This window comes from Dryobates pubescens, chromosome 36 (assembly GCF_014839835.1).
Source record: "Dryobates pubescens isolate bDryPub1 chromosome 36, bDryPub1.pri, whole genome shotgun sequence".
NCBI lineage: Eukaryota > Metazoa > Chordata > Aves > Piciformes > Picidae > Dryobates > Dryobates pubescens.
Window position 1 is genome coordinate 1,592,282 of NC_071647.1, and position 60,948 is coordinate 1,653,229.

Consider the following 60,948-nt stretch of genomic DNA (forward strand, 5'->3'; position numbering starts at 1 on the left):
GAGGGGACTTGGTGCCCCCCCCCCTCCCCGCCCGGGGTTGTGCCAGGGGGTCACAGAGGCAATTTGCTGGCCCACCACAGCCTCAGCTCCTTCTTGCTGCAGTGGGGTCGCCTGGGGACCCTGCTGGGTGGCAGCAGGATTGGTCCTCAGGGCTCCCAGCCTCTCCTTCTGGCCGTGTTGGGCTGACCCTCAGCCTGCCCCCGCTCCAGCCTTGCCCAACAGCTCCCACCTCAGAGAACCACAGAAGGGTTTGGCTCGGAAGGGACCTTCAAGATCCCCCAGTTCCAACCCCCTGCCATGGGCAGGGACACCTCCCACCAGCCCAGCTTGCTCCAGACCTCATCCAGCCTGGCCTGGAACACCTCCAGGCAGGGAGCATCCATAACCTCCCCTGGGCAAACCTGTGCCAGCGCCTCCCCACCCCAGCACGGCTGAGGAATGGAACCAACTCTCCATGCCAGCAAATCCACTTGCTCCAGGGGCGGGGGGGGGGAGACCCCGGGGTTTGCCACAGGAGGGACCAAAGCCTTTGGGCAGGTGGCCGATTCCCACCAGCAGGGTGGCAGCGACCTGCTGGACCGCGGCGCCTGTGGCTCTCGCAAGAGGGAGCGGCGCCGGGGGAAGGAGTGCTCACCGCAGCAGGGCCCAGCGAGGCAATTAGGGAAGACTTAATGAAATCCCGGGGTAAGCAACCACAGGGGAGGGTGAAAAAAGCAAGGAGGCAACCATGGAAGCGGAGCCAGAAGAGGAGTCAGCCAGGGAAGAGGAGTCAACCACCTCTGGGTGCTCCGAGCCGGTGCCGGAGCCAGCAGATGGGAGGCAGGTTTAAAGAAGCCACCTTTGGGTTACCCCCTGGGGCACAAGAGCCACTGACTCCCAGGAGCAGGAAGCTTGGCAAAGGCCTCCAAGATCACCCAGTCCAAGCTCCCACCCACCCAACAGCACCATGCCCACCAAACCGTGCCCACCACCCCCCCCCCAAGTGCCATATGTGCCGCGGGTCCCTCCGGGGCCATCGCTCCCTGCACCACCTCCCTGGGCAGCCCTGGTCCAGCGCCTGACAGCTCTTGCAGGACAGAAATTCCTCCTGTCAGCCAGAAATTCTTCCTAATCTCCAAACCCCAAGCCTGCCAGGCTGGGCTGGCTCCTGGAAAGCTGGCTGGGGTTTGGGAGCAGGGCACGGCCGGGCTCGGCTCACGCCGCCGCCGGCCCCGCTGCTGGTGGCCTGGAGGCAGCCAGGTCGATAGTTTCCAACTTGAGAGCTTAAAATAGGTCATCTCTCTCCACTCCTCTTTAAATCAGGTCTTGCCTGCTGAAGGCAAACTTGGTTTATTCATGGGATGGCACCGGCTTGAAACCCAACCCTGCTTTTCCCCCCCCCCTCTTGAAGGAGGAGGAGAAGTCATCCCCCGGGCCCTGCGGCTTCCCAGGATGACCCCAACCCCCCTCCCCCCCCCCCCCCCCCCCCCAGCCCCCCTTCCAAACCTCCTCTGTTTGCTTCCAGCTCTGCACAACCCAAGGGAAAGCCTCAGCTGCCAGCTCTGAGCCCCTTCCCCTGCCCAGTGCCAGGTTAAGCAGCACCCACACGCTCCCCAGCAGCACCCACACCCCACAGGGGGGACCCACACTCTGCCCCAGACCCAGAGCTGGTGCCAGATGCCCCCACCCCAAGCCAGATTTTTAATGCCAACCCCTCCCTCCCCCCCAGAAAAGATCCAAGAGCTATGGACTCATGAAATGGGTTGGGTTGGAAGGGTCTGAAAGCTCCCTCCAGCTCCAGCCCCTCCTGCCAGGCTCACAGTGCCAACCCCCCACAGATCACAGACTCATGGAATGGGTTGGAAGAGACCCTCAAGATCAGCCAGTTCCTAACCACCACCCCCCCTTGCCATGGGCAGGGACACCTCCCACCAGCCCAGCTTGCTCAAGGCCTCATCCAGCCTGGCACCTCCAGGGATGAGGTGCCCACAGCTCCTGTGGACAACCCCTGGCACCCACCCCCCCTCAGCTGGATGACCTTCAAGGTCCCTTCCAACCCAAGCCACCCCCATGAAACCCCTAAACGACCCCCAGCAGCACCTCCTTGGCAGCTGGCAGTGCCCAGGCAGCGCTGCCAACCCCAGGTGGGAGATGCTTAGGACCCCACACACCACCCAACAACAAGAGACAGCAAGAGCCAGCCCGGTGCCAGCGCTGCCAGCCGGGCACTGGCGCTTGAGGTTAAAACCACCACGGTGCCAGGGAGCAGGGAGCTCAGGGCCCTCCAGGTGACCCAGGGGTGGGTGCCCATGGGGTGGCTGTGCCAAACCCAGCCTGGCCAGTCCAGAGCCCGGTATGGCAGCAGAGCCGGTGCCCCAGGCTGGCGCCGGTGCCAGGTTTCGCGCTGGCAAGGCAGGGTTGCAGCAGCCCCGAGCTGCTTTTCCTGTCTGTCAAGTTCAGGGTTCAGAGAGAGGAGGGGAAGAAAAAGAAGGGAAGAAAGGAAGAAAGAAAGTTTGGGGGGGGGGGGAGGGAAGAGTGGTGTTGAGAGCCTCGATGCACTGAGCAGCACCGGGACACAGGGATGGAGGCAGCAGGGATGCGGGGGGGCGGCGATGCCACCGGAGGGAGGTTTAGGGCCGCAGCAGGGCACAGCCCCTGCCACGCAGCCCTGGGGCTGGATTTCTGCTTACTCAGCACTAAAACCCTCACTGGAGCCTTCCTCACCCCCATCCTCCTCCAAAAAAGACCCACACACGGCGGCGGGGGGGGAGGGAGGAGAAGTCAAGCAGTGCCCACCCCCCCCCCCAACCCCTTCCACCCTCCAAAAGCGAGGTGGGCACGGAGTAAAGCGCTGCGGGAGGGCACTTTTCACCCCTCCCTCCCTCTCTCCCTCCCTGGAGCGCAGCTCGGGAGAGGTTTGAGCATTCCCAAAGTCCCACAGAAACAAATAACCGAGCGAGGATCCCGGGAGGGAGTCAGCGAGGAGGAATCTGCAGAGAAACCAATGAGTAAGGCCGGGAGCCTGCGCCAGCAGCGGCACTGCTCATCCCCCAACCATTTGCACAGCCCCAATTAATCCCCTCCCCGGGTCGCTTAATTAGCCCCAGCGCCGGGGCCGGGCAAGCCGAGCTCAAATAAAGCAGGAACCGAGCTCGGGACGGAGGCCGAGCTCGGCCCCGGGCTCGCTCCGGGGACGTGCAACGACCTCTGCTCGGAAATCAAGCCGGCGTTTAGGGGCTGGCCCCACACCGCCGCACCGCTGGCACCCCCTGTGCCTCTCCCCATCCTCACCCCGCTGGCACCCCCCGGCCCTGTCCCTCTCACCATCCCTGCCCCGCTGGCACCTCCTGACCCTGTCCCTCTCCCCATCCCTCTCCCCATCCCCACCCCGCTGTCACTCCCCACCCCTGTCCTTCTCCCTATCCTCACCCCACTGTCACCCCCTGCCCCTGTCCCTCTCCTCATCCCCACCTCTCTCTAACCCCTACCCCTGTCCTTCTCCCTATCCTCACCTCACTGTGACACTCACCCTGGTCCCTCTCCCCATCCCTACCCCTCTCTGATCCCCACCCATCCCTCTCCCTATCCTCACCTCGCTGTGACACTCACCTCAGTCCCTCTCCTCATCCCTACCCCTCTCTGACCCACCCCCCCCCCCGTCCCTCTCCCTATCCCCACTTCGCTGCGACCCCCACTCCTGTCTTTCTCCCCACCCTGCTGTGACCTCCACCCACCCCTGTCCCTCTCCTCATCCCCACCCCCTGCCACCCCCACCCCCGTCCCTCTCCCCATCCCCACCCCCAATGTCCTTGGCACAACACGGGCAGGAAGTGGGGGGTTCAGCCGTCGCCTGGGCTGGGCTGCCCTTGCCTTGGCACCCTGCTCTGAAGGGAGATGGGAACAGCCCCAGTGCCCTCCAGCTCGATGCCCATGCTGTGGGGTTGCAAATGCCAGCTCTGCTTTGAGCTGGGGGGGTTTGCTGGGGGGTGGGGGGGGGCTGCTGGATGTAGAGGCAAAGCATGACTGCCCCCAACGTGCCCACAGCCCCTCGAGGTCATGGTTTGCCTGCCCAGTGCCAAGAGCTGGCAGGAATGGGGCAGCCAGAGCCACAGGGCAGCAGCCCAGGCAGGGCTTGGGGGGGAGCACACGGCGGGGGGGGGGGGTGTTCGTGGCTCTTGTGCCAGGGAAGGGGAAGCCTCAGCCCCCACTGCCCTGCCACGATGCCACCCTGGCTGGGCACTGGGCACAAACCACTGCCCCCATGGGCACGTAGCCCTGCATGGGCAGCCAGAGCCCTCCAGCCCCACTGCCCCTGATCCCAGGGCCACCGGCTCTGCCCTGGTGCCCATCCTGTCCCTCAGGGACGGCATCGCCCAGCCCCACTGCCAGACCTCAGCTCCGTGCACAGCCGCACAGCGCCAGCACCCCCCGGACCCTGCTCTCCGCACCCCCCACTTGCCCCCAGCCCCTGCACCGAGCCCACGGCCACCCCAGGCCGCCCAGTCCCCCCCAGTCCAGCTCACCGCGGCGGGGGGCGGTGGGATCCCGACCAGGCAGAAGGCGATCCCATTCATCGGGGCGCGGCGGCCGAGCTCGGCTCGGTCCGGCCCGGCTCAGCACGACTCGGCTCAGCACGGCTCGGTTCGGCACGGCTCGGCTCAGCTCAGCACGGCTCGGGCTCGGCTTAGCTCGGCTCGGTTCGGCTCGATCCGGCCCGGCTCAGCACGGCTCGGTTAGGTCCGGCCCGGTTCAGTTCGGCTTAGCTCGGCTCAACCCAGCTCAGCCCAGTAAAGCCACGATCCGGTCCCGTTCGTCCTCGCCCGGTCCTGCACGATCCGGCTCGGCCCTGAACGATTCGGTGCGGTCGAGTTGAGCTCAGCTCGGCTCGGTTCGGGTTGGGCCCCGGCCCCGGTTTACGACTCCGCCTCGTCCGGGTGCCCGCGGCGACGGGCGGGAGCGGGCGGGGCCCGGCACGGCACGGCACGCCCCGGCGGGAGGGGCACCGGCACCGGGGGAGCACCGGGACGGGGAGCAGAGCGGGGCCAGACGAGGGACATCTGGGGACTGGGATGGGCAGAGGACACCCAGAGACTGGGACCAGGGAAAGGACAACCGGGGACCGGGATGGGAACCGGCAGGGCACGACCAGGGACTGGGACCGGGCAAGGGGCACCGAGGCACCGGGACAGGGATAGGCAGGGGACACCCAGGGAGCAGAACCAGGCAAGGGACAGCCAGGGATCGGGATAGGGATGGGCAGGGGACATTCAGGGACCGGAACGGGGGCAAGGGACACCCAGGGAGCAGGACAGGGATAGGCAGAGAACATCCAAGGACCAGGATGAAGAACTGGAGACCAGAACCAGACAAGAGACATCCAGAGAGCAGGACAGGGACAGGCAGGGGACATCCAGGGACCAGGACACCCAGGCACGGGCAGGGGACAGCCAGGACAGGGCAAGTCAGGACAAAGGGCCAGGGACAAAGAGCAGAAGCGACCAGGATGGGAACAGAGGGAGTGGGCAGAGAGCTGGACAGGGACAGCCAGATGGGGACTGACAGGAGAAGGCTGAGGACACACGGACAGGAAGGGCCAGGACAGGGGGACAGGAGCGACAGGGACCGGCAGAGGCAGAGCTGGGGACGGAAACAGCCAGGCTGGGGCTGATGGAGGGACAAAGGCTGAGACAGAGCCGCGGGGAAAGGAAAGGAAACGACGACGACGGGAAACAGACAGACAGACAGAGCCCGGCCTGGCAGACAGAGGGACAGGGGCAGCTGCACAGGGCCTGGCCCAGCTCAGACCACTTGGACCACAGCAGAGCATCCTGAAGCCATCACTGAGCGACCCGACCCCCAGTGCTGAGTCTCGGGGTGCAGCAGGCACCTCGGAGGCACTTGGGTGGCACCAAGCGGCTGGGACACAAGCTCTGAGTCAGCACAGCCTTGGCACAGGGAACAGGATGGGCACAAGCTGGCCCCAGTGCCAGTCCTGGGGTGGTGGGGGCAAGACTGGAGGGGAAACAGAGCCACATGTGACAGGAAAGTGGGAGGAGGCTCAGGAAGCCAGGGAGGAATGACGGCCACAGCCCACGGGGACACACGGCCACAGGACGTGGGGAGGGTGGGCAAGCAGGAGAGGGCCAGGGCTGGAGCTGGGGCTCAGCCTGGTGCCAGCAGGGCTGAGCCCGTGGGGAGAATGAAATCCCTGGAGGGGATGAACCCCTGGTGGGGATGAAACCATGGTGGGGATGAACCCCTGGAGGGGATGAACCCTTGGAGGGGTTGAACCCCTGGAGGGGATGAACCCCTGGGGAAATTAATCCATAGAGGAGATGAACCCCTGGAGGAGATGAACCCATGGAGGAGAGGGGATGAACCCCTAGAGGGGATGAACCCCTGGTGGGGATGAACCCCTGGTGGGGATGAACCCATGGTGGGGATGAACCCCTGGAGGAATTAATCCATAGAGGAGATGAACCCCTGGAGAAGATGAACCCCTGGAGGAGAGGAGATGAACCCCTAGAGGGGATGAACCCCTGGAAGGGGTGGACCCATGGGCAAATTAATCCATGGAGGGGCTGAACCCCTGGAGGGGATGGACCCCTGGGGGAGAGGGGCTGAACCCCTGGAGGGGATGGACCCCTGGGGGAGAGGGGCTGAACCCCTGGAGGGGATGGACCCCTGGAGGGGACGGACCCACAGGAGCTGAGGGCAGGGCACGGCAGGATGGTGTCCCAGCCTCCCACCCCAGCACCCACTGGTGGGTGCCACCCTCCTCACCCCAGCTCCCAGGGAGCTCACTTCCAGTCAGGAGCCCCTGGAGCATCCCACAGGCTGCCAGAGGCTGCCAGAGCCACGCTCCGGCCTGGCGGCGCAGCCTGGCCTCACGCCAAGAGCTTTGCCACCTCCACCTGCTGCCCTCACGCCCAGGAAGGACGCTGCCAACCTCACCCCCCCGCCCCCTGAGGGCCTCCTTCCCTGCCTGTGCCCGGGGGGGGGATGCCCTGACCCGTGCCCTGCACGCCCCGGGGGTGCCAGCCCCATGCCAGGCCGGGCGGCCCCGGAGCTGTTTTCCATGACACAGTTGACCAAGTCTGTGTCAACAACGACTTCCTCTGGCAGCCTGGGGAAAGCTCAGCACCACCAGAGGAAACCAACCACCCCGCTGCAGGAAACTCCAGGATCCTGGGGCTGGAAGGAGGCTGCAAGGGGCCTGATCCTGCTTTCTGGGGCACGTCCAGCTGGGGCCACCAGCTCCCAGCCAGCCCACGGCCACAACCAGCACAGCCCCTGGGCAGATGTCAGTTGGCCGTCCCAGGATGCTGAGGGGGAGGGCACAGCACCCATAGCCATAGGGGGAAAGCCTTGAGCTCTGGACATCTGGGGGTGCCAGCCCCCATGGGAGCGCTGCTGCCACCCCCCTGGGCTGGCCTCAGGAACCATCCCAGCAGCTGGAGGGAGCAAACAGCTGGATGGGAGTGGTGGGTTTGTCCCCCACGAGTGGACACCTGCACCCCAGCCACCCTCCAGCCACACTCAGCATCCCCTGGAGCCAGGGTGGGTCCTGCTGCCCCCCCAGCCCCCCTGCAGTGCCCACGGTGGTGAGCAGAGCAGCTCTGGGATGCTCTGGGCGGTTGTCCTCACCCTGCCTGCTCACCACAGGGCTCAGCAGCTCTGCCAGCTCCACCACAGCCTCTCTCCAGAGAGGCTTTCCAGGAACCATCCCCTCCAGCAGGGGCTGGCACCAAGGCCCGGCCTGGCCCAACACCCAGCCCTCCCCCAGTGCCTGGGCAGTGGGATGGAGAGCAGATGGCCCCCAGCTGTGCCCACTGGGCACCCACCCCCGTTCCCCACGGAGCAGTGCCACTCCTGGGGGTCCCTTGTGGCACTGGGAGGGGATGCAGGCTCACATCCTGCCTGCAACCCACCTTAAGGCCAGCCAGGAGGCATTGCTGGAGGGCACCAGGACCCACAGGTCCCTGCATGGTCCCCCCAGTGCCACCTTCACCAAGAAGGTGGCATGAGCCCATCTGGCTGTGGTGGCCCTGCCACCCCCTCCCAGGAACGGGGTGGGACCCTCCCGGGGGGTCAGGCAGATGTGGCCATCCCCAGCGGGGGGTGACCCCACTTTGAGCTCTATAGGGGGGGTAAAGGGGAGGCTCAAGGTGAGCCCCCAGCCCCACTCCTGGTCCCCGAGGGTCCCCGAGGAGCAGGATGTCACCACGCCCCCAGGCAGCGCTCCCCAGCTCTTCCCAACCCTCTTTTGTCTCCCCCAGCCCCACCCCAGCCCCGAGACCCCATTGGCAGCCCCCCCCCCCCCGCCCGGGGGGGGTGGGACACACACTCAGCTCCTCCGGGTTCAGGATGCCAACTTCCCAGCCTGGCAGGGCGTCCCCGAGCCCGGAGGGGCCACCACGGCTCCCCCTCACCCCCCACACCCCATTCCATAGCCACCCGGGCGCAAAGCTGCAGCCTGGCTCCCGCCCTGCCCAGTTCAGCAGAGCAAATCCAGCACGCCTCAAGCTCCCCCCGCCCGCCCCACGCCCCCACCCCCACTCCCGCCCCTCTCCTCCCACCCTGGCCCAAATCCCAGGAGCCGGAGAAGCAGAACTGGGGGGGTTGGGGGGGGCAGCTGGAGCCCCCCACCCCCGCGACCCTGCCCCTGGGCTGCTGCTCCCTGCGGAGCCACTTCCCAGCGGCAGACAAAGGGAGCGGGGGGGGGGGGGGGGGACCCCGGCTGGGCGAAGGGGGCGAGGGGGGGATGGGGGGTGGGGGGTGGGGTGGGGGTTTAGCCTAATCCCGCGAATTAATACCAAGAAAAGCAAAAGTAGGGCGGGCGGGCGGCGAGGCTGGCACTGCCCGAGGGGCAGCGGCGGCGGCAGGGGCAGGACGAGGGGTGGCACAGCCACAGCTTCTGCCGAGGCTGGAGCAGGAGCAGGACCCTTCCCTGCCCGCGGCGCTGGGGTGGGGGGTCTCAGGAGGGGGGCAAAGCTGGCTGCGCGCCCTGGCACCCTCCCAGCCCTCGGGAGATGCCTCCCGGCCGGGAGCTGCTCTCGGCAGGCACCGCAGCACGAAGCCATTTTGAGCTGGCAGCGGCGAGACGAAAGGGTTACAGCCCCGACCCCTCCTCCCCTCCCTGCCTGCCCTCCGGAGCGGGGGGGATAAACAAGAGCGAAGCCAAAGGGAGCCGGGGTGGGATGGGTGAGGAGCCTGGCAGCGCGGCACGGCAGGGCAGCGCGGCAAAGGGGCACGGAGGGGAGCTGGCACAGGCTCCCATCCCCATCCCACGGCAGGGAGGGGCTGCTAATCCTGCTGGGAATTGGGGTGCTGGGTGGGGAGGGGGGCACCTTCCGCTCCGTGCGTGCCCAGCCCGCGGCAGCTGGCAGCGGGAGGGTGCTTGGCCCGGCCAGGGCTGCCCTGGCTGCTCACCCTGCCCCGGGGACATGCCAACAGGCACATGCCAACCTGCTGCCACTCAACGGCCCTCAAATTCCCAGCCTGGCTGATCCGAAGGCGTCAGAGGGAAGGCGTTGAGGGCTGCTCCGGAGCTCCTCTGCATTGCAGCTGGATGTGCAGGAAGGGGGGAGGTGGAACGGGGAGGGGGGAGAGGGCTTTATCCAGCGGGAAAGCAAACCCCCGAGCCACACCGGGCAGCAGCTGGCAGCGGGTGGGCACGGGAGGAGGGTAGCAGAGAGATGGCTGCTGGCAACCCCAGGGAGGAGGATGCTCCCCCGGGATGCAGCCCAGGGAGGGGGGGGTGGCATCAAGTGCAACCCCCACGGCGGTTTTGGCCACTCCAGCTCCCGGGGTGGGGGGGTTGCTGAGGAGGAGGAGGATTTTGGGGGGGGTGGGAGGTGCTGGGTGAAGGAGCTGGGTCCTGCTTGCCCACGTTGTGTGCCCCTCTCCCCTCCCTGCACACATCCCCAGGCTGTCACGGGTGGGGATGGGGAGTGGGGGTGGGGGGGGGATCACAAGCACGCGGCCCCCAACGTGCAGCCAAAGCTCTCTGCGTGCTGGGGGCCTTGGGGCGTGTGGTGCCCAAAGTGGGGGCTCTGAAATGGGGGCCCCCCAGTGCAGCCCCAGGCCCTCCTGCCCCGCGGAGGGGGGGGCACACACACACGGGCTTCAATCCTGAGCTCGGAATGGGGCAGCTGGGGACAAGGCAAGACGGAGCCTGAGGGGTGCAGAGGCTGCAAGAAGGGAGCTGGACCCCTCCCCTCGGCTGGGTGCACAGCGGGGGGGGGGAAGAAAAATCCCCCCACCCACCCGTGGAGCTGAGCTGGGAAAAGCTCCATCCACGCAGAGCCGGGGGGGGCTGAGAGCACCCACGGCTGTGGGTGGGCACCGGGGAGGGACAGGGCAGCCTGGCCTGGGCACGGTGGCTCCTGGAGGCACCAGCGGGGCAATAACAGGACAGGGGGACAGAAGGAGGACCGACAGACACAGCTGAGCGCCCCCTCCTCCCCCCTCCCTCCCGGCCACCTCGAGATTTTTTCCCACCCCCCCCAGCAGGCTCCAGCCCCTTCCCCAAATCCTGCTGCCCACAGCGAGAGGAGCAAGACACAGCTCGGGCTGCGGTGGAAACCTGTGGCAGCGCAGGGACTGTCCCCTCCCGGCCCCCCGTCCGTGGCTGAGGGACCAGAAACCATCCCCACGGGCAATGGAAGCACCCACGGGTGCCCACACGGGGAGCCCACGCAGATGCCACAGCCAGTGGGAGCGATGCTGGCAGCAGGGCAGGGGTGGGACACGGGGGACCAGGGTGGGCAGGGGCTCAGCATCCCAGCAGCAGGCAGGTGTTGGGGGGGGGGAGGGAGAGGGGAGGGGTCCTGGCTGCTGCTGGTGGTCCCAGCTGCTGATCTGGGAGCAGCTGGTAGGTGATGCCAGGGTGGGGCACAGGCGAGGAGAGGGGAAGCAGGTGGGCGGTGAGGGGTGGGGGTGGTGCCGCGGTGCCAGAGGAGCTGCTGGGGGGGCCTGGGGAAGGTGGGTGGGGACCCGGGAAGGCAAAAAGGGGGCCCCCGAACGACAGGTGGGGTCCCCCCGGCAGCAGACGGGGCCCCCGGGGAGGATGGTGAGGGTCAGCCGAGGGTCCTGGTACGAAGCCTTCCCCAGTCACGGACCCCAGACTGGCACCGCACCCGTGGGTGCTGGATCCGCCCGATCCCAACCCCGGTCCCGATCCCGGTCCCGGCCGCTCCTACCTGCTCCATGGGACCGCTCAGGGGCTCGGCTCGGCGGGGCGGCCTCGGGCCATGGGTCGATCCCGGTGCCGGTGGCGGTGGCGGAACCGGCGCGCCCCGGTGCGGCCCCGCTGCTGCCGCCGCTGCCTCTCGCCGCCGCCGCCCACGCCCGGCGCCGCCCGGCGCATCCCGGGAGCGGCGTCATGTGAGCGGCGGCGGCGGCGGCGGCGGGAGGGGGCCGCGCCCCAGACCCCACCCGGGGCCCCGCCAACGCCCTCCCCTCCGCCTATCCCCCCCCCTTCCACCCTAATCCCCTCCAGCATCCCTCCCTCGCCTCCCACCCTTCCTTCACACCTCCTTCCACTCATCCTCCTCCTTCCTTCTCTCCATCCATCCTTCCATCTCTCCTCACTCCTTCATCCCTCCATCCAGCTCCCTAAACCGTCTTGCATTCATCCCTCCAGCCCCCCAGCCTGCCTGCCCTCCTCCTTCATCCATCCCTTCCTCCCTCCTTTATCCATCCATTCACCCATCCCTCCCTCTCTACATCCTTTATCCCTCCATCCCTCCCTCCTTTATCCATCCACCCATCCCTCCATCCCTCCCTCTCTACATCCTTTATCCATCCATCCCTCCTTTTTCCATCCCTCCCTCCCCCTCTCCATCCTTTATCTCTTCATCCCTCCCTCCTTTATCCATCCATCCATCTCTCCCTTTCTACATCCTTTTTCCATCCCTCCTTTATCCCTCCCTACATCCTTTTTCCATCCTTCCATCCCTCCCTCCTTTATCCATCCACTCACCCACCCATCCCTCCCTCCCTCCCTCCCTCCACTCCCCATGCCTTACCTCTCCCTTCTCCTGGAGGCCTCACAGGTGCCAGGGCTGGTGGCTGCATCCCTGCTTGGGTTGGCACAGGGGCAGCGGCTCCTGTGAGCAGCAGGTTCGTGCCCCCTCCCCTCCCCCCGGGGCCCAGCTGTGGCATTTCCCAGGGTGCCAGCCAAGCCCTCCAGCCTGGGTAAATATTAGCTGGGAGGCAGTGCCAGTGCCGTGCCCAGTGACCCCCCTGGGGCACTGCCAGCACCCTGCGTGCCTCAGCCAGCAGCACCCGGCCCTGTGCCCAGCCTCAGCCCTCTGGGCACGGCCCCAGCCCGTGCCTCAGTTTCCCTCACATGCATAGGGGCCAGCGAGGATGAGGAGGGGCAGAGCACCCACCCCATGCCCTCCACAGGGGCACACAGGGGTGGGGAGGGGGACAGGATGCCCCCCCCCCGCCATCTCTGGGTCATTTTGGGCAGTGCTGGCTGAGGAGGGAGATTTGGGGTGGGGGGCAGCAGCCAAGTGCCCCCTAGTGGGGGCTGGGGACTCTGCCAGGCTCAGAGTGGGCAACACCAGGAGCCAGAGATGCTCAGCCCCCCCAAGGTCCAGCACGCTGACCCTGGGCACCCATTAGAATTGGGGAGGGGGGTCCTGAGGGCCCCAGATTGCAGCAGCTGGGGGCGGGCGGGGGGCTGCAGGGAGCATGGGTGGGAAGAAAGCAGCTTTTGTCCGGGGGGGGGCTCCCAACCTGCGGGCAGCGAGGCTGGCGCAAATTTGCTGCTTTCTGATGCTAATGAGATGGTAAAAATAAGCTGCAGCAGCAGCTCGGCCGCGGTGAGGCTTTTCCAGGCTGCTTTGGAGCCGCCTGGACAAAAGGAGCTTTTAATAGGGCCGGGGAGGGGGGCAGCGAAGGAGGGGCGGGGGGGTGTGGGGTGTGCCCCAGCCCGGCCCTGGGCATGCGGCTCCCTGTGGCATCCTCCTTGCCCAGGGTAAATCCCAGGCTGCTGCCCGCCCCCCAAAAGCCTCCTCCCCGCTCCCCCTTCTCTGCCAGGAGCGCGGTGCCTGGGGGGAGGAAATCATCAGGAGGGGAGGGGGCCGTTGGCATCTTGGCTCCAGCCCCCAGGGTTGGAATAGGCGGGGAGGGGGGGGAAATTCAGGAGGAGGCTCCAGATGTCGGCTGCCGCCTGGAGAGAGCGTCTGGGGCCATCAATGAGGCCTTTGTCCCCGGCACGGAGCTCTGCCCGGGGGACTGGCACCGGGGCCGGGGCACCGGGGCGAGCCCTGCACCAACCCTGCCGACCCCCGGACGACTCAGGGTCCTCGGAGCCAGGACGGCAGAAAGGGGGTGCCCAGGATGACAGCAGATGAAACAGGGTCCCCCCCCACGACCATGGTGGCAGAAAGGGGGTGCCCAGGATGACAGCAGAAGAAACAGGGTCCCCCCCAGGACCATGGTGGCAGAAAGGGGGTGCCCAGGATGACTGCAGATGAAACAGGGTCCCCCCACGACCATGGTGGCAGAAAGGGGGTCCCCAGGAATGTAGAAGGAGGAATTGGGGTCCCTGGAAGCAGGGGAGGAGGAAATGGGGTCCCCGGGTTGACAGCAGGAGGAACAGGGTCCCCAGGAGCACGGCAGGAGGAGTTGGGGTCGCTGGAACCACGGTGGGAGCAGATGGGGTTCCCAGGAGCGCAGTGAGAAGAATTGGGGTCCCCTGGATGCCAGCAGGAGGAACAGGGTCCCTCAGAACCAACGGAGGAGGAAGAGGGGGTCCCCAGCAGCATGACAGCAGAAAGAGTGCACAGAATGACAGGGGAAGGGGGGGGGTCCCCAGCGGCATGGAGGGGAAAAGGGGGGGGTCCCCAGCGGCATGGAGGGGAAAAGGGGGGGGTCCCCAGCAGCATGGAGGGGAAAAGGGGGGGGGGTCCCCAGCAGCATGGAGGGGAAAAGGGGGGGTCCCCAGCAGCATGGAGGGGAAAAGGGGAGGGGTCCCCAGCAGCATGGAGGGGAAAAGGGGAGGGGTCCCCAGCAGCATGGAGGGGAAAAGGGGAGGGGTCCCCAGCAGCATGGAGAGAGGAAGTGGGGTCCGTGGAATCATAAGAGGCAGATAGGAGGACCCCAGGCTGGCAGCAGGAGGAATTGGGGGTCCTCAGCCTGCAGCACCGGGCGTGGGGCTGGGAGGAGGAGGAAGAAGAGGAAGAGGAGGGCTGGAGGCTCCCCAGGGCTGTGAGCCCCCCCCCCCCGTGTCACCCTCCTCAGCCCCAGTTCTGTCGCTGCCGCCTTTGATCTGCGAACGCGGGGGCGAGCGGAGCGCTGCGGGGAGGGGGGGGGGAGGGGGCGGGGTAAAAGACGAGGGGATTGGGGGGGGGGCAGAAAAGGGGAGTCGAGGCGGGGTGTGTAAAAGAAAGGGGGAGCCCGGGGCGGGGATAAAAGAAAGGAGGAGCCCGGGGGGGGGGGGTAAAAGAAAGGGGGAGCCCGGGGGGGGGGGGGGTAAAAGAAAGGGGGAGCCCGGGGGGGGGGGATAAAAGAAAGGAGGAGCCCGGGGGGGGGATAAAAGAAAGGAGGAGCCCGGGGGGGGGGTAAAAGAAAGGGGGAGCCCGGGGGGGGGGGAGTTAAAAGCCAGGGGGATGGTGGGGAGGGGGTAAGAAGCCAAGGGGATGGTGGGGAGGGGGTAAGAAGCCAAGGGGATGGGGGGGAGGGGGTAAGAAGCCAAGGGGATGGTGGGGAGGGGGTAAGAAGCCAAGGGGATGGTGGGGAGGGGGTAAGAAGCCAAGGGGATGGTGGGGAGGGGGTAAGAAGCCAAGGGGATGGTGGGGAGGGGGTTAGAAGCCAAGGGGATGGTGGGGAGGGGGTTAGAAGCCAAGGGGATGGTGGGGAGGGGGTAAGAAGCCAAGGGGATGGTGGGGAGGGGGTTAGAAGCCAAGGGGATGGTGGGGAGGGGGTTAGAAGCCAAGGGGATGGTGGGGAGGGGGTTAGAAGCCAAGGGGATGGTGGGGAGGGGGTTAGAAGCCAAGGGGATGGTGGGGAGGGGGTTAGAAGCCAAGGGGATGGTGGGGAGGGGGTTAGAAGCCAAGGGGATGGTGGGGAGGGGGTAAGAAGCCAAGGGGATGGTGGAAGGCAGCAAATTCTCCCCCCGGGGGTGGGGGGCGCTGAGAAGAGGCTCCAGGATTCAGCACACAGCACAGGAAACCAAATGAAAAACCCAAATTTCCAAGGTTTTTTATTTCAAACCCTCAAAACTTCCTCTTCTCCCTTCCCAACTGCATCCCAACCCCCACCCCCCCCCTCCGGGGGAAAAAACCCTCCAACCACCAAGCAAAACCCAACCAAAAACCCCCAAACCAAAGCACACAAAGACCCCCCCCCCAAAAAAAATATCCCCCAACATTAAAAGCCCCAAAACAACATAAAGGAAGGAAAAAAACCTAAAGAGACAAAAAGGAGAAGGAAGGGAGGGGGGGGAAAAAGGGGGAAGGGAGGGGGGGAAAAAGGGGGAAGGGAGGGGGGGGAAAAAGGGGGAAGGGAGGGGGGGGAAAAAGGGGGAAGGGAGGGGGGGGAAAAAGGGGGAAGGGAGGGGGGGAAAAAAGGGGGAAGGGAGGGGGGGAAAAAGGGGGAAGGGAGGGGGGTAAAAAGGGGGAAGGGAGGGGGGGAAAAAAGGGGGAAGGGAGGGGGGGGAAAAATGGGGAAGGGAGGGGGGGGAAAATGGGGGAAGGGAGGGGGGAAAAAGGGGGAAGGGAGGGGGGAAAAAAGGGGGAAGGGAGGGGGGAAAAAAGGGGGAAGGGAGGGGGGGAAAAAGGGGGAAGGGAGGGGGGGAAAGGGGGAAGGGAGGGGGGGACAATGGGGGAAGGGAGGGGGGGAAAAAGGGGGAAGGGAGGGGGGGAAAAGGGGGAGGGGGGGGGGGAAAAAGGGGGAAGGGAGGGGGGGAAAAAGGGGGAAGGGAGGGGGGGAAAAAAGGGGGATGGATGGGGAAAAAGGGGGAAGGGAGGGGGGGAAAAAGGGGGAAGGGAGGGGGGGAAAAAGGTGGAAGGGAGGGGGGGGAAAAAGGGGGAAGGGAGGGGGGGAAAAAGGGGGAAGGGAGGGGGGGAAAAAGGGGGAAGGGAGGGGGGGAAAAAGGGGGAAGGGAGGGGGGGAAAAAGGGGGGAAGGGAGGGGGTGGAAGGGGACGGGCGGGGGGGGGAAAAGGGGCAAGGGAGGGGGGGAAAAAAGGGGGAAGGGAGGGGGGAAAAAAGGGGGAAGGGAGGGGGGGAAAAAGGGGGGAGGGAGGGGGGAAAAAAGGGGGAAGGGAGGGGGGAAAAAGGGGGAAGGGAGGGGGGAAAAAGGGGGAAGGGAGGGGGGAAAAAGGGGGAAGGGAGGGGGGAAAAAGGGGGAAGGGAGGGGGGGAAAAGGGGGAAGGGAGGGGGGGAAAAAGGGGGAAGGGAGGGGGGGAAAAAGGGGGAAGGGAGGGGGGGGGAAAAAGGGGGAAGGGAGGGGGGGAAAATGGGGGACGGGAGGGGGGGCAAGGGGGAAGGGAGGGGGGGGAAAGGGGGACGGGGGGGGGCAAAGGGGGACGGGAGGGGAAGGGGGAAGGGAAGGGAGGGGGGGGAAAGGGGAAGGGAGGGGGGGGAAAGGGGGAAGGGAGGGGGGGAAAAGGGGGAAGGGAGGGGGGGAAAAAGGGGAAGGGAGGGGGGGAAAAAAGGGGGAAGGGAGGGGGGGAAAAAGGGGGAAGGGAGGGGGGGAAAAAAGGGGGAAGGGAGGGGGGGAAAAAAGGGGGAAGGGAGGGGGGGGAAAAAAGGGGGAAGGGAGGGGGGGAAAAAAGGGGGAAGGGAGGGGGGAAAAACGGGGGAAGGGAGGGGGGAAAAAGGGGGAAGGGAGGGGGGGAAAAAAGGGGGAAGGGAGGGGGGAAAAAAGGGGGAAGGGAGGGGGGAAAAAAGGGGGAAGGGAGGGGGAAAAAAGGGGGAAGGGAGGGGGGAAAAAAGGGGGAAGGGAGGGGGGAAAAAAGGGGGAAGGGAGGGGGGAAAAAGGGGGGAAGGGAGGGGGGGAAAAAGGGGGAAGGGAGGGGGGGAAAAAGGGGGAAGGGAGGGGGGGGAAAAGGTGGGGAGGGGGGGGGGGAAAAAAGGGGGAAGGGAGGGGGGAAAAAAGGGGGAAGGGATGGGGGGGAAAAAAGGGGGAAGGGAGGGGGGAAAAGACAACAAACCCAACCCAACCCCCAACCCCCTGCCCCCTGCCCAGCCCCCCCCCCAGCCTTTCCATCCCCCCCCTTGCAGCTGCTCCTGGCCTCCCTGCACGCAGAGCCCCCAGCCATGCCTATGGATACAGTATGTACAACCCCTCCCCCACCGACCCCCCCCTGACCCCCAGCCCCCCACCCCCCCCGAGACCCCCACCCCCCTTCAAACACCCCCCACCCCCCCCCGGAAAAGTGCATTTCTAGGCCTGTTTCAAACAGCTCCAACCCTTCCTCCCTCTCCCTCCTCCCCCTCCATTCCAGCCCCTTGGGGGGGGGGGGGGGGCTGCAAGTCCCTCTCTGTTCTCCCCCCCCCCTTTTTCTCCCCCCCCCTCTCTTCTTTTGCAATAGAGCTTTATGAAAAATAAATTAGCAGAGGATCTGAATAAATTAAACTCAACCTCCCTCCCCCCCCCCCAAATAATAATAATAATCATCATCATCATCATCATAAACCAAAAGAGAAGGAAATGAAGCCAAATTGGGACTTTTTTTTTAACCTCTTTTCCTTCCTTTGCCCCCCCCCCCAAAAAAAAACCATAGAAGAAACTTAAATTGCTGCTTTGAGCCTGGAGGTGGTTTGGGAGGGGCCAAAGTTGCTCTTTCCTCCTTCCTCCCCCCCCCAAAAATGAAGTCTTTGCTGCCCAGCCCCCCACACCAGGGGGGTTTTTGGGGGGAGGGGGGGAAGAGGAAATAAAGCCCTGGGTGGGGGTGGGGGAGAAGCCCTTGAGGAGGGTGGGGAGAGGGGGCTCGAGGGGCTGGGGAGGTCCTCAAAGCCCTGGGGAGCCCCTCAGGGTATTAAGAGCTCCTCAAGGCCTCTTGGGGAGCTCCTCAAAGCCCTGGGGAGCTCCTCAGGGGGTGCAGAGGTCCTCAAAGCCCTGGGGAGCCCCTCAGGGTATTAAAAGAGCTCCTCAAGGCCTCTTGGGGAGCTCCTCAAGGTGTGGAGAGCCCCTCACAGCCTTGGGGAGCTCCTCGAAGCATATTGGGGAGCTCCTCAGGGGGTGGAGAGGTCCTCAAAGCCCTGGGGAGCCCCTCAGGGGGTGGAGAGCCCCTCACAGCCTTGGGGAGCTCCTCAAAGCATATTGGGGAGCTCCTCAGGGGGTGCAGAGGTCCTCAAAGCCCTGGGGAGCCCCTCAGGGTATTAAGAGCTCCTCAAGGCCTCTTGGGGAGCTCCTCGAAGCATATTGGGGAGCTCCTCAGGGGGTGGAGAGGTCCTCAAAGCCCTGGGGAGCCCCTCAGGGTATTAAAGAGCTCCTCAAGGCCTCTTGGGGAGCTCCTCAAGGTGTGGAGAGCCCCTCACAGCCTTGGGGAGCTCCTCAAAGCATATTGGGGAGCTCCTCAGGGGGTGGAGAGGTCCTCAAAGCATATTGGGGAGCTCCTCAGGGGGTGGGGAGGTCCTCAAAGCATATTGGGGAGCCCCTCAGGGGGTGGAGAGGTCCTCAAAGCCCTGGGGAGCCCCTCAGGGTATTAAAAGAGCTCCTCAAGGCCTCTTGGGGAGCTCCTCAAAGTGTGGAGAGCCCCTCACAGCCTTGGGGAGCTCCTCAAGGCATACTGGGGAGGTCCTCAAAGCCCTGGGGAGCTCCAAAAGGTATATTGGGGAGCTCCTCAAAGCCTTGGGGAGCTCCTCAAGGTATTAAAGAGATCCTGAAGGTGTGGAGAGCTCCTCAAGGCATATTGGGGAGCTCCTCAAAGCCTTGGGGAGCTCCTCAAGGTGTGGAGAGGTCCTCAAAGCCTTGGGGAGCTCCTCAAGGCATACTGGGGAGCTCCCCAGGGTGTGGAGAGGTCCTCAAGGCGTATCAGGGAGCAGCTCTGAAGCTCCACACAGCTTCCCCCCATGAAATGCAGACCTGGAGGGCAGAGCAGCCCAGGAGGTGGAGGGGTTGGGGTGTCCCAGGCACAGCTTCAGGAGAGGATCCTCCACTTGGGCTGGGAGCAGAGCAGGACTTGGTGCTGCAGGAGGGGAGAGGCTTCCTCCAAGCTTCTCAGCAGCAATGCAGCTCCACAGCTTTCCCCCCATGAAATGCAGACCTGGAGGGAGGAGCAGCCCAGGAGTTGGGGTTGGGGTGTCCCAGGCACAGCAGCAGGAGAGGATCCTCCACTTGGGCTGAGGGCAGAGCAGGACTTGGTGCTGCAGCAGGGGAGAGGCTTCCTCCAAGCTTCTCAGCAGCTCCACACAGCTTCTCCCCGTGAAATGCAGACCTGGAGGCAGGAGCAGCCCAGGAGGTGGAGGGGTTGGGGTGTCCCAGGCACAGCAGCAGCTTCCACCTCTCCTGGCTGGACTGGGACCTGCTGTGGCTCCATGGACATCCCAGGAGGGGGAGGAGAAAGCAGCAGAGCAGCTCAGAGAGGTCAAGAGGCTGAGCCAGGAGAGCCCTCAGCTTATCTGTCTCTTGCTCTGAGATGTTTCTTAATGCCCCAGAAACTCCTGATCAGGATCCTGTGTGTCCCCCAGACACAGACCCCCCCCAGGCTCAGCAGGAAACCTCCTTCTTCATTCACAGCTTCTGGAGGCAGCCAGAGGAAAGGCTTCAAAGTGCAAGGTCCCAAGGCTGGGCAAGGACTGAGGTCACTGCAGCAGGCTCCTTCGCTCCAAGGACTGCTGCAACGCTTCCAGCAGCAGCTTGGCCACCTTCCTTCCTTCCACCTCCCCCAGGGGAGGGCTTCAAAGGGGTTGAGGCCTCCTCCTTGCTCCCCCAGGCCAGCAGCAGCCCTTCCCTTCGGCTGCCCCAGCATCCCAAGGGCTCCCAGCTGCTCTTCCTTGGGGGCCCAGCTTTCAAGCACAGGAGAGGTCCAGCTGCCCACGGCCGGGTTGGGTCTCTTCCTTCTTCCCCCCAGCTGGCAGGAGGAGCTGCAGCAGCAGCAGCAGCTCAGGGCTCAGCTGCAGGCTCCCTGGGGGCTCACTTGGCCTCCCAGCAGCTTTCTGGCCTGCTGGGGGAGGCCTGGGCTCAGAGATGTTCTCCTGCAGAGAGTTCCTTCCCCTTTCCCAGCTCTCTCTTGACCACCTTTGCAGCGTCCATGGAGGAGGAGGACATTCAGCTGAGCAGCAGAAGTCTTTTTGTTTCCCCCTCATGCTGAAACCAGAACAGCCCCCCCCCCAAAAAAAAAAGACCCCAAAAAAGAAGAAAAAGCCTCCAAAAATAAAACTTTCCCTCCCCCCTCCCCCCACTCCAAGCCCACCCCCCCCCCCCAAAACCCTGTCCCTAGTGCCATGACATTCCTTGTTCCACAGGGAGTCCACAAGCTGCCCTCCAGCTGCCTCCCAGAGCCCAAAGCCCTCAGAGCCCAGGAGCTGAAGCTCTTCTGCTGCGCCTCAGAGGAGATCTTGGATCCTCTTCTCTCTCTCTCTCTGCACAAGAGCCTGAGAGCAGCAGCAGCACCGCAGCAGCAGCAGGTCCCAGCGTTGCCTCCTTCCCACCACAGCCTGGCTCGGGCTTGGCAGGATGGCAACAACCAAAGTCCTGGTGGGGAGGGGAGAAGGGGAAGGAATCAGCCAGGGGCTGCAAACGGGCACGGGGGGGCGGGCAAACGGGCACGGGGGGGGCGGGCAAACGGGCACAGGGGGCTGCCAGAGGTTTGCCCCAGAGGTGAGGCACAGGCTCCACCATCCCTGCAGGCACTCAAGGGCAGGGGTGCCATGGCCCCGGGCAGCCTGCTCCGGCCACAGGGGGCCCCGGGCAGCCTGCTCCGGCCACAGGGGGCCCCGGGCAGCCTGCTCTGGCCCTGGGCAGCCTGCTCCGGCCACAGAGGGCCCTGGGCAGCCTGCTCCGGCCACAGAGGGCCCTGGGCAGCCTGCTCTGGCCCGGGGCAGCCTGCTCTGGCCCCGGGCAGCCTGCTCTGGCCCCGGGCAGCCTGCTCTGGCCCCGGGCAGCCTGCTCTGGCCCCGGGCAGCCTGCTCTGGCCACAGGGTCCCCAGGGCAGCCTGCTCTGGCCCTGGGCAGCCTGCTCCGGCCACAGGGGGCCCTGGGCAGCCTGCTCTGGCCCTGGGCAGCCTGCTCCGGCCACAGGGGGCCCTGGGCAGCCTGCTCTGGCCCTGGGCAGCCTGCTCTGGCCCCGGGCAGCCTGCTCTGGCCGCAGAGGGCCCTGGGCAGCCTGCTCTGGCCCCGGGCAGCCTGCTCTGGCCCCGGGCAGCCTGCTCTGGCCCCGGGCAGCCTGCTCTGGCCCCGGGCAGCCTGCTCTGGCCCCGGGCAGCCTGCTCTGGCCCCGGGCAGCCTGCTCCGGCCGCAGAGGGCCCTGGGCAGCCTGCTCTGGCCCCGGGCAGCCTGCTCCGGCCGCAGGGGGCCCTGGGCAGCCTGCTCTGGCCCTGGGCAGCCTGCTAGCTGGAGGGGGGTTGGGCAGGATGCCCCTGGAGAATCCCTTCCAACCCAGGGCAAGCTGTGAAGAAAGCAGCAGGAGCCTTGCTCCCCTCCCCAGGGAACCACACAATCCACCCAGGCTGGAAAAGATCTCCAGGATGAAGTCCAAGCTCCCACCCAGCTCCCCCCCAAGGCCACCAAACCACAGCCCCATGGCCACAGGTTTCTTGACTCCACCACCTCCCTGGGCAGCCTGCTCCAGGGCCTGACCGCTCCTGCAGGGCACAGATTGTTTCTCAGCTCCAACCTAACCCTCCCCTGGTGCAGCTTGAGCTCACTTCCCACCACCTGAGGAGTGCAAGGACAAAGCTGGGCACTGCCAGGGCTTCCCCAGGAGGGTTCTGGGGGGTTCTCTGCCCACAGAGGGGAGGTGTTTGGTGGCTGAGCCCCCACCCCCCAGCTCAGGGCCTGGCAGGGGGCAGCAGGCTTCACCTACCAGCAGTGACAGCTTCAGGCTGGGTGAGGCTACGTGGAGGACTCAGCCTCCTGCTTCTGTCTGGAGATGAGCTGAGCCTCCTTCAGGGACAGGTAGACCTCCTCCTGGGGGTCATAGTAGTAGAACTTGCAGATGTAGGAGATCAGAGGCCTGGAGGAAGCAAGAGGACAAGAAAGCCTTAACCCTGACTCATAGCCCCAGCAGCCTGGGAGGGGAGGGGAAGGGCAGGCAGGGAGGGAAGGGAGGGCAGGCAGGGAGGGCAGGGCAGGGAGGGCAGGGCAGGGAGGGAGGGCAGGGAGGGCAGGGCAGGGAGGGCAGGGCAGGGAGGGAGGGAAGAGAGGGCAGGGAAGGCAGGGAGGGAAGAGAGGGCAGGGAAGGCAGGGAGGGAAGAGAGGGCAGGGAAGAGAGGGCAGGGAAGAGAGGGCAGGGAAGAGAGGGCAGGGAAGAGAGGGCAGGGAAGAGAGGGCAGGGAAGAGAGGGCAGGGAAGAGAGGGCAGGGAAGAGAGGGCAGGGAAGAGAGGGCAGGGAAGAGAGGGCAGGGAAGAGAGGGCAGGGAAGAGAGGGCAGGCAGGGGGCAGGGGCAGCAGCCCCCAGACTCACTTGGGCAGGGGCAGCTGGGGGATGTGGTCGATCCGCACCAGCTGGCGAATGCAGAAGGAGGGAAGGCAGGGAGGGAGGGAGGGAGGGAAGGGAAGGCAGGCAGGGGGCAGGCAGGGCAGGCAGGGGGCAGGCAGGGCAGGGCAGCAGCCCCCAGACTCACTTGGGCAGGGGCAGCTGGGGGATGTGGTCGATCCGCACCAGCTGGCGGATGCGGAAGCGGCAGAGGTGCTGCAGGGACTTGAGGTTGCTGAACCTGGAGACTGGGTACAGCAGCTGCACAGGGGTGGGAGGCAGACCTTGGGCACAGGAGAAAACACCCAGCCCAGGGTGGGTGAGGAGGCCAAGAGAGGGGCTCCTGCCCCCCTGCCCTGCAGCCCTCCAGGGTCAGCCTCGGTGTGGCCCTGGGCAGCCTGCTCCGGCTGGAGGGGTCCCAGTGCCTGCGGGGGGGTTGCACAGGATGCCCTTGGAGGGTCCCTTCCAGCCCCAGTGCAGTCTGTGAAGGGTTAGATCCTCAACTCTTTGCTTCTAAGGACTCTGCTGTGCCCTGCTGAGGCCACACCTGGGATATTGTGTCCAGCTCTGGGCCCCTCAGCTCCAGGAGGACCTCAGGGAACTGCTTGAGAGAGTCCAGCCCAGAGGCACAGAGCTGCTGCAGGCAGTGCAGCATCTCCCTGTGAGCACAGCTGAGGCAGCTGGAGCCTGAGGGCTGCCCTCAGTGCTGGGGATAAAGATGTGCAGGGCTGGAGCCAGGCTCTGCTCAGGGGTGGCCAAGCACAGCCCAAGGGGCACTGGGGGCCAGCTGGAGCAGAGCAGCTGCCCCTGGAAAGGGAAAACCTTGTCCCTGGGAGGGTGCTGAGCCCTGGAGCAGGCTGCCCAGAGAGGTTGTGGAGTCTCCTGCTCTGGAGACACTCAGACACCACTTGGATGAGCTCCTGGGTGCCCTGCCCTGGGGTCAACAAGCTGCAGAGGTCACTCCCAACCCCTACCCTTCTGCAGGGTCTGGGCAGCCCCAGCTGCTCATCCTTCAGCTCACAAGGCCTGGGCACAAAGGCAGCAGCTTGGCTCAAGCAACCTCCCTAACCTCAGCAGGCTGCAAGCCAGCTGCCTCCAGCCACCCCCCAACCTCCTCCTCCTCCCAGGGGGAAGGGCAACAACCAAGCCCCACAGGAGCCAGGAGGTCAGCAGGAGCAGCAGGAGCTGGCTCCCAGCAGCAGGTTTTGGGCTGTGTGGGAAGGAGGACTCCAAGCTGCTGCCACTCCTGACCCCCTCCCTGCTGCCTTGGCTCCAAGGGCAAGGGAGTGAAAGGAACAAAAGGAGCTGCTCTCCACAGCTGAGATGGGCTCAGAACTGCTGCAGGCAGCTCAGGAAGCTGGCAGCCAGCTTTGGAGAGAGCCAAAGCACAGCAAGCAACTGAAGGCTGGGTTCTGCCCACCCTCCCCTCCTCCAGTGCTGCTCCTTCAGCCTCTGGGAGCTCAGCCAGGGGCCCTGGGGGCACAGCACCAGCTCCACACGTGGCCCTGGCCACAGCCCCCACTGCCAGCAGCCAGCTCTGGGCTGGGAGCAGCCTCCTCCACCCCCTGTGCTGGGCAGCAGGAGAGGACACAGGGCAGAGGCAGGTCCTGAACCTCCTCCCACCGGAGACCAGGCAGCAAGGTCAGACTCTGCCCCTCAGGGCTCGAGGGGAAGGGCTCTGAGCAGCACCCAGGGGGAGAGGGCAAGGACTGGAGCCTGGCTGGAGGCTCTGAGCAGCACCCAGGGGGAGAGGGCAAGGACTGCAGCCTGGCTGGAGGCTCTGAGCAGCACCCAGGGGGAGAGGGCAAGGACTGGAGCCTGGCTGGAGGCTCTGAGCAGCACCCAGGGGGAGAGGGCAAGGACTGGAGCCTGGCTGCTGGCTCTCAGCAGCACCCAAGCCCAAGGGGCAAGCACCCCCCAGCCTCACCTGGAACCCTGGACCTGAGGAAGTAGAGGAACTTCCCATTCTTGGAGTGCATGATGGCTCTCTTGATGAACTCCACCACGGACTGGCAGCGGTCCTCAAACTTGGGGTGGCACCAGAGGCTGAAGGTCCCTGCCAGGAGAGCAGAGAGGGTCACCCCCTGGGGGCACTGCTGCCAGGAGGGGAGGCTCAGACCCAGGCCTGAGCTGCCCCCCAGGCCTGAGCTGCCCCCCAGGCCCTGAGCTGCCCCCCAGGCCCTGAGCTGCCCCCCGAGCTGAGGCAGGGCTTGGAGAGGGCACACCAGTGAGCCCACTCTGCAAGTCCCACTGGAGGAGCTGCTGCTGCCTCAAGAGCTGAGCATGGGCAGGATGTGACCCCCCAAGCGTGGCCACCAGCAGCCTGCAGTGAGTGCTGAAGGCTCAGCTCCAGCAGCTGCCAAGGAGACACATCCAGGCAGCAAAGGCCACCCACAGCTGCCTGAAACAGGGCCCCAGGGCCCCTTCAGTGAGGCTGCAAAAGGCCTCCAAGGTCACCAACAGGCTGGGGCTGCCCCCTGCCTGGAGGTGCTCAGGGCCAGGCTGGATGAGGCCTGGAGCAGCCTGGGCTGGGGGGAGGGGTCCCTGCCCATGGCAGGGGGTTGGAACTGACTGAGCCTTGAGCTCCCTTCCAACCCTGACAGTTCTGTGACTCCAACCCCTGCCCTCCTGCTGCTGTGTGGCTGAGCACCCTGCAGAGCTGCTGCTTGACCTCTGGGGAGGGTCTGGCCCAGCCTGCAAGGACCCAGCTGCACCCCCAGGGGTGAGCATCCTGGCAGGTCCCCATGCAGGAGCAGGCAGCAGCTCTGGAGCCCCTCCTTGTGCTGGATAAGCAACCAAGGATGGCCTCAGTGCCCTCCAGAGGTCCCTTCCCACCTCTGCATCCTGACTCTGTGCACCCTGCAGAGCTGCTGCTTGACCTCTGGGGAGGGTCTGGCCCAGCCTGCAAGGACCCAGCTGCACCCCCAGGGGTGAGCATCCTGGCAGGTCCCCATGCAGGAGCAGGCAGCAGCTCTAGAGCCCCTCCTTGTGCTGGCCATGCAGCCAGGGATGGCCTCAGTGCCCTCCAGAGGTCCCTTGGAAGCAGGGGGGGTTGGAGCTGGCTGACCCTCGAGGTCCCTTCCAGCCCTGGCAGCTCTGAGCCAGCCGCAGCTCCTCAGGGCCCGCGGGCAGGAGCGAGGGCACAGAGCTGCTGCTGCCTCCCCTCCTCCTGCCCAGCTCTGTGCCCAGAGCAGGGCTGTGGGCAGCTGGAGAGCTGCCCCAGGCTCTTACCTCTGTAGTGCTCCATCCTGGTGTGGTGAGTGATGCCCTGGGAGCGGAAGCTGAGGCTCAGGATGTACCTGGGGTCGGAGCTGTCTCGCACCAGGAAGGATCCATCTGGCTTCCCCTTCAGCTTCATCTCTGCATCCTCCCAGTTCATGGGGCCCCAGTACCACCCACACTGGCCAAGGGAGACAGACACAGCCTCAGCAAGCTGCCCCCAAGGAGCACTTTCAGCCAGGAGCACAGAATGGAGCCCAGCAGGGTGAGGCTGGAAGAGAAGCTCTGGAGCTCCCCCAGTCCAACCCCCCCTGCCCCCCAGCAGGGCTCCCCCAGCAGCACAGTGCCCAGGGGGGGTTGGGAGCTCTGCACAACCTCTCTGGGCAGCCTGCTCCAGGCCTCCAGCAGCCTCACACCAAACAGCTTTCTCCTCCTGCTCAGATGGAGCCTCCTGGGCTGCACTCTGTGCCCCTTGCCCTGTGCCTGGGCAGCACTGAGCAGAGCCTGGCCCCAGCCTCTTGTCCCCCAGCCTTTAGCTCTGGCTGAGCACTGCTCAGCTCCCCTCTGGGGCTGCTCTGCTCCAGGCTCTCAGCCTTTGCTGCTCACAGAGCTGCTCCTCAGCCTCTCTGTATCCCCTGCTGGACTCTCCCCAGCACTTCTCTGCCTCTCTTGAACTGGGGGAGCCCAGAGCTGGCTCCAGAGCCCTCCAGCTGTGGCCTCAGAGGGGCTGAGCAGAGCTGCTTCCCAAGCACCTGCAGAGCAGGCAGGAGATCTCCTCTCAGGCTGCCCCACACCACCTCCCCCTGCTCCCTGCCTGCCCCTGGGGGTCCTGCTCAGGCAAACCTCCTTTGCTTTTGGGGTCCAATCCCTCCAGATGCCACAATGGCTGCACCCACTGGGGGGGCCTGAGGGCTCCTTGCTCCTGCCCCAGAGCTCACCACCACCAAGCCTCTTCCCCCCCCCACCCCTCCCATGCCCACCCAGATGCCCTCCTACACCCCAAGGCCTCCCCAGGGGGCAGGCAGGAGGAACCTCTGCCCAAGCTGGGCCTGAGGACCTGTGAGCTGCTGGGGGGACTCTGTGATCCTCCTCTGCCAGCTCTGCAAAGGGACAACTCAAACACCACCCCCCCCAGCCCAGAGCCCCAGCTGGGGCCTGCCCAGGTGCCCCCCAGCCCTCTCACCTTCTCCAGCTCCCTCAGGCTGGCTGCAAAGCTGCTGGAGTCAGGGCGGTAGAGAGGGCACTGCAGGGCCGGGGGGGGCTGGCCTGGCACCGCCTCTGGCACCCTCAGGGGCACAGCCCTCGGGAAGGCATCTGCAGAGGGACAGACAACCCAGCCATGGGCACCCCTGGGGCAGCTCAGCCAGCCCCACAGGGGCAGCTCAGCCCCACGGGGGGGGGGGGGCAGCTCAGCCCCACGGGGGGGGGGGGGCAGCTCAGCCCCACGGGGGGGGGGGAGCAGCTCAGCCCCCACGGGGGGGGGGGGGCAGCTCAGCCCCCACGGGGGGGAGCAGCTCAGCCCCACGGGGGGGAGCAGCTCAGCCCCCACGGGGGGGAGCAGCTCAGCCCCCACGGGGGGGGAGCAGCTCAGCCCCCACGGGGGGGGAGCAGCTCAGCCAGCCCCCACGGGGGGGGAGCAGCTCAGCCAGCCCCCACGGGGGGGGAGCAGCTCAGCCAGCCCCCACGGGGGGGGGGGAGCAGCTCAGCCAGCCCCCACGGGGGGGGGGGAGCAGCTCAGCCCCACGGGGGGGAGCAGCTCAGCCCACGGGGGGGAGCAGCTCAGCCCCACGGGGGGGAGCAGCTCAGCCCCACGGGGGGGAGCAGCTCAGCCCCACGGGGGGGAGCAGCTCAGCCAGCCCCACGGGGGGGAGCAGCTCAGCCAGCCCCACGGGGGGGAGCAGCTCAGCCCCACGGGGGGGAGCAGCTCAGCCAGCCCCCACGGGGGGGAGCAGCTCAGCCAGCCCCACGGGGGGGAGCAGCTCAGCCCCACGGGGGGGAGCAGCTCAGCCAGCCCCCCACGGGGGGGAGCAGCTCAGCCCCACGGGGGGGAGCAGCTCAGCCCCACGGGGGGGAGCAGCTCAGCCAGCCCCACGGGGGGGGGGGGAGCGGGCCGCAGGGGCCCGGGGCGGGGCCGCAGGGGCCCGGGGCGGGGCCGCAGGGGCCCGGGGCGGGGCCGCAGGGGCCCGGGGCGGGGCCGCAGGGGCCCGGGGCGGGGCCGCAGGGGCCCGGGGCGGGGCCGCAGGGGCCCGGGGCGGGGCCGCAGGGGCCCGGGGCGGGAGCTGAGCTGAGCTGAGCTGAGGCACCCAGGGAGGAGGTCCTCGGGAAGGCCACAGGGCAGCCAGCAGCTGGCTCCTGCCTGGGGACCAAGCTGCTGCCTTCACCTGCTCCTGCACCCAGGGGAGGGAGAAGAGGGCCAGGAGGAAGGAAGCCCTGAAGGAAACCACAGTGGAGGAGGTAGGGGAAAGCCTCCTGGTGTGCTGCTGTCAGAGCTGGAGCTCCTGCCTCACAGCCAAGCTCCTCTCCAGCACTGCTGCCAGCCACTGGGGTGCCCCTCAAGTGTGGGGCTGGAACCCCCAGGAGACAGCAGGGTGCTGGAGAGGGAGGAGGAAGCTGCTGCCACCCCCCAGCCCCCTTGGGCAGCTGGCACCACACCGTGGGGACACCCAGGCCACAGCAAGGCCCTGCTGGCCAAGCCCCCAGGGGGGCACAGAGCCCTTCCCCAGCAGGGCAGGAGCCCTGAAGGAGAAAGCCAGGCTTGGAGGGGGCTGCTGGAGCTAAGCTGACCTGGGGCATGGGGTGGAGGAGGTGGAGGCAGAGGGAAAGACTGCAGGGAGGAGCCCATGGGCCCCACTAGCACAGATGGAGGCAGTGTCCCACTGATATCATCTAGGAGAGAAGAGAGGCAAGAGAGGGTCAGCAGAGAGCACAGCAAGAGAGCAGGCAGCCCCCAGCACGGGGGGGAGGGCTGGGAGGGAGCCCTGGAGGTGCCCCAGGCCAAGCCTCCCCCTGCCCTGGCAGAGCTCTGCCCAGGGCCAGCCCCACAGGAGGGCTCTGAAAGCCTCCAGGGAAGGCTTCCTGGCAGCCTCTGCCCCTTGGAGCTGCCTGGAGGAAGGGAGCTGGAGCTGAGCTGCCCTGCTCCAGGCTCTGGCTGTGGGGGGAGGCCTCACACACAGCCCCCCTGCACCCCCCAGGGGGCAGCTCACACCATCAGACAGGCCCTGGAGGTGCTGGGGGGCCCTGAGCCAGCCTGAGCTGCTGCTGCTCAGAGCAGCCTCCCCCAGAGGAGCTCAGGGAGCAGCTCAGGCAGGGTCCTGCTGCTGCAGCCTGGCACAGAGGCACAGGAAGGACCTTGGCCTCGCTGGGTGGGAGGCACAACCTCCATGGAGCCTGCAGGTCACCTCCCAGGGCCCCAGCACCACCCTGCCCCCCTGGCTGGCCCAGGAGAAGCAGCAGGGATGCCTGGAATGGGTTGAGGTTGGGAGGGACCTTCAAAACCCCCCCAGGAAGGGCCCTCTGGAGGGCACTGAGGCCATCCCTGGCTGCATGTCCAGCACAAGGAGGGGCTGCAGGCCTGCTGCCTGCTCTGCTGCTGCCTGGGCACCTGCCAGGCTGCTCAGCACCCCTGGGGGTGCAGCTGGGTCCTTGCAGGCTGGGCCAGACCCTCCCCAGAGGCCAAGCAGCAGCTCTGCAGGGTGCTCAGCCACACAGCTGGGTTGGAGTCACAGGGTTGGAAGGGAGCTCAAGGCTCAGCCAGCTCCAGCCCCCTGCCACGGGCAGGGACCCCTCCCCCCAGCCCAGGCTGCTCCAAGGCCTCATCCAGCCTGGCCCTGAGCACCTCCAGGCAGGGGGCAGCCCCAGCCTCCCCTGGGCCACCTGTGTCTGAGCACCCAACAGCCCTCTGCCAAGGAAGGGTGAGGCAGGCAGGCAGCCCTCTGCTGAAGCCCCCTGCTCAAGGATGCTCCTGCAGGTCCCCCAGCCCCCAGCCAGGCACAGGCTGCCCCAGGACAGTACCTAGCAGGCTGAGGCTCCTTCGAGGTGGAGGAGGAGGAGTTGGAGGGTGAGGGGAGGCAAGGCCTCGCTGGGAGATGTCCACATCCACCAGGGACACTGTCTCACCTGCAGGGAGGAGGGGGAGCAAGGCTGTCAGCAGGGCAGCCCCTGCACAGCCTCACCATGGGCAGCTGGGGGGCAGGGGAAGGGGCAGCAACCTCTGCAGGATGAACTCATAGCCCAGGAGCAGCCCCAGCAGGGTGGGAGCTGGGGGCAGGGGAAGGGGCAGCAACCTCTGCAGGAGCTCATGGCCCAGGAGCAGCCCCAGCAGGGTGGGAGCTGGGGGGCAGCAGGGGAAGGGGCAGCAACCTCTGCAGGCTCTGGAGGATGAACTCATGGCTCAAATCCACCCCAGCAGGGTGGGGAGCTGTGGAGATCAGGCAGCCCACCCCCTCCCCAGGGGCTGAGGCAGCTGCAGCTCCCCTGAGGCCAGGCTGGAGAGCTGCCAGAGCCTTACCTGTGAAGAGAGGGCTGAACACAACCGGGGAAAAGGCACTTTGGGTTCTTGTCAGTTTGTGTTTCCTGGGGGGGGGAGGAGGAGAAAGCTGCAGTCAGAGAGGGCCTCCCACCAACCAGGACAACCTTCCCCCTCCTTCAGAGCTGAGTCAGCTCCTCCAGCAGCACCTGGGCTGAAGCAGGGCAGCCAAGCAGGGAAGCTGGGGCTGGGGTCTGCCCTCTGCTAGGAAGCAGAACCCTCAGCTGGGTTTAGATGCCTGAGAAGGCCTAAAGTGGAGGAGGAGACTCCCCAGCCTCCCTGGGCAGCCTGCCCCAGGCCTCCAGCACCCTCACAACAAAGGATTTGTCTCCTCCTGGCTCAGCTGGCAGCTCCTGGGCTCTGCTTTGTGCCCCTCTGGACTGCCCCTGGGGCACCACTGAGCAGAGCCTGGCCCCAGCCTCTTGCCCCCCAGCCTCTTGCCCCCCAGCCTCCAGCTCAAACTGCAGCCCAGGGGCTCCCAGGGGGAGGTTACTCCAAGTTCCTGCAACTCCACTGTGCTGGTGAGAGAGAAGGGTCTCCCCCCACCCCCCCTTGCAGGCAGGTGACTGCACCCCTGAGACCTGCAGGAGCTCCACAGAGCACCCAGGAGGTCACCCAGGCTGCCCCAGGGCTCACACTGCTCCCCTTGGAGGTCCAACCTCCTCCCTCCAGCCTCCTCCCCAGCAAGGACTTGACCCTGAGCCTTGTGCTTCAGCCTCCACCTCTGCTCCCAGCCTCCTGAAGCCCTCCCTGGAGGTGCTCAGGGCCAGGCTGCGTGAGGAGCAGCCTGGGCTGGTGGGAGATGTCCCTTGCCCCTGGCAGGGGTGGGGGGGGAAGGGACCCTGACCCTTGAAGGTCCCTTCCAACCCAGCCCACCCCACAGATCCCCCAGAGCTGGCCACCAAACCTCCTCCAAAGCCCAGCTCCAGGGGAGGGGAAGGGTCCCAGGGAGCAGATGCAAGGAGGACTGCTCCAGAGGGAGAAGGAAGCTGAGCTCTGAGTTCAGAGAGAGCACCCTGGGAGCATGGAGCAGATGGAGGAGGCTTCACCTCCTGCCAGGGCAGAGCCACCCAGCTGTGAGCTAAAGCCCCTTTAATGCCAGGAGCTCAGGAGCCAAAGCACTCAGAGCTCATCCCCCTGCTGGGTCAGACCCCAGGGCTGGGCAGGGGTCTCCAAGCCTCTCACAGCTGGCTGAGGGTTGGCTTTCCCCACATCCACCTCCCCTCTGGAGGAGGACAATTGGTCAGCCATGCAACCCCCCCCCCAAAAACCCTCCTCCCCCACTCCTGGGCTCAGAGAGGAGCAGCTCTGCCCCCAGCCTGCCAGCCAGGGGGGGGAAGGGGCAGGGGGGGAAGGGGCAGGGGGGGAAGGGGCAGGGCTGGCACCTGGCTGGCACCACACCAAGGACACTCTGCAGCCACCAGCTGGGGAGGTTCCTCCTTCCCTGCAGCAGAGCAAGAAATGGTTCAGAGAGTCCCAGGGTGGTGCTGGAGGGGCTGGGAGGGACCTCTGGAGCCCACCCAGCCCAACCCCCCCTGTCCCAGCAGGGCTCCCCCAGCAGCACAGTGCCCAGGGGGGGCTGGAAGCTCTCCACAACCTCTCTGGGCAGCCTGCTCCAGGCCTCCAGCAGCCTCACACCAAACAACTTTCTCCTCCTGGGCTGCACTCTGTGCCCCTTGCCCTGTCCCTGGGCACCACAGGGCAGAGTCTGGCCCCAGCCTCTTGCCCCCCAGCCTTTAGCTCCTTGCTGAGCTCCCCCCTGGGGCTGCTCCTCTCCAGGCCCCCAGCTCAGGCTCACAGAGCTGAGCAGCTCAGTCCCCTCAGCACCTCCAGCAGCCCCTGCTGGGCTCTCCCCAGCTCTCTCCTGGCTCTCCTTTGAGCCCAGAGCTGGACCCAGCACTGCCAACCCTAAAGCTACTTTGAGCAGCTCCTGGTGAGGTCCAGCTCCATCCTGCCCTCAGGAGGGACATGTGGGGGGAGGCCACAGCCTCCAGGTCTTAGCCTTGGGTGTCCCCTCAAGAAGTCAGCCAACACAGGAGGGGTCCCCAGCAGCAGCAGCAGCTCAGCCCAGCAGATAAACTGAGTCCCTGCTCTCCAGAGGGAGAGACCAGGACGGCTGAAGGGCCCCAGGACAAGCTGCTGAGGCCAACCCCAGCTGTGTCTGACCCCCTCAGGACCCCCTCAGCACCACCCCCAACCGCTCCCCCTGGCCGATGGGAGCAGGGCCAGAGCTCTGGAGCCAGCCAAGGAGCAGCAGCAGCAGGGAGAGAGCAGCTCTGAAAGCACAGCAGCCCTGACAGCATCGCCCCAGGCCGGGGGCAGCAGGGCCCCGGGGCAGCTCCCGGGGGGGGCCGGAGGGGGGCAGCGCCCGGGGGGGCCGGAGGGGGGCAGCTGCAGGGGCACGGGGGAGGGCAGCGCCCGGGACCGGGGCCAGAGCCGCAGGCAGCTCCCGGGGCCGGAGTGGGGCAGCTCCCGGGGGGCCGCAGGGCAGCGCCTGGGGACGGAGCCGCAGGCAGCTGCCGGGGGACGGCGGGGGGCAGGGACGGAGGGCAGCTCCGGGGGGGGGACGGAGCCGGGGCAGCTCCCCGGGGGGGACGGAGCCGGGGGCGGAGGCAGGAGGAGGGCAACTCCCGGGGGGCCGCAGGGCAGCGCCGCAGGGCAGCTCCCGGGGACGGAGCCGGGGGCAGCTCCCCGGGGGGGACGGAGCCGGGGGCAGCTCCCCGGGGGGGGACGGAGCCGGGGGCAGCTCCCCGGGGGGGGACGGAGCCGGGGGCAGCTCCCCGGGGGGGACGGAGCCGGGGGCAGCTCCCCGGGGGGGACGGAGCCGGGGGCAGCTCCCCGGGGGGGGACGGAGCCGGGGGCCGCTCCCCGGGGGACAGGGGAGGGCGGAGGCAGGAGGGGGGCAGCGCCCGGGGGGCCGCAGGGCAGCTCCCCGGGGGGGGACGGAGCCGGGGGCAGCTCCCCGGGGGGGGACGGAGCCGGGGGCAGCTCCCCGGGGGGGGACGGAGCCGGGGGCAGCTCCCCGGGGGGGGACGGAGCCGGGGGCAGCTCCCCGGGGGGGGACGGAGCCGGGGGCAGCTCCCCGGGGGGGACGGAGCCGGGGGCAGCTCCCCGGGGGGGGACGGAGCCGGGGGCAGCTCCCCGGGGGGGGACGGAGCCGGGGGCAGCTCCCCGGGGGGGGACGGAGCCGGGGGCAGCTCCCCGGGGGGGGACGGAGCCGGGGGCAGCTCCCCGGGGGGGACGGAGCCGGGGGCAGCTCCCCGGGGGACAGGGGAGGGCGGAGGCAGGAGGGGGGCAGCGCCCGGGGGGCCGCAGGGCAGCGCCCGGGTCCGGGCAGCTCCCGGATCAGGCAGCTCGGATTAACCTTCCTCACAACGCCTCCCAAACAGCCTGCTGGAGCCGCAGGGCCAAGCGACCATCACCCTCCCTGACCCGGGGCAGAGGCACTGCCGCTCCTCCGCTCCCGACCTGCTGAGGCACCGCTGCCAGCCCTCCCCAGGAGGGGTCCCGAGGGCTCCTTTGCCCTCCTCTCCTCCAGCACAGGAGGCCCCAGGAGCAAAGCACCGGCGGCACCAGGGGCAGCCTGCTGCTGCTGGAGGCTCTTTTGAGTCACCTGCGAGGCAATGGAGCCCTGGGAGGAAGCAGCTCCACCACCCCCACAGGCAAAACCCGGCTTGCTGGTGGGCACAGGAGCTGCAGGGAGGGCCCAGGGCTGGAAGCAGCCCCCAGAGGACGAAGCTGGCCCCAGAGGACGAAGCTGGCCTCATCTTCTGCTTCCCTGGGAGGCCACTTTGGGCTCCTGGCTGCACTTCTTGGGCTGCTTTTGGGTCAACCTCTTCAGGAGGGAGGCTGAGGAAAGCTCCCTGTGAGCCCCCTCAACAGGTCTCCAGCTGGCCTCAGGAGGCAACACCTCTCCCCCTGCCCCCCCGCCAAGAAAAGGCCCTGCAGAGGTGAAGCAACCCCGTGGGGGACAGGAGTGGGCTGGAAAATTCCACCCCAGGAGCTCCTGCTGCTCCTGGGCTGGCAGCACAGACCTTGGGCATGTTCTCCCTGCCTGCTCCACCAGGAATTCCACTTCTGCTGCTGGAAAGGCTCCAGGCAGTGGTTTCTGGAGCACAGGAGGCCCAGCTCCAGCAGAGCTTGAGCAGAGGGTCCAGGGCAGCCCTTTCCCACCCCCCAGCTGGCACCAAGCAGCTCCTGGCTCCTGCCAGGACACAAGGCTGGAGCAGGACAAGCAGCTGAAGGGTGCTGGAGCCCAGGGAGCAGGGCTGAGGAAGAGGGGGAGGCAAAGTCCCACCTCAGTCGGTGCCAGGATTTGTCCCTCCAGCCACCTCCTGCCCATGGAGCACTGGGAGGGCAGCAGCCCCCTCCCCACCCCCAAACCATGGAGACCAGAACCCAACTGGGAGCCTCAGGAAATTGCTCTGCAAGGGACAGGAGGGTGAGAGGAAGCAGAGCCCTGGGGGCTCAGGGCCCTGGGGGGCTCAGTGTGGTGCCACCAGAGGCCACCCTGGGGCTCCAGCAGCTCCTCCACCTGCCCCCGCTCCTGGAGGGTCTTCCACCACCCCCTCTGCAGATGCAGGGCCCAGGGCAGCCTGCCCCTGCCTCCCCTGACCCCCCTGGAGAAGAGGAGGCCTCAAAAGCTGCTGAGAAGAGACCCAAGCTCGGGGCTGATGGACATCCAGAGAGCCATGGACCGGTCTGGGGTGGAGCAGACCTTGGCAGATCAGCCAGGCTTAAGCCAGGTCCCTTCAGCACCACAGCTCTGAAACCCCCTCCAGGGATGGGGGCTCCACCACTGCCCTGGGCAGCCTGGGCCAGACCTTGACAGCCCCTTTGGGGCCCAAATCCCCCCCAAATCCAACTGCCACCCGCAGGACAGCTCCCACCCCTGCCAGTCACCCCCCGGGAAGGCATCAGCCTGCTGCCACCCCCTCAGCCCCCACCAGGGGCTCACAAAGTCCCACCCCCAGCTTCCAGCCAGCTCTCCCAGCTGCCACCACCGCCGGTGGCTGCTCCCAGTGACCCCAAACCCGCCCCGACGCCCCAGGTCGCCCCCAAACCGACGGCAAAGCCCCTGCCCGGCCGCGCCCCCCCCCCCCCCCCCGCAGTACCCGGGGACCCCGCCGTACCTGCCCGCCTCCTGCTCTCGGCCGCGGGCCCCGCAGACATCGGTCAGGCTGCCGGTCGAGGCGGGCAGCTCCCCGGTGCGCCGGCCCTCGGTGCCGGTGATGGCGGCGTCCCCGGTGGCCGAGCCCCCGCTGCAGCTCTTGGTGCGGAAGAGGCGGCTGAGACGGATCTTCAACGAGCCCTTCCTGGCGCCGGTTCCCCCGGGGGCGACGGGAGGTGGCGGCACAGGGCCGCCGGTACCGGCGGCTCCTCTCCCGGTGGTGGCGGCGGCGGCGGCGCGGGCGGCTCCGCGGCCGGGGGACCCGGGCTCCTCGTCGGAGCAGCTCCCGGCCTCGTCGGGCTCCAGCGCTTCCAGCACCAGTAACGCGTCGCTGGTTTCTTCGGCGGCGGGTCCGGTCGGGGGCGGCTGACCGAGGCAGGGGCAAGGGCAGGGGCATCCCGCCGGTCCCTTGGTGGCCAGCCCGGGCGGTCGCAGCCCCAGCGCCGCCAGCTGCAGCTCCAGCCCGCCCGCCGGCGCCGCTCCCCACCGCGCCGCCGCTTTGGGCTCCAGGGCACAGCGGTGCCGCGGGCACAGCAGCTCTCCGCCGCCTCCCACCGGGTCCCCCCCGCCGATGATGATGCCGCCGCCGCCACCATCGCCGCCGCCGCCGCCTCCCACCGCCGGGCCGCCCTCCTCGCCGGGCCGCCCCTCCGCCGCGTTGCGGAACACCATCAGCTGCGGCGGAGGCCGCGGGCTCCGGAGAACCCCGCCGCCCGGTAAGGCGGCCATAGGCAGCCGTCCTCCGCCGGGGCCCAACGGCCCCGAACCCATCGCGCCGGTACCGGCACCACCCGCCGCTCCCGCCTCCGGCCCGGCCCCATAGCCCAGCAGGCGGCTGAGCACCCGGTAAGAGGCCGCGGCGGCCGCCGCCGCCTCCCCCCCGTCCCGCAGCTCGGTTCGCTGCATGGCTACGGCCGCCGCATGGCTCCCGGGACCGGGCCGGGCCGCTGCCGCCGCCCTCCCTCGGCCTCGGCCGCCGCCGCCGCCACGGCTCCTCCTCCCCCCAGCTCCGCGGCGACGGCCGCGCGGGGCCCCGCCCACCGACTTCCGCCTCAAGCCCCGCCCCTTACACTAACCGCTCGTCCTCATTGGCTGGGGCCGCGCCCCCGCGCCGAGACCACGCCCTCGTGGACACGCCCCCTCCCCCGCTCCCCTCCGCGGGCGGCCCCGCTCCGGACCCCGGCACCCACCGGAGGCAGCGGCGGAGGAGATTGCGGGGGGCACACAAACGGCTTAAGGGGGGATCGGGAGCCGGCGGGACCGGTGCAGGAGCCCTGGAGCGGCCCTGGCAGCGTCCTGCGGGAGGATGCGCCAGGCAGAGGTGGCGGAGCGAGGAGGGAAACTGAGGCACGGTCGGCCGGCAGCTCGGATCGCGAGTCCGGCACGGCGCTGCACGGCTCCGCTCCGCTCTGCTCGGCCTTGGACTCTTCACGGCCTTTGCACGGCTCTTGCACGGCTTTTGGTTCTTGCACGGCTCTTGGCGCGGTTCTGCACCGCTCTCGCACAGCCCTCGGCTCTTGCGACGACCTTGGCACGGTTCTTGCACAGATCTTGCGTGGCTCTGCGGGGCCCTTGGCTCTCGCACGGCTCTTGCACAGCTTTTGCACGGCTCTTGGAGCCAGCACATCCCCCTGCAGGAGAGGGCTTGCGACCAGCTCTCCCCGCAGCTGCCTGAAGGCTGGTGAGAAGTCACCATGGCTCAGGTGGGGACTGGGTGACCTCCTTAAGTCCGTTCCACCCCCACCGGTTCTGGGCACAGAGGCTTAGCAGCCTCCAGTGCCTCAGTTTCCCCTCTGCAACCAGGGCAGTGCTGCGTGGGGACCCAGGACGTCACCCCCCGGCTTTGGTGGGGGGTGGGTGTCAGGCCCTGCAGTGGGGACCCGGTCAGCCCCCCAGGGACATCTCCTGTGGGTGCCATCACCTCCATTTCCAACCCATGGCTGGGGGGTGGGGTGGGGGGTTGGGCCCTGCAGGATTGAAGCCCAGGACCATATGGGCAACCAGCGGGCGACCTTCTCCCCCCACCCCAGCTGCCGAGGGGGCCACGGGGAGGGGGACAGCGGGAGGAAAATTCCCAGCCCCGTTGCCATGGCTTCCCGTCAGGATGCTCTTACATCAATGCCAGGCTGAGGGGGTCAGGGTGCGGGGATCCCCCACGGGGCTCGGTGTGGGGGGCACTCCGCTAGCCCGAGCGGGAGCGCGGAGGCAGGCGGGGGGGCTCCGTGCGGGCAGCGCCGGCAGATGAACGTTTTGGAGCTGGTGACGTCTGCTCCGGCATCGCTGGGGGAGGAAAACAGGCAGCAGAGCCGGAGTCCAGCCCTGCAGAGCTGAGCAGGCTCCCGGCCGGCTCGGGCGCCGTGCCCACCATGCCCCCCCCGGGCCGGCCGGTGGGGCCGCAGGGGGCCGGGGGGCTCCGTTGAGCCCCCAGCCATGGGGCCGTGGCGGTGGCCGGTGCTGTGGTGCTTGCAGGCGGTGCTGCTCCATGGCACCGTCCTTGTGGGGGGCCAGCGCCCACAGGAGAGACCCCCCCGGCCGGCAGGATGGTCCTCAGCATCCTCCTCCTCCTCCTGGATGCCCACAGCAGAGCCAGGAGCGCCGAGGGACCCCGAGGGCTCGGCGGCAGCGATGCTTTTCCTGCAGACGGGCGATGCGCAGCGGCTGGCCCGGGCCAACTGCAGCCGGGGGGTCGTGGCGGGGGCAGCCGGTGCCAGTCCCCCCGCGGCGCTGCGTGCCACCCTCCGGGCCGCCCCCGAGGCGCTGGCACACGCTGCCAACTTCCTCAACATGCTCTTCCAGACCAACGACATCCGCGAAGCCAGCGTGGCCGAGGACGTGGAGTGGTACCAGGCGCTGGTCCGCAGCCTGGCGGAGGGGCACCCCTGGGTGTACCGGGCGGTGCTCGCCCTCGACGCCCACCCGCTGGCCGCCAAGCCCCGCTTGATGCTGCAGGCTACCAAAGGGGGAGAGGAGATCCTGCTGCGGGACGTCTCTGCTGCCGCCCCCAGCTCGGGCAACCTCAGCTGGGACAACGAATGGTTCAACTCCTTCAAGTCGCAGCGGACCCCCCCGCTCCGCAAGCGCCTGCTCAGCAACGACCTGAGCAGCATGGACACCCCGAAGTGGCAGCGGGGGGACAGCTACGTGGGGGAGCCGGGCCACGTGCGGTGGTCCCCACCGTTCCTCCAGTGCCAGGACGGCAAGTTCCTGCCCAGCTGGATGGTCACCCTCTCCTCCGCCTTCTACGGGCTCAAGCCAGACCTCAGCCCCGAGTTCAAGTAAGTGGCACCCGGGGGTGGGTGGAAGAGAGGCCTAGGGGGTGCCCCCCGTGTGGATTTGAGGGGGGGGTGGGGGTGGTGAAGGTGCGGGCAGCGCGGGGCAGGGTGTGTGCCAGCCCTCCTGGCACCCTCCTGGCACCCTGCCCGCGTCCCCGTGCTCGTGGGTGTTTGCACGTCCACAGGCACCCAGCTGAGCCCTGGCCCCCCGCGGCTGTCCCTGTGCTGCCCACCTTGGGCTGCCCCCCACCCCCAGAGCTCCCCCTGCCACAGCTGGGCTGGGGGGGGGGAGCGGGGCTGGGGTCTCCTCGGGAGCTGGGTGCTTGGGAGTGGGCTGGTGGGTTCCTGGTGCGCCCCAGCCCCCCCGGTGTGAGGAGCCGTGGTGGGAGGCGCTGGGGGCAGCGGCGTTTGGGGCTGGAGGGGGGACGTGGTCCCATTGCCAAGGGGGAAGCCCTGCCCCCCCCTCGGAGCACCCGGGGAAGAGGGTCGGTGCCAGGGGGCGAAGGGCAGCACGCAGGAGCCACCCCAGCAGCTCCCAGCAAAACTCCCCCCCAGGAGCCGCTGCCCCTGCCCTCGACCACCCCCCGCTCCCCCTCCAGCCTCCCCCCGACACGGTTTCAAAGGGGGGACACCCCCCCCCGACCGGAGGGGTCTGGGGGTCATTGCTGACCTCTCACATCACCAGTGCTTGTCCCAGTGGGGCACTGCCACACGCCGGGGGGGCAGGAGAAGGGGCACAGGGTGGGCACAGAGAAGCCCCCCGGGGCCGTCCCTCCGCGCAGGGGCGTCGTGAGGGTGGACATCGAGCTGCGGGATGTGGCCATCGACCAGTGCAGCCCCGGGCCAGGCTGGTTTGCAGACACTCATCGCTGTGACCTCAACAGCACCCAGGTACCAGCACCCCCGGGTTGGGGGAACCCCGCTCCAAAGGGTCCCTTCTCGCCGGGTGTCACCTCCCCCTGCACCCAGCACCCCCGGGTTGGGGGAACCCCGCTCCAAAGGGTCCCTTCTCGCCGGGTGTCACCTCCCCCAGCCCCCAGCCCCCCGTCCCCTCCCCAGCCAGGCTGTCCCCGGCTGTGTCCCTCCCTGCAGGCTGAGCTTTATCCCCTCCGGCTCGCTCCATCTGCCGGCTCCAGGCCGCCGCAGCCCAGGGGTTTATTGTGCAAATCTTCCTCTGCCCACAGCCAGCGACCCAGAGGCTCCCTGCCCAGCACCCCCGCGGCTCCCTGCCCAGCACCCCCGCGGCTCCCTGCCCGGCACCCCAGCGGCTCCCTGCCCAGCACCCCCGCGGCTCCCTGCCCGGCACCCCCGCGGCTCCCTGCCCAGCACCCCCGCGGCTCCCTGCCCGGCACCCCCGCGGCTCCCTGCCCGGCACCCCAGCGGCTCCCTGCCCAGCACCCCCGCGGCTCCCCGCCCAGCACCCCCGCGGCTCCCCGCCCGGCACCCCCGCGGCTCCCCGCCCGGCACCCCCGCGGCTCCCTGCCCGGGCACCCCAGCAGCTCCCTACCCGGGCACCCCCGCGGCTCCCTGCCCAGCACCCCCGCGGCTCCCTGCCCGGCACCCCAGCGGCTCCCTGCCCGGCACCCCCGCGGCTCCCTGCCCAGCACCCCCGCGGCTCCCTGCCCAGCACCCCCGCGGCTCCCTGCCCGGGCACCCCCGCGACGAGCAGCGCTTGGGGAGGGGGCAGGGGGAGCTGCCAACCTATGGCTCAACCTACCCTGACCAGCAGCCCCCAAATCCCTTCGGTGGTGCCCAAGTGGGTGGTGCCCGGGTGTGGCACAACCAGCAGCACTCCCACCCCCCTCTGTGCCCAGCTGGGTGATGCCAGTACCACCCCCTCTGGTTGTGCCCAGCTGGGTGATACCAGCAGCACTCCCACCCCCCTCTGTGCCCAGCTGGGTGATGCCAGTACCACCACCAACCCCCTCTGCCTGTGCCCAGCTGGGTGGTACCTGGGTGCATCTCAGTGCCCCAGCCCCCTCTCTCCGTGCCCAGCTGGGTGATGCCCGTGTGTGCTGCCCTTGGCACAACGCTGGCAGCCCTCCCTCCGCCCCACTCCGAGCTGGGGTGCCACCCCAGAAGCTGTGCCAGAGGTGGGGGGGGGGGCAGCAGCGGCTTCTCTTTCCTCCCGGCTGGGCGATGCCCTCTGCAGGGCTGGGCTCTGCCCCTGGGCACCTCTCCAGCAAACAACAATAGGCAGAGAAGCTGCCAGCCCCCGGCAGGGTGCAGCCCGGGGGGGGATTAGGGCAGGATTAGTGCCCTGGGCCGCATTAGGTCTCCATTTAGGGTTTAGGGAGGGATTTGGGGAGGGGGGAGCCGGGGGGCGGCAAGCTTTGGCTTTTAGCTCTTAAACATTTAACCACTGCTGGCTGCAGGGGGGAGGGGGAAGGGGAGGGGGAGGCTGGGGAGGGGTCAGGGGATGCTGGAGGCTCTCCCCCCCCCCCCCCCCCGCCCCAGGTGCAAAGGAGAAGGGCTGTGGGGCTTGAGGGGAGGATGTGGGGGTGCAGGATGAGTCCCCTGCTGGGTGCCTCAGCTTGTCCCCTTCAGTGTGTCCCCCAGGAGGGTCGTGGATTTGTGCTTGGGAGGTACCTGTGCCGCTGCAAGCCAGGCTTCTACAGGGCTGGTGGAGTGCCCAGCGGTGCCAGGGCAGGTGGGTGCCGTGCCCACCCCTTGGGGGTCCCCGTTTCACCCAGTGGCACGGGCCGGAGGGGGTTGGGGGCAGCTCCAGCAGTGCCCAAGCAGGAGGGTGCTGTGCCCACCCCCTGGGGGTCCCCATCTCACCCCGTGGCACGGGCCGGAGGGGGTTGGGTGCCCTGGGCAAGGAAGGTGCCACCAAGCCTGGGCTGTCCTTTCACTCGGCCACCTCTCTGTCCCCGGGCGCAGCGGGGGCGGACGGGGGGTCCCGGCTGGCGTGCCGGCCCTGTCGCCAGGGATGTGCCACCTGCGAGGACGATGCCCCCTGCCTGATCCAGGAGGACCGGGCGCTGCGGGCAGCTGTGCTGTCGTGCCAGGCGTGCTGCATGCTGGCCGTGTTCCTCAGCATGCTCATCTCCTACCACTACCGGCGCAGCAAGGCAAGGCCCCCCCGGCTGCCCTCCCCCTGGCTCTCCTCCCCCTGGGTTCCCTCCCCCAAGCCCCCACGGTCCCTGCCCCGGCTCCATCCCCTCTGGGCACCGGCCAAGCCCCCCGGCTGCACCCTCACCCCTCTGTCCCTGCAGAGGATCCGCACGTCGGGAGTTGTCCTGCTGGAGACCATCCTCTTCGGCTCCCTCCTCCTCTACTTCCCGGTGGGTATCCCAGCCTGGAAAGCTTTGGGATGGGGCTCAAGAGCGCCGGCAGCCTGGCATCGAGCTGGCCCCGAGCAGGGCAGGGGCAGGGCTCTGCCTCCTCCTTCATTTCGCAGGCGCAGCCCCTGGCGTCCGCGGCAGGAAACCTTCTCGGGAACCCAAATCCCTCTTCTCCTGCTGGCCGCGGGGATGAATCCCCTGCCGGAGCCCTGCTGCCTCCTGCCGGAGCCCTGCTCCCTCCTGCTCCCTCCTGCCGGAGCCCTGCTCCCTCCTGCTCCCTCCTGCCGGAGCCCTGCTCCCTCCTGCTCCCTCCTGCCGGAGCCCTGCTCCCTCCTGCTCCCTCCTGCTCCCTCCTGCTCCCTCCCGCCGGAGCCCTGCTCCCTCCCGAGCTGCAGCAGCCCTGCAGCCAAGGCAGGAAGGGCAGCACCGGGGCTGGCCCAGCCCTGGGGGGGCTGTTTGCCCCTGTGCTGCCTCTCCCCATCCTTACCGGCACGAATTTCTCCCTCATCTCCACTCTCAATCTCCCCTCTCCCAGCTCCAAGCCACTGTCCCTCGTCCTGTCCCTCCCAGCCCTTGTCCCAAGCCCCTCCCCAGCTCTCCTGGAGCCCTTCAGGCACTGGAAGCTGCTCTGAGCTCTCCCTGGAGCCTTCTCTCCTCCAGGCTGAGCAGCCTCAACCCTCTCAGCCTGTCCCCGTGGGGGAGCTTCTGCAGCTGGGCAGCTCCAGGTGGCGGTGGGAGGTGTTTCTGAGCCTCCAGCACTTCCCACCCCCTTGGGCAAAGCAGGATGCAGCCCCCTGCCACCTCTGGTCTCTCTGTGTCCCCTCCCCCCACCCCCTCCCCAGGTCTTCATCCTCTACTTCAAGCCCAGCATCTTCCGCTGCATCCTGCTGCGCTGGGTGCGGCTCTTGGGCTTCGCCATCGTCTATGGCACCATCACCCTCAAGCTCTACAGGTAGCCAGGGGGAGGGGAGGGCTGGGCAGGGGGCTGGGTGCTCGGGACAGCCCTCCCCCTTCCCCCCAACCAGCCAGCAGGAGCCCGGGGCTCACCCCTCCCCCCCCCCCCCCGGCAGGGTGCTGAAGGTGTTCCTGTCCCGCACGGCCCCGCGGGCGCCCTGCGCCTCCAGCCAGAGGGTGCTGAAGATGCTGGGCCTGATCCTGCTGCTGGTGCTGTGGTTCCTGGCGGCCTGGACCATTGGGATGCTGGAGAACATCGACAAGAACATCCCCCTGGTGGTGCTTGCCCAGACCAGCCGGGGGCTTCACTTCCACATCTGCAGCCATGACCACTGGGACTACATGATGGTGATCGGTGAGCCCAGCTCCTGGCTGCCCCAGCCCCCCAGCAGGATGAGCCCAGCTCCTGGCTGCCCCAGCCCCCCAGCAGGGTGAGCCCAGCTCCTGGCTGCCCCAGCCCCCCAGCAGGATGAGCCCAGCTCCTGGCTGCCCCAGCCCCCCAGCAGGGTGAGCCCAGCTCCTGGCTGCCCCAGCTGGGAGCCCCAGCCCCCCCAGCAGGGTGAGCCCAGCTCCTGGCTGCCCCAGCCCCCCAGCAGGGTGAGCCCAGCTCCTGGCTGCCCCAGCTGGGAGCCCCAGGACCCCAGCAGGGTGAGCCCAGCTCCTGGCTGCCCCAGCCCCCCAGCAGGGTGAGCCCAGCTCCTGGCTGCCCCAGCTGGGAGCCCCAGCCCCCCAGCAGGATGAGCCCAGCTCCTGGCTGCCCCAGCTGGGAGCCCCAGCCCCCCAGCAGGATGAGCCCAGCTCCTGGCTGCCCCAGCTGGGAGCCCCAGGACCCCAGCAGGGTGAGCCCAGCTCCTGGCTGCCCCAGCTGGGAGCCCCAGCCCCCCAGCAGGATGAGCCCAGCTCCTGGCTGCCCCAGCCCCCCAGCAGGGTGAGCCCAGCTCCTGGCTGCCCCAGCCCCCCAGCAGGATGAGCCCAGCTCCTGGCTGCCCCAGCTGGGAGCCCCAGCCCCCCAGCAGGATGAGCCCAGCTGCTGGCTGCCCCAGCTGGGAGCCCCAGCCCCCCAGCAGGGTGAGCCCAGCTCCTGGCTGCCCCAGCCCCCCAGCAGGGTGAGCCCAGCTCCTGGCTGCCCCAGCTGGGAGCCCCAGCCCCCCAGCAGGGTGAGCCCAGCTCCTGGCTGCCCCAGCTGGGAGCCCCAGGCCCCCAGCCCCCCCAGCTGGGAGCCCCAGCCCCCCAGCAGTGCAGCCTCTGGGATGTCATTTCCTTGCCCACTGAGCCTGCCCAGGGCCTTGGAAGCAGGGCTGGGGCTGCCCAGGCTGCCTCCCTCCCTTCTCCTCTGAGCATCTCCAGGGCTGGCCCCAGGCGGCCCCCAGCACACATCCAGGCTGGGGGAGGAGCAGCAGCCCTGCAGAGAAGGACCCTGGGGGTGCTGGGGGGTGAGGAGGTTGGCAGGAGCCAGGGACATGCCCTGGCAGCCCCAAAAGCCTGCTGTGCCCTGGGCTGCACCCAAGGCAGTGTGGCCAGCAGGGCCAGGGAGGGGATTCTGCCCCCTCTGCCCTGCTGAGACCTCACCTGCAGCACTGCAGCCAGCTCTGCAGCCCCCACAGGGAGCTGGAACTGTTGGGGAGGGTCCAGAGAAGGCCAGGAAGGTGATGAGAGGGCTGCAGAACCTTGGGGCTGGTCAGCCTGGCGAAGAGGAGGCTGCAGGGAGACCTTGGAGCAGCCCTCCAGTGCCTGAGGGGGCTCCAGGAGGGCTGGGCAGGGACTTGGGGCGAGGGCTGGGGGTGATGGGGCCAGGGGGGAGGGATTGGAGCTGAGCAGAGGAGCTTGAGGTTGGGCACTGGGAGGAGATTCCTGGCTCTGAGGGTGCTGAGACTCCAGAGCAGGCTGCCCAGGGAGGTGGAGGTGGTTCAGCCTCGGCTGGAGCAGCCTGGGCTGGGGGGGGGGGAGGTGTCCCTGCCCCTGGCAGGGGGCTTGGAGCTGGATGTCCTTTCAGGTCCCTTCCATCCCGACCCACCCTGGGGGGTCTGTGGCTCCCCCTGGCACCCCCGGGGCGCCTCCTGGTGGCCTTTGTGCAGGTTGTGCTGGAGGCTGCTCAGCCCCAGCTGCCCCCCCACCAGCCCCTGGCAGCAGCCGGCGGGGGGCAGCACCCAGCCCCGGGGCTCAGCACCCAGCCCCGGGGCTCAGCACCCAGCGGTGCCGGCCGGGGGGAAGACCCCGGGGGCAGCAGGGGGGGGTGGGGCTGGGTGCTCAGGGCTGCCCTGCTCTGCCCTGCAGCCGAGATGCTCTTCCTGCTGTGGGGCAGCTTCCTCTGCTATGCCACCCGGGCCGTGCCCTCTGCCTTCCACGAGCCTCGCTACCTGGGCATCGCCCTGCACAACGAGCTCCTGGGCTCTGCCGCCTTCCACGTGGTCAGGTAGGGAGCTGCTGCCCCCTGCCCCCTGCCCAGACCTCACCTGCACTGCTGTGGCCAGCCCCCAGCACATGGACACAGCCCTGATGACCCTGGAGCAGGGGGAACGGGCTGGGGGTGGTCAGCCCCAGGCAGACCCCAGAGCAGCCTGCCAGGACCTGAAGGGGGCTACAAGGAGGCTGCAGAGGGACTGCCCCCAAAGGCCTGCAGGGCCAGCACCAGGGGCAGTGGTTTGAGAGGAGGGCAGAGCAGGCTGAGGTTGGATGTGAGGAACAAGTTCTGCCCCAGGAGGCTGCTGGAAGACTGCAGCAGGTTGCCCAGGGAGGGGGTTAGGGGGGGTCCCACCCCTGGAGATACTCAAGGGGAAGCTGGACAGGGCTCTGGGCAGCCTGATCCAGGGGAGGATGTCCCTGCAGAGGGCTTGGGCTGGGTGGGCTCTGGAGCTCCCTTCCCACCCAAACCATTCCAGGATTCCTAGGTCTGGGAACTGAGATGCCAGTCCCTGCCCACCCCCAAAGCCAGTGGGCTCCAGGGTCTCCCCGGGGCAGGGTGGAGGCTGTGGGGGTCTGGAGGTGCGGAAGGGGCTGTGGGGGTCCCAGCAGGACCTGGTGCTGCCCTTGTCACCTCTTCCAGGTTCATCATGGTCCCCTCGCTGCACCCTGACTGGACCCTGCTGCTCTTCTTTGCTCACACCCATGGCACCATCACCATGACCCTGGCACTGCTCTTCATCCCCAAGGTAATGCTGGGCCCAGGGACCCCTGGGGAGGTGGGGCTGGGGTTCAGGGGGGCTTCTGGCACCCCCTGGGGAGGTGGGGCTGGGGTTCAGGGGGGCTTCTGGCACCCCCTGGGGAGATGGGGCTGGGGTCCCCTGGTGTTCCTGGGAGCCCTCGGGAAGGTGGGGATAGGGCTCTCTGGGGGCAGGGGCTCCCTAGGGGGCAGGGGTTCCTTGGGGGGCAGGGGCTGCCTGGGGGCTGGGGTTCCTTGGGGGCAGGGGTTCCTGGGGGGCAGGGGCTCCCTTGCAGGGACAGAGGCAGCCTGGGGGGCAGGGGCTCCCTGGGGGGCAGGGGCAGCCGGGGGGGGGCAGAGGCAGCCTGGGGGCGGCAGAGGCAGCCTGGGGGCGGCAGGGGCTCCCTGGGGGGGGGCAGGGGCAGCCGGGGGGGGGCAGAGGCAGCCTGGGGGGGGCATGGGTTCCTTGGGGGGCAGGGGCTCCCTGGGGGGGGCAGGGGCAGCCTGGGGGGGGCAGGGGCTCCCTGGGGGGGGCAGGGCTGTGGGGGGCAGAGGCAGCCTGGGGGGCAGGGGTCCCTGGGGGGGCAGGGGCTCCCTGGGGGGGGCAGGGCTCCCTGGGGGGGCAGGGGTCCCTGCCGTCCCGGAGAGCCCCGAGCGCGGCGCCCTCTGCCCGCGGCAGCTGCTGCACTCCGGCTCGCCGCTGCGGGAGGAGATCGCGGCCGAGGTGTACGAGGACCAGCTGGACGTGGGGCGCTCGGGCTCCTGCCTGACCAGCAGCGTGGCCTCTGCCTGGAGCGAGCACAGCCTCGACCCCGATGACATCCGGGTGGGTGGCACACTCAGGACCTTCTTTTGACGCTAGCTGTGCAGAGTAAGAAGTGCCTTCTGCCGTCCTTCTGCTGCAAAGCTAAGAGGGGGACCCCGGGGTGGAAGGAGAGCGAAGGGGGGAGGGGTGCGGGGGTGGGAGCGGTGGGCAGCGAGTGCGGGCACCCGGGGGCAGCCTGGTTGTGTAGAGGCCGAGGGCCGGGTTGGAAAAGCCCTTCCGAGGTCGTCCAGCAGCCCAGCGCCGCCCTGGCCACCAAACCCTGCCCCCAGGTGCCCCGGGCGCAGGGCTCTGGAGCGCCTCCGGGGCTGGGGGCTCCACCACCCCGCCCTGGGCAGCCTGTGCCGGGCCCTGACCACTCCTGCAGCGCAGAAACTGTTCCTCATCCCCAGCCTAACCCTCCCCTGGCACAACCTCAGGCCGGTTTCCTCTCATCCTTCCCCAGGAGCAGAGCCCAACCCCCACCTCACCCCAGCCTCCTTCCAGGGAGCAAGGAGGTCTCCCCTGAGCCTCCTCCAGGCTGAACACCCCCAGCCCCCTCCGCTGCTCCTCCCCAGCCCTCTTCTCCAGACCCTTCCCCACCTTTCTTGCCCTTCCCTGGCCCCGCTCCAGCCCCTCAAGGTCCAAAAGTGACCCCAAAACTCAAGGTGCAGCCTGCCCAGTGCCCAGCCCAGGGGCACAAGCCCTGCCCTGCTCCTGCTGCCTACACCTCTGGCCGTAGAATGAGTCGGGTTGGAAAGGACCATCCAGCTCCAGCCCCCCCTGGGACCCTTTGCTTTGAGGGTCCCAGCAGGGGCGCCGTGGAGCCGGCCCCGGCCGCAGCCCCTCCGTGACTTGCCCTCCCCTCTCTCCGCCGTCTCCCCCGGCGCGCAGGAGGAGCTGAAGAAGCTTTACCTGCAGCTGGAGGTGCACAAGGCCAGGAAGATGGCAACCAACAACCCTCACCTGGGCAAGAGGCGCAGCTCCCGGCGCAGCCTCCTCCGCTCCCTCGCCCGCCGCGGGGCTGAGCCGCCCGGGGTCTCCCCGCGGCGGAGCAGCGCCGGCCCCGGCCCCGGGGAGCGGCTGGGCACCCCGGCACGCCGCAGCTCCTCAGCCAAACGCCTCCCCGATGCCACCGGTGCCAGCCTGAGGATGAGGGAGGAAGGCTCCCGGCGCCGCGCCGCAGCCCTGCGCGAGTCCCGCAGCGCCGAGGGGGCCGGGGGGGAGCCCCCCGCGGGGTCGCCCAGCAGCCCGGGCGGCCCCGAGAGGAAGGCGGTGGCGGTGACGGCCCCGGAGCCCTCTGACAGCGAGTCCCTGGACGCTGCCCCCCTCGTCTGCAGGTCAGCCAGCGCCCACAACCTGGCGGGACCCCCGCAGCTCCCCCTGCCCCGCGCTGCCCCCCTGCAGAAGTCGCTCAGCGCCGGGGCGCAGGACGAGGCTCTGCTGGCTGCCACCTGGCACCCCCGCTGGCACCCGGCCCTGGCACCTGGACCCCCCAAGGCAGCTGGGGGCGCCAGCCCCGCCGAGAGGAGCCCCCGGCAGGACGAGGAGCCCCCCCCGGGCGATGCCAAGGCGCAGAAGAGAGTCTCCTACGCTCCCGTCAAGAGCATCAGCGTCGACAGCTCCCACCCGCCCGGCAGGGTGAGGGTGGCAGTGAAGAGGACCCCACCGCCCCCTCCGGTCCGTCACCAGAGCCTGGGGCAGCGTGCCACGGCGGCCACGGGCAGCCCGGGGACGGCAGAGCCGCCCCCGGCCCCCCTGGCACGGGCAGGAGAGCCCCGGGGAGCAGCAGGGGAGGAAGAAGCGAGGGGCACTGCCCCCCCGGCAGGGAAGGGCAGGCTGCTGCCTGCGGCGTCCATCCCGGCGCAGGTCTGCCCCTGGGAGCTGGTCCAGGAGGAGATCTTGAGCCAGAAGCAGAGAGCTGCCGAGGCAGCGGCGCTGGGGACCCCTGGGGACATGGAGGCCACCCCCAGCCCCAACCCATCCTTCCAGAAGGCCTCCCTGAGGAGCCTGGGGCTTGCCATCAAAGCCTTCAACCGCTCCAGGGGGAAAAGCATCCTGAGGGGGAAGGGGGAGGCCGAGGGGAGCCTCAGGAAGAGGGGGCAGCAGGGGGGCAGCAGGAGGGAGAGGCTCAGCCTGGCAGAGACATCAGCCCCCGAGGGGAGCAGCCCTGAGTGGAGCAGGCAGAGGCCCAGCAGTGAGCCCACTGCCCGCCCCTGGCAGGGGGGCACAGCCCTCTGCCAGCACAACAACAACGCTGCCAGCAGCTGGGGGGCTGAGGGCTGGTGGGACAGAGGGGCAGAGGGCCACGGGGACAGCCCAGCCCTGGGGACAGGCGATGAGGAGGGACTGGCAGAGGAGCCCAGCGCCCCCCGGGGGGCTGAGGATGCTGGGGGGGGCCCTGGAGCCACCCCCGGAGGTGCACATTGGCCCCCCCAGGGCCGGCCACCGAGAAGGAGCTGGAGGTCCTGAGGAAGCCCTGGGGAGGGCCAGCAGTGGGCAGGCACAGTGCCAGGAAGGTGCCGAGGCTGCCGTGGCAGAGCCAGGGCAGGAGGCTCCGGCAGCCCCCCCGGGGCTGGTGGCACCGAAGGAGCTGGTGGCAGGGCCGGGAGAAGGGCTCAGGGTCGCCACTGGCTCCACCCCGGCCCGGGGGCACGCAGGGGGGGGGCAGCCTGCTGCGGGCAGCCTGTGCCCATCCTCGGGGGCTGCCAGGGAGCCAGGCGCTGAGCTCCGGCCGCAGGGAGCCCCTGGCGTCCCGGCTGGCAGGGGAGCTCTGCTGCGCCAGCAGGCCCTGGCCTCCGGGGACGATGCTGAGGCCCCAGCGGGCAGGGAGAGCCCAGCCCGGGAGCTGGAGGAGGGGGGAAGCCAACCCCAGCTCCTTGGGGCCAGGGACACTGCTTGGAGCACCGGGAGGGTCCCACCAGGGAGCCAGAGCCTGGCCCCGGGCCCCGTGGGCAGAGCCAGCAGGGAGGCAGAGGGAGGTGCTGGGGAAGCCCAGGCTGATGCCAGGGTTAGGGTGGAAAGCTGCCCCTGGGAGGAGAGCAGGGATGAGAGGCAGGGGGCAGGCAGAGCTCCAGGGGAGGGGGGCACTGAGGGGGTCCCCCGTGGCCCCGGGGGAGGGCTGGGGGTAGAGAAAGCCCCAGCAGGAAGCCCAAGGCTGCTGGAAGCTGCTTCAGGGCAAGCTGGGAGTGTGGAGGGCAGCAGGGCTGAGGTCTGCCCGTGGGAGGCTGGGGAAGGGGCAAGCAGCAGGGCAGAAATCTGCCCCTGGGACACGGAGGAGGCTCAGGTGGGGCAGGAGAGGCTGGAAGGAGAGAGGAGGCAGCAGGTCAGGAGCAGCAGAGCTGCATCTGGGGGGCTGCTGAGAGCACAGGGGAGTGGGAGCAGGGGGAGCGCTGAGACACCCCCAAAAGCTGCCCCCAAAAGCTCTGAACCCCCCCTGGGACCTGCTCCCCAAAGCTCTGAGCTGTCAGGAGGGACCTCCAGGAGCCTGCTGACCACCCTGGCCTCTGTTTGCCCCTGGGAGAGCACAGCCAGGGAGCAGCCACCAGAGAAACCCCAACCCAGGAGCCCAGTGCTGCCCAAAGCTCCTTCCAAGAGGTCCCAGAGCAGGGAGAGCCTCAAGGCTGAGGTCTGCCCTTGGGAGGCTCCAGGGGCTGGAGCTGGTGGGAAAGCAGAGGTCTGCCCCTGGGAGGCTGCAGAGGTGGAATCCACTCAGAAAGCAGAGATCTGCCCCTGGGAGAGCACAGCCAGGGAGCAGCCACCAGAGAAACCTCAACCCAGGAGCCCAACACTGCCCAAAGCTCCTTCCAAGAGGTCCCAGAGCAGGGAGAGCCTCAAGGCTGAGGTCTGCCCCTGGGAGAGCACAGACAGGGAGCAGTCCCCACCACAACCTCCTGCCAGGAGCCCAACACTGCCCAAAGCTCCTTCCAAGAAGTCCCAGAGTGGAGACAGCCTCAAGGCTGAGGTCTGCCCCTGGGAGGCTGCAGGGGCTGGAGCTGGTGGGAAAGCAGAGGTCTGCCCCTGGGAGGTGGCTGCTCCAGCACCAGCTAAAGAGAAACCAAGGCAGGCCCAGGCTGCTCTGTCCATGGTGAGCAGAAGCTCCTGGAGAGGCAAAGGTGTCCAGGGAGAGACTGGAGGCAGCACAGCTGGGAGGAAGGAGGCAGCAAGCAGTGGCCCTGAGTCCATCTGCCCCTGGGAGAGCACAGACACAGAGAGCTCCTCCCCAGGGCATGGGACGAGGAGCACAGAGCTGCTGGGAGCCTCCAGCAGGAAAGCAGAGAGCAGGGAGAGCCTCAAGGCTGAGGTCTGCCCCTGGGAGGCTGCAGAGGTGGAATCCACTCAGAAAGCAGAGGTCTGCCCCTGGGAGAGCACAGCCAGGGAGCAGCCACCAGAGAAATCCCAACCCAGGAGCCCAGTGCTGCCCAAAGCTCCTTCCAAGAGGTCCCAGAGTGGAGACAGCCTCAAGGCTGAGGTCTGCCCTTGGGAGGCTCCAGGGGCTGGAGCTGGTGGGAAAGCAGAGGTCTGTCCCTGGGAGGCTGCAGAGGTGGAATCCACTCAGAAAGCAGAGGTCTGCCCCTGGGAGAGCACAGATGTGAAGCAGCCACCAGAGAAACCCCAACCCAGGAGCCCAACACTGCCCAAAGCTGCTTCCAAGAGGTCCCAGAGCAGGGAGAGCCTCAAGGCTGAGGTCTGCCCCTGGGAGAGCACAGCCAGGGAGCAGTCCCCACCACAACCTTCTGCCAGGAGCCCAACACTGCCCAAAGCTGCTTCCAAGAAGTGCCAGAGTGGAGACAGCCTCAAGGCTGAGGTCTGTCCCTGGGAGGCTGCAGAGGCTGGAGCTGGTGGGAAAGCAGAGGTCTGCCCCTGGGAGAGCACAGATGTGAAGCAGCCACCAGAGAAACCTCAACCCAGGAGCCCAGTGCTGCCCAAAGCTGCTTCCAAGAAGTCCCAGAGCAGGGAGAGCCTCAAGGCTGAGGTCTGCCCTTGGGAGGCTCCAGGGGCTGGAGCTGGTGGGAAAGCAGAGGTCTGCCCCTGGGAGGTTCCAGAGGTGGAATCCACTCAGAAAGCAGAGGTCTGCCCCTGGGAGAGCACAGATGTGAAGCAGCCACCAGAGAAACCCCAACCCAGGAGCCCAGTGCTGCCCAAAGTTCCTTCCAAGAGGTCCCAGAGTGGAGACAGCCTCAAGGCTGAGGTCTGTCCCTGGGAGGCTGCAGAGGTGGAATCCACTCAGAAAGCAGAGATCTGCCCCTGGGAGAGCACAGATGTGAAGCAGCCACCAGAGAAACCCCAACCCAGGAGCCCAACACTGCCCAAAGCTCCTTCCAAGAGGTCCCAGAGCAGGGAGAGCCTCAAGGCTGAGGTCTGCCCCTGGGAGGCTCCAGGGGCTGGAGCTGGTGGGGAAGCAGAGGTCTGCCCCTGGGAGGCTGCAGAGCTCAGCAGCTTGGGGCAGCAGAGCTCCCACCCAGCAGGAGCTGGCAGAGCCTCTCCTGCGGGGAAGGCAAAGGCAGAGCCGCTGGCAGGAGCCGGCCCCAGCCCTGCAGCAGCCCTGCTGAGGAGCTCCGGGGGCAGGCCCAGCAGGGAGGCTGAGCACAAGCCCCTGTGCCGCCTCTCGGGGGGCACCCTGCACCCCCGGGGGGGCAGGGCAGCCCCACGGCCTGGGGGAGCCAGCTTGGACCCCAGCCCAGGCTCCAGCACGGGCAAGGTTTGTCCCTGGCAGGCAGAAGGGGCTCCAGCAGCACCTGGTGACGGCAGCCCCGGTGCCAGCAGAGCCTCTGAGGTGTGCCCACGGGAGGGGGAGAGCCTGGACTCCCCCCCAAGGATGCCACCCACAGCAGGGCAGGGCCAGGGGGAGCCCCCGGGGTGGAGCCAGGGCTGGGGCTGAACCCAGAGCCGAGGTCTGCCCCCGGGACCACGAGGAGCTGCCCTCTGCCCACCAGCTGGGTGCAGGCAGGGTGGGCATCGACAGCCAGCCCTGAGCAGCCTGGGCAGGGACACAAACTCCCCCCCCAGCGAGCTCCTGGCCAGGCTGGCAGCCCCTGGCCTGGCTGGGAGCACTCTGCAATGGGTGAGGAACTGGCTGGGGGCTGAGCCCAGAGGGTGCTGGTGAATGGTGCCACAGCCAGCTGGCAGCCAGGCCCCAGGGGTGTGCTCCAGAGAGGCTCTGCAGAGGGACCTGGGCAGAGCCCAGGGGCAGGAGATTGAACACAGCCCAGTGCCAGGGACTGCCCTTTGGCCACAGCAACCCCAGGCAGTGCCACAGGCTGGGGGCAGAGTGGCTGAGAGCTGCCAGGCAGAGAGGGACCTAAGGGGGAGTGGAGGAGAGCCCAGGGGGCCAAGAAGGCCAAGGGCAGCCTGGCCTGCAGCAGGAGCAGGGAGCTCATCCTGCCCTGTGCTCAGCACTGCTCAGCCCACACCTGGAGCCCTGTGCCCAGCTCTGGGCTCCTCAGCTCAGGAAAGAGGTTGAGCTGCTGGGAGGGGTCCAGAGAAGGGCAACAAAGCTGGGGAGGGGTCTGGGGCACAGCCCTGGGAGGAGAGGCTGAGGGAGCTGGGGTTGCTCAGCCTGCAGGAGAGGAGGCTCAGGGGAGACCTTCTTGCTCTCTGCAACTCCCTGCAGGGAGGTTGGGCTCTGCTCCCAGGCACCCAGCACCAGAACAAGAGGCCACAGGCTCAGGCTGTGCCAGGGGAGGTTTAGGCTGGAGGTTGGGAGGAAGTTCTACACAGAGAGCTTGGCCCTGGGGATGTGCTGCCCGGGGGGGTGGTGGAGTCCCCAGCCCTGGGGGTACTCAGGAGACCTGATGGGGTGCTGGGGGTCTCCAGTGCTGGCAGCCAGGTGGCCAGAGAGGAATAAAAGTGAGCTCTACACAGCACAAAGAGTGCTCCCTCCCCCCTCCCCCCCTCCCTTCCCCTCCCCTCCCTCCCCTCTGCCCCCTCCCTTCCCCTCAGGCAGCCCAGGCCCTGAGCCAGGGGCAGTGCTGCCCCTCAGGGGGCTCTGGGGGGACACACCAAACCTCCAGGAGTCAGAAGCAGCCTTTTTATTCTCTCCCCAGGGCCCTGCTGCAGCCCCTGGGCAGCTCTGGGCCCTTCCCCAACCCCCCCTGCAGCAGCAGGAGCCCAGGGCCAGGAGCCAGCCAAGGAGGGAAAAGGCTTTGCTGCTGCTGCTGCTGCTGCTGCTGCTGCTGCTGCTGCTCCTCGGTTGCTGCTCAAGAACTGAAGCCTGGGAAGCAGGAGGGAGAGGGAGAGGGAGAGAGGGAGGAAGAGCCAGGAGCCACTGCTCCCAGGAAAGCCCCCCCAGGTGGGGGGCACTGCCCAAGGGGGTGCCAGGCAGCCCCTGGGCACACTGCTGCTGCCAAGGCCAGGGGGCAGCCAGGAGAGCAGGGAGCAGAGAGCCTGAGGCTGCAGCACAGCCAGGCTGCCTGGGGAGAGGCAGGGTGGGCTCAGAGCTCAGCTGAAGCCCCCCCAGGCCTCTCCTGCTCCACTCACAGCCAGCTTCTCACTGACTGAAGGCCACTCCTGAGGCCTCCTGGGGTTGGGGACTGCTCCCTGGCAAGGCAGAGCCACATCCAAGCTGCTTCCCCTGCTGCCATCTCCCCTCCAGGGCTGCCTGCCCTGCCCTGGGGCAGGCTCTGAGCTTCCTACTTTGCTGCTTCATGCTCCTGAGAGGGATCCAAGGCTGGGCCAGGAATCATCACAGTCTGGAAGAGAAGGGGGCAAGAGGAAGGTGACACAGAGCAGCCCTGGGGGCTGTGGCAGCAGCCTCACACCAAACAACTTTCTCCCCCTGGGCTCCACTCTGTGCCCCCTGCCCTGTCCCTGGGCAGCACTGAGCAGGGTCTGGCCCCAGCCCCTTGCCCCCCAAGCTGCACCCTGTGCCCCCTGCCCTGTCCCTGGGCACCCCTGAGCAGAGCCTGGCCCCAGACCCTTGCCCCCCAGGCTGCACCCTGTGCCCCCTGCCCTGTCCCTGGGCACCCCTGAGCAGAGCCTGGCCCCAGCCCCTTGCCCCCCCCCAGCCTTTAGCTCTCCCTGAGCACTGCTCAGCTGCCCTCTGGGGCTGCTCCTCTCCAGGCTCCACAGCCCCAGGGCTCTCCCAGAGCTGCCCCAAGCCTCTCAGCCTCCCTGCAGCCCCTGCTGGACCCCCCCAGCAGCTCCCAGCCTCTCCTGAACTGGGGGAGCCCACAGCTGCTGTGCTCCCAGACCCTCCCAGCCCAGCTCTGCCCTCAGCCCTGCTTCAGCCCCCTGGGGGCCTCCTCCTGCTGCCTTTACCTTGATGATAGGGCCCTTGGGTGGGGCCCAGGCTGGCACAACCTTGCCATGCATCCTCCAGGTGCCATAAGGGTTGACCAAGTGCCTCTCAAACACCACATACTCCAACACATCCCTGGGGGTCTCCTCCCCCCCATACATCAGGCGCCCAAAGCGGTCATAGATGGCCAGGACCTGGGGAGAGGGCCCCAGGGGGGGCTGGGGTCAGCCCACAGGGCCCCAGGGGGGGCTGGGGTCAGCCCACAGGGCCCCAAAACCATAACTCCCAGTGAGGGTTGAGGCTGGCAGCAAAAGGGGCAGGAGGGAAGCAGGGAGAGGGCAAGGAGGGGTGGGGGAGAGGCCCAGCAGGGAGGGAGGGAGAGAGGGAGGCCCAGCAGGGAGGGAGGGAGAGAGGGAGGGAAAGGGGGCCAGCAGGGAGGGAAGAAGAGAGGGAGGCAGAAGGAGGGAGGGCCAAGCAGGGGGAGGAGAGGGCCAGGAGGGCCAGCAGGGGGGGCAGGAGGAGGAGAGGGAGGGCAGCAGGGAGGGAGAGGGAGGCCAGCAGGGGGAGAGGGAGAGGGAGGCCCAGCAGGGGGGGAGAGGGAGAAGGAGGCCAGCAGGGGGGGAGGGAGAGGGAGGCCAGCAGGGGGAGAGGGAGAGGGAGGCCAGCAGGGGGAGAGGGAGAGGGAGGCCAGCAGGGGGAGAGGGAGAGGGAGGCCAGCAGGGGGAGAGGGCCAGCAGGGCCAGCAGGGGGGGAGGGCCAGCAGGGCCAGCAGGGGGGGGGAGGGCCAGCAGGGGGAGGGCCAGCAGGGGGAGAGGGCCAGCAGGGCCAGCAGGGGGAGAGGGCCAGCAGGGCCAGCAGGGGGGAGGGCCAGCAGGGCCAGCAGGGGGGGGAGGGCCAGCAGGGGGAGGGCCAGCAGGGGGGGAGGGAGAGGGAGGCCAGCAGGGGGAGGGCCAGCAGGGGGGAGGGCCAGCAGGGGGGGAGGGAGGGGGAGGGCCAGCAGGGGGAGGGCCAGCAGGGGGGGAGGGCCAGCAGGGGGGAGGGCCAGCAGGGGGGAGGGAGAGGGCCAGCAGGGCACCTGTCTGCTGTGCATCCTGACGGTCACCTGGCCGTAGAGGTTGCCTTTGCTGACCAGGCTGTGGCAGCGCAGCTGCACCACCCGGGGGGGCTGCAGGGACCCCAGGAAGCTCCACCTGATGGTCCTGTACCTGTTGCCTCGGACCAGCTCCTGCAGGGGCAGAGGCCAGCAGGGGGCAGGGCAGCAGGGGAGGCTCCTCCCTCCCTCCCTCCCTCCCTCCCTCCGACGGCCAGGGCCGGAGCTGGCCCTGGGAGGGCCCCGGGGGGGCCCCAGGGGAACCTTCAGTGCCTGCAGCAGAGCTGGGCAGGGACTGAGGCCCAGGGCTGGCAGGGCCAGGCTGAGGGGCAGGGGCCTGGAGCTGGGAGACTGAGAGTGGAGAGGAGGAGGAAGCTCTTGGCAGGGAGGCTGGGGAGAGCCTGGCACAGGCTGCCCAGGGGAGGCTGTGGCTGCCTCCTGCTTGGAGGGGCTCAGAGCCAGGCTGGATGAGGCCCTGGGCTGGGGGGGGAGAGGTCCCTGGGCATGGCAGGGGGTTGGAGCTGCCTGCTCCTGAAGGTCCCTTCCAAGCCAAAGCCTTCTGTGAGTGGCAGATCAGCAGCTCCAGGCAGGGAGGGATTTGCCCTCTGGGTCTCTGCTCACACCCAGCCAGAGGCAGGGCAAGAGGCAACGGCCTCAGGCTGCTGCAGGGCAGCTCCAGGCTGGGCATCAGGAACCATTCCTGCACTGAAAGGCTTCCCAGGGAGCTGGTGGAGTGCCCAGCCCTGGAGGTGCTCCAGAGCCCCCTGGATGTGGTGCTGAGTGGCCTGGCCTGGGAGCTGCAGGTGAGGGCTCGGCCTGGAGGAGCTCTTCCAAGCTCTGTGGCTCTCTGTGCTCCTCAGCTGCTGCTTCCTCTCACCCTTCCCCCTCCCAGCTGTGCTTGCACTGCTCCCAGCAGCAGTGCCTGGGGCTCAGGGGGGGCCTGGAGGGCAGGCAGGAGGTGCCCCTGGGGGGCACTCACCGGGTAGCAGCGCTCTGTGACCAGGGAGTGAAGCTTCTGCTTGTTGAAGCTGCAAGGGAAGGGCCCCAGGGTCACCCCAGGGCACCCCAGGGTGGGCTCAGAGCTGCTGCAGGGAGGCCATCCCCTCCCCCTGGGGCTGGCCCCAGCCCCCCTCAGCAGCAGTCTCTCTGCAGCCTCCCTGCAGGCAGCTCTGAGCTCCCCCTGGAGCCTTCTCCCCTGCAGGCTGCAGCCCCCAGCAGAGCTGCCCCAGCCCTGGGCTCTCCTCTCCCTGGCTCAGAGGAGCCAAGAGAGGCCAAGCAGAGGAGAGAGGCAGAGCCAGGCAGCCCCCAGCCCCCCAGAGGCAGCAGGGAGAGGCTCTCACTTGCTCAGGCAGTTGTGAGCCTCAATGAAGATCTCCAGAGCCTGCTCTGGGAAGGCCTTGGGGCTGAAGTTGGGATCATGGTCTTTGATCTTCCTCAGCCTGCAGAGAGGAGGAGAAGTTCTGCTGAGGGAAGAGCAACCTGGAGCCAGCCTGCAGGGCTCAGCTGGTGGCAGGAGGCTTTGCCCAGCACCTGCAGGGGCTCCTGGGACAGCCACAGGGGGCTGCAGCCCCCAGGGAGCCTCAGCAGGAGTGCTGGAGCCTCCCAGAGCAAGGCCACAGAGAGGCTGCAGAGGCCAGCAGGATGCTCAGAGGGCTGCAGGACCTCCCCTGGGGGCACAGGCTGAGGGTTGGGGCTGCTCAGGGAGGGCTCAGAGCAGCTCCCAGTGCCTGCAGGGGGGCTGGGCAGGGACCCCGGGGTGGGGCTGGGCAGGGACCCCCGGGGGGGGGCTGGGCAGGGACCCCGGGGTGGGGGCTGGGCAGGGACCCCGGGGTGGGGGCTGGGCAGGGACCCCGGGGTGGGGGCTGGGCAGGGACCCCGGGGTGGGGGCTGGGCAGGGACCCCGGGGTGGGGGAGGAGCAGTGGCTTGGAGCTGGGAGGGGGCAGGCTGAGGCTGGAGGTGAGGCAGAAGCTCTGGGCAGGGAGGCTGGGCAGAGCCTGGCCCAGGGAGGCTGTGCCCCCCCCGGAGGTGCTCAGCACCAGGCTGGCTGAGGCCGCAGCAGCCCGGGCCGGGGGCAGGGGGCCCCGGGGGCGGCAGGGGGCCCCGGGGGCGGGCAGGGGGCGGCAGGGGGCGGGCAGGGGGCGGGCAGGGACTCACGCCAGCCGGGAGGCAGCGCTGTGCTTCAGCTGCTCCAGCTGCTGCCCCAGGCCGGGCCTGGAGAGGGCGCTGTGGCGAGCGTCCCCCTCGGGCGGCACGTAGGGGTCTGCGATGGCCGCTGCGGGGCACAGCCGGGTCAGGACCCCTCCCCCGGCCCAGGCTGCTCCCCCTGACCCCCCCCCACCCCACCCCCCCACTGCAGCTCAAGGCCTCTGCCTTCTGCTTCCCTCCCCAGCCCTCTGCCCCCCAGCCCCCTCCCCAGCCCTCCCCTCCAGCCCCCTGCTCCCCAGCCCCCTGCCCTCCAACCCCCTCCCCAGCCCCCTGCCCACTCAGCAGCAGGGCAGGTGACCTCTCTTTGCCATTCCTTGTCCCTGGGGGGCCAACAGCTTGACCTGAGACAAAGCAGGGCAGCTGCTACCCCTCCCCAGGGGGCAGAGTCTGCCACTGAGGTCACTGCAGGCAGACACTGGGCAGCAGGGCAGGCAGCAGGGCTGGCACTGGGCAGCAGAGCTGGCAGCAGGGCTGGCAGCAGGGCTGGCACTGCCCAGCAGGGCTGGCAGCAGGGCTGGCAGCAGGGCTGGCACTGCCCAGCAGGGCTCGCACTGCCCAGCAGGGCTGGCAGCAGGGCTGGCACTGCCCAGCAGGGCTGGCAGCAGGGCTGGCACTGCCCAGCAGGGCTCACACTGCCCAGCAGGGCTGGCAGCAGGGCTGGCACTGCTCAGCAGGGCTCACACTGCCCAGCAGGGCTGGCAGCAGGGCTGGCACTGCCCAGCAGGGCTCACACTGCCCAGCAGGGCTGGCAGCAGGGCTGGCACTGCCCAGCAGGGCTCACACTGCCCAGCAGGGCTCACACTGCCCAGCAGGGCTGGCAGCAGGGCTGGCACTGCCCAGCAGGGCTCACACTGCCCAGCAGGGCTGGCAGCAGGGCTGGCACTGCCCAGCAGGGCTCACACTGCCCAGCAGGGCTCGGGCTGGCAGCAGGGCTGGCAGCAGGGCTGGCACTGCCCAGCAGGGCTCACACTGCCCAGCAGGGCTCACACTGCCCAGCAGGGCTGGCAGCAGGGCTGGCACTGCCCAGCAGGGCCACTTTGCATTCATCCTGCCCTCAAGAGGAGCCCCAAGGCAGCCCCCCCAGCACCTGTGGAGGCCAGGTAGAAGCTCCTCTCCACACGCTCCTCAGGCAGGATGAACCCTGAGGACCTGAGCCTCTGCTCCTTCTGCTCAGGGCTCAGCTCCCTGGCCCACTCTGGCACACGGCAGCGTTTCCTCTTGGTCCTCACCGGGACGACAAGGCAGGCTGGGGCAGCCCCAGCAGGACACAGCACAGCCTCTGCAGCCTGAGGAGGAGAAAGGAAGCTCTGGAGCTGGCCCAGGGGCTCACAAATGCCATCCCCACCTTCACAGCCCCCAGGCACAGAGCTGCTGTGCACAACCCCCAGGGCGCCGCTGGCAGCCTTCTCTCCCTCGGTCCTGGTCCCCCACAGCCCTTAGCCCAGGGCTGCTCAGCAGCTCTCCACATCCCACAGGCCCTCAGCCCCAGCAGTGCCTCAGCACTGCCCAAACCCTCCCCAGCCCCTCAGCCCCCCACGGCTGCACACTGCTCCCCAGCCCCCCTCAGCCCCCCATGGCTGCACACTGCACCCCAGCCCCTCAGCCCCCCATGGCTGCACACTGCACCCCCCCTCAGCCCCCCATGGCTGCACACTGCTCCCCAGCCCCCCTCAACCCCCCATGGCTGCACACTGCTCCCCAGCCCCCCTCAGCCCCCCATGGCTGCACACTGCTCCCCAGCCCCCCATGGCTGCACACTGCTCCCCAGCCCCCCTCAGCCCCCCATGGCTGCACACTGCTCCCCAGCCCCCCTCAGCCCCCCATGGCTGCACACTGCTCTCCCCCTCAGCCCCCCATGGCTGCACACTGCACCCCAGCCCCCCTCAGCCCCCCATGGCTGCACACTGCTCCCCCCCTCAGCCCCCCATGGCTGCACACTGCTCCCCCCCTCAGCCCCCCACGGCTGCACACTGCTCCCCAGCCCCCCTCAGCCCCCCACGGCTGCACACTGCTCTCCAGCCCCTCAGCCCCCCGCGCCCCCTCAGCCCCCCGCGCCCCCTCAGTCTCCCCGCCTCCTCTCCGTCTCCGCCACCCCTCCAGCCCCCTCCCCCCAGCTCCTCGGCCTGCCCTGAGCCCCCTCCCCGGCCCGCAGGCCTCACCTTCCAGCAGAGCCTGGGCCCCAGCCGCGCCGCGCCCGCCCTCATGGCCGCCGCCATCTTGGCCGCCGCGGAGCCTGCCGGGAGGGGAGCAGGGGGAGGAGCTTCGGTGGCGGGGCCGCGCGCGCCGGGGCGGAGGGGAGGGGGGGAGGCGAGAGGGGGCGGGGCCGGCGGGAGCTCGCGCCGCGGGCGGCGAGTGGAAAATTCCACGCGCTGCGGAGGGGAGGGGCGGGGCCAGCCGCGAGGCTCCTCCCCCACCCCGCGCCGTGCGCGCGCCGGCGCGCCCCGCCCCGCCCCGCCCCGCCCGC

At 68.5% G+C, this 60,948-nt stretch overlaps 4 protein-coding genes across 4 annotated transcripts; 2 read left to right on the forward strand and 2 right to left on the reverse strand.

Moving 5' to 3' along the window:
* Nucleotides 1–20,562: 20,562 nt before the first annotated feature.
* On the reverse strand, nucleotides 20,563–36,491 carry SOCS7 (suppressor of cytokine signaling 7). Its single transcript, XM_054176738.1, is given in 12 exon segments — nucleotides 20,563–20,639; nucleotides 21,970–22,119; nucleotides 22,730–22,865; nucleotides 24,509–24,637; nucleotides 25,813–25,981; nucleotides 26,984–27,114; nucleotides 28,585–28,686; nucleotides 29,812–29,916; nucleotides 30,308–30,372; nucleotides 35,458–35,684; nucleotides 35,687–35,741; nucleotides 35,743–36,491. Coding segments are annotated over 11 exon segments (1,899 nt in total). The 5' UTR covers nucleotides 36,402–36,491; the 3' UTR covers nucleotides 20,563–20,639; nucleotides 21,970–21,998.
* A 1,196-nt stretch (nucleotides 36,492–37,687) lies between these two features.
* On the forward strand, nucleotides 37,688–49,421 carry GPR179 (G protein-coupled receptor 179). Its single transcript, XM_054176603.1, has 11 exons — nucleotides 37,688–38,770; nucleotides 39,550–39,658; nucleotides 41,315–41,386; nucleotides 41,605–41,841; nucleotides 41,986–42,054; nucleotides 42,897–43,006; nucleotides 43,125–43,363; nucleotides 45,283–45,421; nucleotides 46,052–46,157; nucleotides 46,827–46,973; nucleotides 47,844–49,421. The coding sequence occupies exons 1-11, from the start codon at nucleotides 37,926–37,928 to the stop codon at nucleotides 49,419–49,421; spliced, it is 3,651 nt and encodes a 1,216-aa protein (XP_054032578.1). The 5' UTR covers nucleotides 37,688–37,925.
* A 335-nt stretch (nucleotides 49,422–49,756) lies between these two features.
* Nucleotides 49,757–54,462, forward strand: LOC128898936 (probable G-protein coupled receptor 179). The gene is made up of 4 exons (XM_054176604.1): nucleotides 49,757–49,764; nucleotides 50,406–51,924; nucleotides 52,021–52,351; nucleotides 54,431–54,462. Exons 1-4 carry the CDS (start codon nucleotides 49,757–49,759, stop codon nucleotides 54,460–54,462), a joined length of 1,890 nt encoding a protein of 629 aa, XP_054032579.1.
* Nucleotides 54,327–60,700, reverse strand: MRPL45 (mitochondrial ribosomal protein L45). The gene is made up of 8 exons (XM_054176767.1): nucleotides 60,644–60,700; nucleotides 59,572–59,770; nucleotides 58,434–58,551; nucleotides 57,619–57,717; nucleotides 57,258–57,306; nucleotides 56,264–56,413; nucleotides 55,209–55,382; nucleotides 54,327–54,640 (listed from the first exon to the last, which is right to left on the reverse strand). The coding sequence occupies exons 1-8, from the start codon at nucleotides 60,698–60,700 to the stop codon at nucleotides 54,581–54,583; spliced, it is 906 nt and encodes a 301-aa protein (XP_054032742.1). The 3' UTR covers nucleotides 54,327–54,580.
* Between the last annotated feature and the right edge of the window lie 248 nt (nucleotides 60,701–60,948).

What these genes read in the sequence shown, in the direction of transcription:
- GPR179 (XM_054176603.1), top strand. Translation starts at nt 37,926, where the DNA reads ATGGGGCCGTGGCGGTGGCCGGTGCTGTGGTGCTTGCAGGCGGTGCTG. An exon ending in ACCACTACCGGCGCAGCAAG is followed by an intron (nt 41,842 to 41,985) that starts GCAAGGCCCCCC and finishes CTGTCCCTGCAG; the next exon opens with AGGATCCGCACGTCGGGAGT. An exon ending in TCGACCCCGATGACATCCGG is followed by an intron (nt 46,974 to 47,843) that starts GTGGGTGGCACA and finishes CCCGGCGCGCAG; the next exon opens with GAGGAGCTGAAGAAGCTTTA.
- LOC128898936 (XM_054176604.1), top strand. An exon ending in GGGAGAGCCTCAAGGCTGAG is followed by an intron (nt 51,925 to 52,020) that starts GTCTGCCCTTGG and finishes CAGAAAGCAGAG; the next exon opens with GTCTGCCCCTGGGAGAGCAC. An exon ending in GGCTGGAGCTGGTGGGGAAG is followed by an intron (nt 52,352 to 54,430) that starts CAGAGGTCTGCC and finishes CTCCACTCACAG; the next exon opens with CCAGCTTCTCACTGACTGAA.
- MRPL45 (XM_054176767.1), bottom strand. Translation starts at nt 60,700, where the DNA reads ATGGCGGCGGCCATGAGGGCGGGCGCGGCGCGGCTGGGGCCCAGGCTC. An exon ending in GGCCCAGGCTCTGCTGGAAG is followed by an intron (nt 59,771 to 60,643) that starts GTGAGGCCTGCG and finishes TCTCCTCCTCAG; the next exon opens with GCTGCAGAGGCTGTGCTGTG. An exon ending in AGCGCTGCCTCCCGGCTGGC is followed by an intron (nt 57,718 to 58,433) that starts GTGAGTCCCTGC and finishes TCCTCTCTGCAG; the next exon opens with GCTGAGGAAGATCAAAGACC.